Raw genomic sequence first — 72,089 nt, 5'->3', positions numbered from 1 at the left:
CAGGAGAGCAGGTCAGCCTAAGGGAGGCATACTGATATCCAGAGAAGACTATTTGTTCAGTGAAGGGTCAGAAACAGTTTTATTTTTCAACAATTACAATTTGACATGACTTGTTCCTTACTGGTATAGTGTGTCCTGGTTTCAGCTGGGACCTTTTCTTCCTAGTAGAGGGTATAGTACTGTGTTTCGGATTTATTATGAGAATAATGTTGATAACACACTGATGCTTTAGTTGTTGCTGAGCAGTGCTGGGATAAAGTCGAAGACTTTTCAGTGTCTCGTGCTGTGCCACTGAGGAGATGCACAAAATGCTGATAGGGAGCATATCCATGATACCTGATCCAAAATGGACAAAGGGATATTCCATACCATGGAATATCATGTTCTGTCTGTATACTGAGGAGCTTGGCTGTGAAGTGCTGATCACTGCTCAGGGACTGGATGGGCATCAGTCAGCAGGTAGTGAGCAATTGCATTGTGCATCATTTCTCTTTCTTGGGTTTTATTCCTCTCTCTCTTTTTTGTGGCCTCCCTTTTCATTACTGTTGGTATTTTTATTATTGTTTTTGTTGTTATTATTATTATTTGAATTATTGAGCTGTTCTTATCTCAAGCCAGGGGTTTTACCTTTTTCTAATTCTCCTCCCCATCCCACCGAGGTGAGGGAGGGGAAGAGGCAGGGTGAGTGAATGGCTGCATGGTATGTAATTGCTGTCTGGCATTAAACCATGACACAGTAGTATTATGCTTTCTTAGGAGCTGAGGCATAATTGAAAGATGTTATATACATATGGACACTTGGTTAATTCTGCTCTAATGTATATAAAATTCAGAGACAAAGAACTTTATTCTTTTCCCCCCCAAAAAAGACAGAAACGAAGGCATTAACTTCCTTGATCAGATAATGACTTACACACATCTTTATAGCATTCCCCTGGAGACAGCTTTCACATGTGTAGATGTACACTTAACTACAGAGGTTGTTACAGCTGCTTCTGATACAGAGCTTGACCTCTCTGAATAACAACAAATACTATTGCCCAGAATTGCACTGCCCTAGGGCCGTATCTTGACAGCATCCTAAATGCTTTCATGGGCAATATAGCTGAATCCCTGCAGAACAACATGGGCACTGAGCAGCACTAAAAAAAATTTTCAAGGGCTTGAAGAAAGAGATTTTAAAAAGAAAAAGAAAAAGAAAGAGAAAAAGCAATGTTTTTTTCCCAGTTCAGCTATGTCTGCAGCCTGGCTATCAGTCTCACTGAAATCTAGCCAGAGAATACTTTTTGTGTGTTCTCATTATGCCAACACTGCTTCTCTGGGGTTCTGCATGCATTTATAGAAGAGGAAGCAAGCTGGTGAATAAACTACAGCACCACAGGATTTCAGTATTTGGTCTTATTTTTAATATAAATTCACAGGTTTCACCATTTATAACCAACACTGTGTTCTGTTTTAGAAATAAGCCATCTCAAGGCATTTTGTACACCTCAGTGGACTTTGCAGGTCAAGGGAATTAGTGCTGGTGAGTACCTGGAAGACTCTGGCCACTGCTGGGGTCCCCAGTACAAGGAGAGATGAACAAACTGGAGAGCATCCAGAAAAGATCTACAAAGACAATGAAGGGACTAGAGCATCTCCTACAAGAGAGTGTTTCTTCCAGGCTGTTCAACCTGGAATTGACTCTGGAGAGGATTTATTCCAACATATAAGAATAGCTGGAGTGGGGGTGCAGAGGCTAAGCCAGGCTCTTTTCAGGGATGCCTAGTGACAGTGGGCATAAACTGGAACATGAAAGCTTCCCTCAGAAGACCAGAAAGCCCTTTTTTACTGTGAGAGGGACTGAGCACTGGTATAGGATGTCCAGAGTGCTTGTGGAGTCTCCCTCCTTGGACATGATACTCAAAAGCTGTGTGGCTGTGGTCCTGGGCCACCATCTCTCCGTGACTTTGCTTGAGCAGGGAACGTTGGACCAGATGACCTCTGGAGGTATTTTCCTACCTCACTCCTTCTGTGGTTCTGGGACTCAAAACACTCTTGTGTAAGCTCAGAAAGTACCTCCAGGTTGCCTGATATGGGAATCATGAAGAGTCAGGTTTCCCTCATGAAGGCATCCATGAAGCCTCCAAATCTCTTTTTTATTTTTTTTCCATCAGAGGATTTATCATTGACTGCACAGAAAACTAACAAGAAAAACAAAAGCATAAGGACTGCAATAACATCTCTCTAAAAGCATTAGTTTTGTTTTCATAGCATGTATTGTGGGTGACTGGAGCTTTCCCAGTTTGTTGGCAGGCCACAATTTATAATTAAAGCAACCTGCTGCACATCAGTGCTGTGAGTCAGCAAGCTGGCAGGTTGACCTTCATCTGAATTCCTTCACAGCAGTGTCTTAGTGCTTCTGTTCTGTGGTCGTCCTAGTCATGTAGTGATACAAGGAGTGTACAGAGTACAGGACAACTGTAGTTAAACACAAAAATTGAATACAGTTTGTCATGGTCCAAGACCATGTACTGTATCACCTCTGTCTTTTGAGAAAAGCTCCTCTTTGCACCTCTCTTACTTGAAAGTAACAGTGTTCTTCGTACAGCACTGTTTTTTAGTGACTTTGGTAGTCTTTGACAGTGGTCTGAAAAGCCTGTAGCAGGTACTGTCACCAAGGGCATTAAACTTGAGGCTCTGCACAGGGCATGCCACTGGGAAAAATTTCTCTATGAAAGCTTTGGCTTTGGAAAAAGTAGAAGAAAATAAGCTTTTCAGAGGCTTGCTACCAAGCATTAGCTCAGGATTGACATTAAAGGCAGTGCCTTTGAGACAAATTAATTGTAAATCTACATCACTTTTCACTGCTACCTTGTGAGAAGACTGGTAAGTAACAGGAGAAGTTATTCTGGGGGATATTTGGAGTAAAGTGTGAGAAAGGTGATAAGGAAGGACAAGAGAATTTCTTGTAAGCCATTGGGGTCATTGATACCAGGGCAGGAAGGAGAAAAAAGTACAATCATAAAAAATGTTCAGTAATGCATTTTATAGACAAATGTTACATAAAACAGGATGACAAAACCAGCACTCAGGTTTGTTATCCTCTTAACGTAAAAAGGCTTTGCACGGGTCTCTTTAGGATTTTCTGATGCACTTGATGGAGATGGAGATTTGCTGGCGATGGAGAACAGATTCTTAGCCCCAGTCCTGAGCATTAGTTTGACTTTATTTCTGCAACTTTTAGCAGGAGCTGTTTTTGTGTAAAGTAGTATCATTCCTGACACTAATAACAAGGCATAGTTATACCATTCTTGGTAGGGTGTGCCAGCAGGCCCTGTGCCCAGGAAGGCTGCAGTTCACTTCCTTGTCACTTGTGATTCAGTGATATAAACCTGATGGCCCCGCTGGCGGCGCTTGCTCCGCCCTGAGGAGGTTGGGACGTCCCATTCGAGTCTTAGAGCTTGTCCCTCATCACGTTCCATCTTCCTTAGCTTCTCCCGCAGTGTTTGGCACCAAGTGCTGCAGGACCTCGGTGGGGATCTGCTCCTTGTCCCCTGCGGTTCAATGAAAGCCACGTGGCGCCCCCGCTGTCGGCGCTGGCTCCTCACTGAGGAGCCCAGGACATCCTGTTCAGACCTCAGAGCTTGGCCCACATCATGATCCATCCTCCTTAGCTTCTCTTGAAGCGTTTGGCACCAAATGCTGTCAGACCACTCCAGGTTAGGCTCCTTGTCCCCTGAGGTTTGACGAAAGAAGCCCAGCGCCCTCCTGATGGTGTTCACTACTCCCCAAGGAGGCACAGATGTGCCCCAAGCCCTGCCAGGGTCCTTGTCTAGCAAATTCTCTCTGTGCCCTCAGAAGGCACCCAGTGTGATGGGGGTCCTTTATCTCCCCACCTACATACCTCTGTCCCTGACAGAGGAGGCCAGGCATTGCGGCCCTTCAGGGCTGCCCCACGCCTCCAGAAGGCTTGTTGTCACAGGTGTCACAATGACTCCTTGGTGACATCACAGGGCTTTCAGAGACCACACCCAGAAGATACAAGCCCCATCCTCAGAAACAAAAGCTTCCCAGATTGTTTAACTCAGGTGACTACCCTGCTGTCAAGCAGAATTAAGTTGCCATGTTTTTCATATAAATTCACAGGTTTCACTGTTTAAACCCAGCACTATATTTTAGAAATGTGTAGATGTTTTGGAAATAAACCATCTCAAGGCAGTTCTTACTCCTCAGATAACTTTCACAGGAGAATTTTTGGTGTGAAATTTCTGTCACTAGTATTATTTTCACAGGATGTGCTACCAGGTTCTGTGTCTGACAGGGCTACAGGACCTCTACCAGGATCACCTCCTTGTTCCCTGTCCTTTTCTCCTCCTTTATGAATTAGATCACCATCACTGATACTGAAGTGTGTGATGCTTTTGTAGAGCTTTCTGTGTGCTAAGAAAAGTTAAAGTTCTTGCTTTTTGTCTACAAATTAATTATTGTATAATGTATAATAATTTAAAAAAAAATACAGGAAAGAGTGATTATACAGTCCTATCTGGAATACAGTCAGTGTTCTCAGCAAAACAAATTCATGTGTTCTGTACATATATCTTAATGGTCTTTAGACTAACTGAGCAACCTGCCTTTAGAAAGAAAACTTCATTCTCGTCCCTGAGATTTGTCCAGTTCTGAGCACCCTGACGACCTGAATTACCTCTCATTGTAATTTGAAGCTCTCCTGCAGAACAGTTCTAGACCCAAGACAGTGCTATGGAGAAAAAAAGTATCTGTATTTATCCAGACCCACAGATCCATGCATTCAGAGATCCTTTCACTCTCCCTGGAGCTTTGCTTACACGTGTGAAAATTCAAGGTATCTCACACAGAGGAATTTGTAAGTAAAAAGTCACACATGCATGATACTTTTCTGGGCCATCATCCTGAACTCTTTCATCATCTTGCTTTACCAACATCAGTATGTGCTTACAGGCTTAAACCAAAGGCTTTTCTTAACATCTTTTTCTCTATGTCCAATTTCTCAACAGTTTAACTAACAGTTAAACTAACAGTTTAACTCTTTTTTAGGGTGAGACCCTGATAGAAAAACCTCAGCTATTGCAGCTACACATTCAGTCAGCAGAGTCCCCCAGAGAGGACCAAGCACCATTGCCATGCACAGAAGGGAAGCTGGCACACACTCAGGCTGAAAGTTTATGGGTCCTGATGGGAATCACCCCAGAGTAATGAGGGAAATAGTGAAAGAACTTGACAAACAGTCTCAGTCATCTACCAGCAGTCCTGGTTAACTGGAGAAGCTCCAGCTGAGTGGAATTTAGCAAGTGTAATGCAAGAAGGGTTGGAAGGATGGTCGAGGGAACTACAGGCCTGGCAGCCTAATCTCAGTTGCAGGCGAGGTTATTGAGGAAATGGCCCTAATCTGAGACAGGGGAGATTCAGGTTACATGTTAGAAAAAAATTTTCCACTGTTAGGGTTGTCAGGCATTGGAATAGGTTGCCCAGAGAGGTGGTGGGGTCACCATCTCTGGAGGTGTTTAAGAGGTGTTTAGGGTTTACAGTGGTAGTGCTGGATTGACAGTTGGACTTGATGATCATAAAGGTCTCTTCCAACCTTTATGATTCTATGATTCTATGAAAGAAGAGTGAAATAGAATCAGATTGAAATCAAAGCTTTTGTTTTACCCATTTATATAATTTCCCCTTCTGCTATTAACACTTACGTGGTCTGTCCATTGAGAAAATTCAGTACGCAGGAATTACTTGTTCCTCTACTCTCCTGAAGTAAGTTCCAGCACTCTTTCCAAAACACCATGGAAACTTGTGAGAGCACAATTTTTCAAATGCACACAGATGGCTTGCCTGCAACCTTATTTAAATATCACTTTCAGTGTCCCAAACATGAGCATGGCAGTAATGACAAAGGTAATATAAGAAATGCAAACACATTAAGAAGGAGCACAGCATGAAGAGACAGAGAAGCATCAGAACATCTTCTCTGAAAATCCACATTAAAACTAGCCAATTAGTGAAATGCCATCTGTTCCTCCAAAGTTCACTCATAGCAGGAAGTTCTCCTGTTTAATGGACTTATTCGTTCTTCAGGGTTTGGAAAAATGAATGATTAGTTGTACTTTTTTCCCTCTATCTTTTTTTTATTGGATGAATCACTACATAATTATTTATCTTGGAAATGTCACTTGGGCAGCCACCACTGTGGTGCTGTTGTATATTTTGCTTGTAGCAGCATTGTATAAAACTTGGCAGGGTCTATATTTGCAGGACATCAAGGATGCTGCATTTTTTTTAATTTTTATTATTTTTTTTTAATTTATTTCTGCTGCATTCCTTCATTGCAGCTGTAATAATCTCCTGTTACAGTTCATTTTGGTTTTGGATAGTTTTCCAAGAAGGAAATCAGTGTAAAAATAGGGGTGAGTTTCATGCCAGACTGGGTGGAATAGAGCCATTACAAGATTATGTGTAATACAGGTTCCAGTAGAAACATATTATTGCTTGGTTCTTTGTCAAAATTTGGCCCAGACTTGTTGAAAAATCTGTAAGTATGGCCCTAATGTTTGCTTTGGAATGAGCTGAAATACAGAAAAACTTGCTGGGTTTTTCCAAGGCAATTAGGTTTTGCTTCCAGATCCGGTGGAAACTGGAAAGAATTATTAAACCACTTTTCTCTTCCCTCTTCTTCTACTCTTTCTTCTGATGTCAAGACTTCCGAAAACTTCAGCAATTTGGGTTCTATTGAGGTCACATTTTTAATACAGTTTTTCACAGGTTGTGAATCATGCTATCTAAGAGTATAGAATACTTTTAAAAAACTCCTTATGCAGAGTGAAAAAGAAGACATATGCAGGTTCTAAAACTTTGATTGTCCAGTTTCACTGCTTGCAAGTTTCTTGATGAAGAGAAGCCCTTTGACTGGAGCACAAGTCTTATGAGGCTGAGGAAATTGGAGTTGTTCAGCCTGCAGAAAACGAGGCTCAAGGGGTACTTCATTACAAGGTGGGGTTGGTCTTTTCTCCCAAAGAAGAAGTAATAGGACAAGCAGAAATGACCTCAAGTTGTGCCAGGGGAGGTTTAGGTTGAATATTAGGAATAATTTTCTCACTGAAAGGTTTGTCAAGCCCTTTCACAAAAAGGTTTCCCTGACCAGGGAAGTGGTTGAGTCACCATCCCTGGAAGTATTTAAATGACATGTAGATGTGGTACTTAGGGATTTGGAATTAGGGATTTGTCAGTATTAGGTTAACAGTTGGACTTGGTGATCTTAAGGTCTTTTCCAACCTAAATGATCCTTTGATTCTGTGAGTGATAGCAGTATTACCTGTACATTCAATAGCAATACTGTTGATGAATTTGGACCATAATATAAGTCCTTTACACTGTGACAATACAACACACTAGTGCTAAATATTTGTGATAAAAACATTGTGCTGATGATGATCTGATAGATGTAATCCACTAAACTGGAGATTTTATGCTGGTTTTAATACAGAGAGAAACAAGAGGATAGTCTCCGGAGTTTTGCAATGGAAACCATAGAATCATAGAATCAACCAGGTTGGAAAAGACCTCCGAGATCATCAAGTCCGACTCTTGATCCAACAGCGCTGTGGTTACTAGATCATGTGTTACAATCTGGTTAAAATATTGCAGAAAGAACTTCAGATTCGAATATTCCCTTGAGCAAAACTGAAACTCACACAAGTTATCTGTTGATACCAAAACTGATTTTTATTAATTGCTAAGAGAATGCAAAGAGAAAGAGGAAAAAATAAGAAAAAATTGGAAAACGCTAAGAATATTTTTTAGAAGCAGAGAAAAGATACCACCGAAAACTACCTTTCTGCCGTGCTGGTATGAGCGGTGGAGAGAGAAACAATTTTCTGCCTTTTTTTTTTCTCTGTCTCTGCCACTTTTTGATGTTAACCTTTTAGCTGCAGGGTGTCTAACAGCTTTAGTTCTCTGGAATGCAAGATATGTGGTTTTGCTGCTAATGCCGCTGCCTCCCAGGTCATTCCCCACACACTCTAGGAATCTCCTAGACTGCCTCTTCTCTGCTGTGTTTAGTTTCCATCAGCCATCACGCAGGTTAAAGTTGCCCATAAGGACAAGGGCTGGCGATTTTGAGACATCCACCAGCTTCCTGTAGAATAATTCATCACCCTCATCATCCTGATTGGGGGGATCTATAACAGACTCCCATTAAGACGTCAGCCTTGTTGGCCTTCCCCCTGATTCTGATCCACAGGCACTCAACCTTATTGTTACTGACTTCAAGTTCTACAGAGTCAAGAGACTCTAACATACAGAGCCACCCCTCCACCTCTCCTACCTCGCATATCCCTTCTGAAGATCTTGTAGCCATCCATGGCAGCACTCCAGTCATGCAAGTCAACCCACCATGTTTCCATGATGGTGACTACATCACAGCTTTCCTGCCGCACGATTAAGACAATAGTTTAAATTAATGAGTTACTATCCATGTGTTTATGTGGCTGTCACTGTTGGTACAGCTGAGTGAAATCTCCAGGTAAACCTAAAATGTTTCATACAGAGCCTGAGGCAGTCCATGGCTTCAAGTACCTCAAGAACTGAAAAGCACTGAGGATTCCAGTGGCAAACAGAATCTGATCTGCCTCAGGCTTCTCACTCAGCTGCCTTCTCCAGGAACAGCTTTGTGCAGTGCTGCTCCATGATCCAGGTTTCCAGACACAGCAATAAATTGTTATAGATGAAGTAATAACATTCACTGGCATAAGCATTACAGTGTGTGTTATTTGACAGCTAGACTTATGAAGAAAAGTGAAGATTTATTCCTTTCTTTGCATTCATTTTGTCTCTAATACGCCCTAACAAGAAGTTCTTTTTACATGAAGCAGAGGTGCTTGCTCTGCAGCCCTCACTCACTGACCTTGGCCACCCTCCTTGTCTCTGGGAGGCTGCTGAACAACATGTGGGACCAAGAAAATTTCAGGAGCTGGGAGTTCCCACATTGTCTAGAAATAAACATCGTAACTGGATATGTGTATGTATTGGCTGAGGGGATGTAGGAGAACTTTAGAATAAAGGAATGTTACAATTTGCTGTTAACTCAGGCAAAGACAGTCTCCATCCTGCTAAAGGCTTGATCCTTGCAGTGAGGAATGGGTGCCAAGATGTAAGTCAGTTGTTCATATAGGCAACAGTTTTCAAATCGTAGGTGTGGCATTAAGTGCCCAGGTGCAAGCTCTCATCACATCCCTAGTAAAACATTAGGCTAAAAAGATTTACAAATATATCTCCCTCTAACTGATTTCTATAAGTGTACTTCCTTTTCTTAAGGGTTGCTCTTAGTCTGGCAACTTACCTTGATCCCTGGAACTACAGGAAAATAGTTTCCTTGTCATTCCCCTCAGGGTTTGTCTAATCCCTGGTGCAGATGCAAATTTCTTCTGTTCCTTGGAATTTCCTTTCCTATTGTTTTAGGTTGCATTCCCATAAAACTTGTCATTTGTTGTACTAAACTACACATAAAGCTTTGCAGCTTTGAGTCCCAATTCTGGCTGCGAGCTTGAAATCATGAAGCCTCTCTAAGCTCTCCTTCCGCAATCTCACTCTGGGCATCCAGGGCAAATCAACAACCCCAAATAAAATCTTTTCTTCCTAACCACAGCCTCCTTGGGAAAGGTAAAGCCAGCAAACAGCAGACAGGCAAAATTCAGGCTAGATAATACTTTTAGTCCATGCTAGGAGGCATAGCTGAGTATTAGGGATGGAGAGGTCAAAAGTAAAAAAGAACAGAAATGAGAGAGGTGGCATCTTAATGAAGAACAATTTTCCTCATGCTCCAACCAAATAGTGAACTAGAAGAAATTAAAGCCCTACTGATATTTAAAAATTCGTCTTTAGGTAGTCTGTGTGAGGCAGAGCCCCTCGTGGCTCCAAGGCCCCAGTGTCTCTTTAACACTGTGAGAAGACCTGAATTGGCAGAAGACCCTTTACTTCTGCTCTGAATAGTATCCTAATAGCTGCCATAGAATCAAGGTTGTTTTTAAAGAGCAAATTGGCTTCCAGATGCAGATTTGTTAAATTCCAGGTACTGCTGCATATCCACAGATAACAACTTTATGATACTGAGGCAGTATGGAAAGGGCATTGAGCTTATACATCACTTATTGTCCCAAATATGGGTTCTTTCAACCTCTGTGCAAGAAGCTGATCCAGACACAAAGTCAAGGTCAATAAACATGATTTGTTTATTTTATATATGCACAGAGATGGGTGCTAGGTTGTGAATCCACAAAGCTGGCACACCATCAGTATGCCAGATGCTCATTTTTATACACTTGGAATACTAAAAGAAAATGGCATATCCCATATACATAACAACCTAAGGGTATAGTCACAGAAGGTTAATCTGAGAAGGTGGGTAGAGAAACATCACTTTTTAAACCATTCAATTGCTTTGATATGGTTGGATTTGTTTTGCTTGCATACGGGGTTTTGTTTAAGCCAAGATGATCATTTGATCAGGTAAAAATCCAGGAGAGTAGTTTTGAAGTTTTTCCTGGCTGAAGAAACTTAACATTAGAGCCCAGATTTTAGGAAGATCTTGCAAGCAAATCAGGAGTAGCAACAATAGCTGCAATATCTGTATTTTAATTACCAAAATAGGCAAAACAGTCCCCAAGCCTACCAAGATTTGCATAATGCTCGTAGGAGGGGATGTATTGCAGAAAGCTGCTTCTTCAGACAGGAGCATCTATAGAAGCATTAGTAGTGATAGTGGTTTAGGGTGTCTGATCTGCAGTAATGATCCTGATGACCAATACCAGGAACTGTGCCTGGGCTATGGATATGTCAGTGGCGACAAACAACAGAATGTCTTTTCCATCTCTATCTATTAGAAACAGTCTGCTGGGAATGGTGATACATGCCTGATCCCAGGTTAAACAGGGAATGGAAGGCAAGCAGTTCATGAATTAGTCTAGTCTAAACTGAATTGAGGAGAATCTACATTTTCTTCTTTATTTTATTTTGATTTGAAAAATACTAAAATTGTACAGTTTTGGTAGTGGTTGTAGGAAGAGGAATACACTGTTTCACTGCGAGTTATTTCTGTATTACTCTGAATGCATTAACTTTGTGGGATCTACTGGAAAAAATTAATTTCCTGGAAGTGATATTGATACATAGATACAACTTACCTACTTAGTTGAAGTAAGATGGTAAGAAATAATTCTTTAGCTACAGGATCAGAACTCTATTCACATTTTCTTGGACGTTATTATCCAGTATGACCATGAGCTGTGTTAGACAATTTTGTTTGGAAGAGCACTTAATATTTCTGAAGTGATTTGGGATTAACAGTGTAACTCCATTTATTTCAGGTACTGTTGAATCAAGCATTAGTAATATGACAATGTAGTGGTGAGATGGAAAGAACAGAGGAGGGAACTTCCTGGTCTGTGAGACACCAAGGTTTTCCATAGCACTGACTATTACTTGCTTTTACTATAAAAGGGTCTTTGTACCAGGTGAGATCTGAGCATGATGTGATGTCTGCAGTGTGTTCATGTCAGGAAGACCTAAGGAGGGCTAAGTTCAGAGAAGACAATTTATTTCTCTAGAAAGACTTAATATGCAACAGTGGAAAGAATAGATACATCAGTGTATGGTACAGATAGACTATGGCTACCCCAAAGTAGCTAAAATCAGCTTCTCAATATCACATTCATTTTGTCCACGTAGAATCCTAAAATAACCATTTTCTCCCCAAGATTTTCCCCAGGAATTTGCAGCAATCTAAATGTAAACAAAGCAGAAAAAAAATTATCAACTTTAAAGTAGTATTTAAAAATGCAAGGTGCAAAATGTAAAACTAATCTTTTCTGTTAGTTTCCTTTTTAAGAAATCGAGTTTCTCAGATTTGGTGCAAAGAAAATCAGAATGCATCTTTTTCTGATTTCTAATAATTTGTTCCATTTTGCTTTGATCAAAGTTTCCATTCCGAAATCAGGATTAACAAAAATGGAATACAATTTCTACAAGACAGTTTGATAAATTGAAGCAGAAATTATAGGATGAAAATTTGACTGTTGGCTGCTGAAAGTGGACATTGAAACAATAATAGTCAGAATACCAATTACAACTAATCTGCTAAAGATAGACCAAAGATATAAAAAAAAGATGACTTAATAAATCAAATTTTATTCAGGTAGCTATTGATATATTGAGAAATTTAGTAGTTCTCACTGTTTTTTGCCAGTGAAACTACCTACCATAAGCTCTACCATCAGCTATGTAAACTCCAAATGACTTTTTGATGAACACAGGAATAATGAGATGAGCTGTTAATCTAAGTAATTAAATTTGACTTAGTCTAAACGGTTTAAAGGAAATGTTCCTTGTTTGGTTGGGTTTGTTTTTTTTTTTTTTCTGATAGCTGGATAACAGTTACTAACACTGTTTAAATAGACAATTTGTCTTTTTTAAATGTTTAAACAAATATTATTGATTACTTTTATTGAGTCTCATTTGTAGACATCAGAAAGAATAGACTCTTCATAGAAAATTTGAATAACATTGAAACAAAAAAGACAGTGTAGGAAAAAACACAGATATAGGTGGGATGAAACAGGCTTTGAAATTGAGGTAAATGATGCCTCAAGGGTCAGCATGATAGAAGTTGCCATAGAGGAAATAGAATTATGCAGGACACTTTCAGGTAAAGGAAAAGAAAAAAAAACAGAAGCAGAGAGAGTGAATGAAAGTAAAGAATTAGCTTTCAGACGATATGTGTTGTAAAGATCTTTTTCTTCTCCCTCAAAACACAGTCCTAAGGATTCACTTACCCAGAACTTCTGTTTCTGTCCATTTTTGTCAGGTATTGATCCCCACCTGTTAGAAAAGAATGGTATTTTGATGCAACAAGTAATCAGGGGAGAAGAGCTTGTCTTAGTTAGTGGTCCTAATTACCAGTATCAGAACAAAGCATGAATAATAAACTCTGCCCATCGATGATGCAAATGAAGATAAGTACCCTGCTAACCACAAGTTAAATTGCTATTAGGGATTACAAAAACTTAATGCAAGTGTAGTTTTAGTTTGTCCTTCCAAAAACCTGTTTTCATTGATGAAATCTCTCCTTTGGAGGACTTGTCAGCTGAACTGAACTCTGTAGGAGTATTGAAATTAATGTGAACACATTTCTTCAACTTAGCTGAAGATGCCTAGGAACATTTTTTTAAGAGTCTCATCCAACACTTTTACAGAAATAGCTGGTGAGTCGGGACTGAAAATGTTCCCAGCTTTTCTTAGCTCAAATTGAACTGCTGACAGCCTAATCTATTTTATTGAACAGTGCTGGTGGGGTGGGGGTGGGGGGGGTGACCTCTAAACTTACTTGCTGCTTTTGACATTTTGAGGACATGTTAAATTTGGTGGGAATATCCACGAAACCACATGAGAGACTGTCCCCACCCACGAGGTGATAGAACTTTCATGGTTGTGTCATTGTAGCTGAACCGCATAGTACTCTGATTTTTAGGCCTCACTTTCAGTGTATATCCCACCAACACCACATTTGAGCTGTATTTGCAGTGCATTGTTCACTTTGAAAGGAAAGCAACAAAAATACGATGAAAAACCCCACACCAGGAATGGGGAAATTAGGATTTTTCTGTCATATTTGTATTTGAACAGTCACAGCAGCATCAGTTCTCCTTGCTTAACGATGAACTCCTATTTACATGAAATACCTACACTTTCAGCCAAAGAGAAAAAGAAAAGCAAGACAAATTGGTGACTAGAACAGAGATGAAGTGCGAGTTACAGTTGCAAACACAAATTGTAGCTACTGCTCATTAAATGCGAGGAATCATAAAAACAATGTTGGTCATGACCATGGAATGTAATTGTTGCTTTTTCGAGGGCCTTATGATGCTTTTTATTTCAAACTTTCAACAAGTGAAAGTTCAAGTATTATCAGTAATCTTTGATATTTCTTTGACAAATATATTTTAGGTAGTCTGTCATGATCACAAATTTATAAAACAGATATATCATAGTTTATCAGATTTCATGTCAGATTCAGATTTACTTTTTCCCTCATGACCATTTTGTTAAAAAAATTTACATAAGCTGTAGTGTGAAAGTCCAAAATTTATATCAGTCTTAAAGACAAAGTAAAATTGTCTTGAATTTATATTCATGTATTTCTGCATTCTGTAGTATGCTTTATTTCTCCCACTTGTTTGAGAGAAATGATGACCAGTTCTCGCAGATGCATATTTCTGTGATTAAATGCTTTTCTAACATTTGTTATGTTCTAAAAGAGTCAGCTTCTAGTTTCAGACACTGATTGGAATTTATTGATTCTCAGAGATGTTTCTAAATGGAAGAAAACTTAGAAATCAAAATGGAAAAAGGTCTTTTTTTTTTTTTTTTATCTTGACTATAACATATCCATGAATTTAATTTCCTAGGTCTTATTTCATCAGAGTCTGATACCTAATTACTTGGCATATGCATTTTATTTACAGTTTAGAAAGAACAGCTGCTTACTCAGTAATCAATGCCTATGGGCATTCCTCAAATACTCTAAATTAAAATGCATTCAATTAAAATACACAGAAGTGTAGCCAGCAGGTCCAGAGAAGTGACTAATCCCATTTTTACGAGATTTTTACAGGACCTACTATTCTGTGTCCAGTGCCCAGTCTAGGGCTCCCCTATACTGGAAAGACATTAACAGGTTGGAACAAGACCAGAAGGAGTCCACAGAGATGTTTGGGATCTTGAGCACATGATGTAGGAGGAGAGACTGGGGAAGCTGATTTTGTTCCGCCCTCAGGAGAGATGGCTCAGGCCACATCTCTTTGTTGTCTTACACTTTACACAGGATGAGTATAGAGAAGATAGAGCAGACCCTCTGGATATATTGTGGTGGTGCCCCCCTGCCCCCCTTCCACATCCTCCACTTGAATCATAACCACCAGGGGTGGTTGTGATGGTTGCATCCAGCTTACTCTGGACTTTTGGGGACAGATGACAGCAGAGTCTGGAACAGAGACCCAGATGTCTTATTGGCATGCAAATAAGACTTAAAGTCTATTACCTTGTTCTATTAATAGTGGACAGCCCACGGACCACTGAGCTTCCCTGCACGGCGCAGGTCATTGATCGCAGCCAACACGGTCTCACGAGAAGAAGGTCCTGCTTATCAAACCTGATTTCCTTTTATAACAAGGTAACTCACCTACTTGATCAAGGGAAAACAGTTGATGTCATCTTTTTGGATTTCAGTAAAGCTTTTGATAATGTCTCTCAAAGTATCCTTCTGGACAAAATGTCTAGCACACAACTGGATAAACACATCATGTTGTAGCAAAGCAACTGGCTCACGGGTCAAGCACAGAGGGTAACATCAGACTGATGACCTCTCACTAGTAAAGATCTTCAGGGCTGCATCTTAGGTCCTGTGCTCTTCAACATCTTCATAAACAACTTGGATGCAGGACTGGAAAGAATACTAAGGCAAGTTTGCAGATGACACAAAACTGGGAGGAGCTGTTGACTCCCTCAAAGGCAGGGAGGCCCTGCAGAGAGACTACGACAGATTAGAGGCCTGGGCAGTCACCGACCATATGAAGTTCAACAAGGAAAAGTGCTCGATTCCGCATCTGGGATGGGGCAACCTTGGCTGTATGTACAGCCTGGGGAATGAGATGCTGGAAAGCAGTGCCACGGAAAGGGACCTGGGGGTCTTGATCAACGGCAAGTTTGATCTGAGTCAGCAGCGCCCCGGCAGCCAGTGTCAATTCACACATTGAGACAAGATAATTCTGTTTATTCTAGTTTGACAAAGTAGGGATCTAGGGGGTAATCCACAAAAGGGTAGCTCCCCAATCAGGAAAACTTTATATTATTTACACATTTTAACAAATAAAGGCATCAGCATTCATTGATTACACATTATATAGTTTTTTTCACTGATTAGTAGTCAATCCCATATTTATTAGTTATATTTACTGCTTCTCATGTCTTGGGGTGCATCAGGCAAAGCATTGCCAGCCAGTCAGGGGAGGGGATTGTCTCGCTCTGCTCTCCACTGGGGCAGCCTCACCTTGAATATTGTGTGCAGTTTTGGGCACCACAATGTAAGAAAGATATCAAGCTCTTAGAAAGCATTCAAAGGAGGGCAATGAAGATGGTGAAGAGCCTTGAAGGGAAGCTGTATGAGGAGTAGCTGAGGTCACTTGGTCTGTTCAGCCTGGACAAAAAGGAGCCTGAGTGGAGACCCCACTGCAGTTACAACTTCCTTGTGGGGGGGGAAGAAGATGGGCATGCACTGATCTCTTCTCTGGGGTGACCAGTGACAGAAGCCAAGGGAATGGCCTGAAGTTGTGTCAGGGGAGGTTTAGGTTGGATATTAGAAAAAGGTTCTTTACCCAGAGAGTGGTTGGGCACTGGAACAGGCTCCCCAGGGAAGTGGTCACAGCACCAAGTCTGTCAGAGTTCAAGAGGTGTTTGGGCGATACTCTCAGGCATATGGTGTGACTCTTGGGAACAGTCCTGTGCAGGGCTGAGGGTTAGACTCGATGATTATTGTGGGTCCCTTCCAGCTAAGCATATTTTGTGATCTTGTCATTCTGTGAAGCCGCACACCAGTATCTACTCGAGGAGGGATGCCTCCCAAGGTTACTGAATATTGAGAGATTCCTTGACACAACAGATTCTTAGTAGGGGGTTCACAGCATGTTAAATTTTGAAATCTTAGCTAAGTATAAGGGATTGATGGAGTGCATATAATCCTTCAGACCATTTACCAAGTCTAGGACTAAGAGTGGATCCAGCCTCACCAAGGCTCCCCTCCAAGAAGGAGCTGAGAAAGAAAAGGGGTCCTTTTTGAACCTCATGAATCAATGGGAGAGTCTCCCTAAGAGTTTTGTCTGACCCCGTCATCTATGCAGCAAAAATCAAGTGTACCTTGCCATCGAATCTTGCTAAACCACTGTCACATTTACTATTGAACTTTGTTGACTCACTACCTTATATCAATAAAGTATATTGTTGCCTCTCACAGGGGAGCTGCATCACTCCATCTGAGACATACATGCACAGACAGTGGCTAGAAGATGACAGTCACAGTTTTCAGCAAGGAATATTGCAACTAGACATAAGAGCTATTTTACAAGAGTGTTTGGGCACTACTGCCGAAGTGAGAGGCTGTGAAATATCTGTCCTCAGAGGTATCCAAAACTCAAACTGAGAAGTCCTACGAACTTGAACTATGTAAGTAGCTCTGCTTCAAGCTGGAGGGTTGAACAAGATGACCTTCTGAGATCCCTTCTAATCTAAAGTATTCAATGATTTAAGCAACTTTATCTAAGACAGCCCTGACAACTTAGGAAACAGAAGGTTGGAAGAAACAAATTCCAGATTGAGTTAGTCTTCAGATTTATGAATTACTATATTTGGAATTCAATTTCCAGATTTTGTTTAACAATTCATAGACTGTGATGGGGCAACTTATTTTGGCAATTTTTTTAATGGTTGCAGTCTAAAGAGGACATAGTAAGTTTGAGTTACTGTTTATTGATCAAATCAGTCTTGAGGTTAGTGCATGAGTCAGGAACAGGACTTAGCAGAAAACTTGGATCAGACTGTCATCTCCATAGATGCTGAGCTTTACTGACAGCAAAGCCACTGTGGCATAAATTCCTAGATCTTTTTATCAAAGCTTTCCTAAAACTTGGCACTTCACACTTGTTCTAAAGACTGGCTGAAATTCACCAATTCTTATTTCTCCCAGGCTAACATACTTCTCTCAGTGTGAAAAAGCACTCAGTTGTAATGGAAACAGCTGTTCTTTAGTGAACAACACTCTATATATTATTCAATAATGCTGTGTTTGTAGCCACATGTCAGTTTGATCTAACATCTTGCCTCTGGAAATGAATGCCATCTCCATCAAGAACATTTCTTAGGATTGCTTGGTTCATTCATACAAAAATACCTTCTTAAAAAGAAACCATTGTTTCAAAAAACACCTAAGAGGAAAGTGTTTCTGCAGTAGTATCTTTAGGAAAGGAGAATGTATTTTCTAAAACAGATTTCTCAATTTTCTAAAATACATTTCTCTTCATACGTATCTTATATGATCCTTTCAATTTCTCTTTTTCTCTTTCCTGTCTATAAAGAATTAATTTCTTCTGCATTGTATCTCTTAGTTGTATCCCTTAGTATATCAAATATATTATGGCATCCAAGCACAGCTTCCACTTTAGATTCGTCAGAGGAAAAAAATTTCTAAATGTCCTTTCTATTGCTGAGCTGGGCATCTGAGGGTGAATTTTTTGAGTTATAAAGAAATAAATAGTCTAAATGAATAATATTAAATTCATCTTGAATTTTAACTGCCATATTATTTGCTGCTCTAAATACTACTCCCTGAAATATGAATAAAGATGGAGGAAAATGGTCAGATAACCTTTAACAATCTGAAAACAAACACAGATGAAATGTTAACCTGGTTTCCAGTGTTTCAGTGGGAACACTAAGTTGGGGAATACCATTCCTAAACCACGACACTGGTTTATTCTGAGATTCAAGAAGCACGTTGACATTATTATTCTTTATGTAAATGTTAATGTCAGAACTGGAATAAGAATTTGTCTTTTTCTTGATCGTAAAACACTGTGGAATTTAGTTCGAGGTTAAGATATCTAAATGTATGTCTCCCACAGTAGCTAACAGAGTATTTCAGGATACATTCACTTTCCTAAATGCAGGTGCCTGGGACTGTTTGAGATGCCTTAGGGTGCCCAAGACATCCACGTTTCTGGCAGACATGACAGAGAACCTATGAGGCATTCCCATCCTTTTGGAGACACAGTTAGGTGAGAAGCTCTTCCCACTGCCAGTAGCACCAAATACCTATGTAGGGGAAACCAATGGGTCTACAAGCAGTTATAGCTGAGTTGCTCTCCTGTCTCCACTGACTTTGTTGAATATATCACCATCTCTGTGATGAGAGTTTGGATGTCTAGCATGTCACACCTGCCTGAATCTCAAATTGAATCCTGACTAACAATAAATAATTAACTAATAGTTTATAACTAACGATAAATAACACTAAAAATTGAATAGTTATTTACTCACTGAAGTAAGATAAGAAAAGGAGAAGACTGTAAATTATTAGGAAATATACAGTGGTAGAATGCACATCAGAAGACAATAAGAATGTAGGAGCTTCCAGAACTACACAATGGTAGCACTTGACTTCAGAATATACCATAAGGAGAATTAAGACATTCCAGACTAAAGGACTTGGATTCTCTCCATCTTAAACCACCCAGGATAAAATCAAAGAATTAAGAGAAGAGGGTAAAATTAACATCATAAACAACATGGACATTACAGTTCTGATGTGTATCAGTTTTTCATAACATGGCACAAAATTGTAGATGTTATATTTGGTTGAACAAAATTAAAGCAGAAATGTATTGTGCAAAAAAGGTTGTCAAACTGATCTGGGATGCATTTTATGTTCCTTAATGGCTCGGAGCAAGAGTTGGTTCAGCAACCAACGGACTGGAATTAAAAATTATGCTTTAGATGATAACCTTGCATTCTCAATCATAGAACAGAACCCTTTTGTGCTGGGCATTATAAGTGAAAAGGATTAGTAGAAGAACAAGTACTATTGCCATCATCTGCTTTCAGAAACTATTGTTTAAAGAAAATAAGTGGGAATCTACTCATGAATCTGAGGTATCACTATTTTGAATATAGGTCAAAATCAATAAGAAATAATAGATTATTGTCACTGCCTCATAAAAAATTTTTACACTTTCGGAGTTATTAACTGACATAATTCATTTACTACAGTCAATATTATATCTCCTCCTTTTCTTTCTCTGACATTTTTTACACCTGGGATCCTATAGTTTATGCAGTCAATGTAATCATGACCAGTTTTTCCTAAACTGGACCTACGTGTTCCTAAATAATGACATTCCAAACTAGTTGAAGGTAAATAGAGATCTTCAGTGTCTCTAGGGAAGAGAAAGCATTGGAAACTAATCGATCTGAGATGCACAATGGACGTGAAGTCTGCTTTAGAAATGTCAACAATATCAGAAAGAAAACCTAAGAAGCTGGGATTAAAAGTAGGCAAGATCATACATGTTTTGAGTAAAGAATTACACAGCATGTGGTTGGAGCAATACACTAAATGTGATAAGTTACTGCTAGGAGCAAAAAGAGCAACAATAACGGGCATTTGTGTGGCAAATTGAGACAAGAGTAAGCCAAAATATAGACACTAATAGCCTAGATGTGTGTAGGACTTAAACTTCAAGCAGAAAGAAAAAACTTAAAATCATATATAAAAATCCATAGATATAGTAGAGAAAAGAAGTCCAGGAAAGGAAACATCCAGAAAAAGCACCTCAACAATTAAGGAATTTAGGTCCTGGTGCAATTAGTTCCCAAGCAGAATTGACAGAGACTTAAAAGTGAGTTGACATATTCTTGGACAACATCCATTAGAGAACAATATTACATTTTCTGGAAAATGACCAAAATAATCTAACAGCACTCTTTTCTTTGCTTTTGTGATTATTTTGGCTTGATATTTATTCCAAATAAATGACATTTCAAAAGCAAACAGATGCTGGACCTCATTATTCAGAGAGAAAGCGACTTTATTAGGATATTTTGCAAGGTTTTAGATAAATAAGTCCCCACCTTTGGTCTTTTTAGGAAAAGCTTTCACCCTTACCTCATCCAAATTTTCCATTTTATTAAGAAGAAAAAGAAGATGTTTTAAGCAATTATTAAGGGAAGGTCTCTCTATCAGTTACTGAAAATTACTTTTAAAGGGGAGTTTTTCTTCAGTCTCACAAAAACATTCTGAAAGAAATACTTCACTAAGCTTTTCCAAAAGAAACCATCACAATCATCAATCAAAAATAACCTTGAATAAAAAGAAGTAATTTCACCGAACTGCATTCAGTTCCTTCAAGGAGAAAAAGTAAGCAGTGTATTTCCACATGCACAAAGGAAGCCTGCTACAGCTGACTCCGTGGAAACCATTCTGGTGCTCTTTGAGGTGAAAGGCTGAGTACTTGAGATCTCATATAAAATGAATTTTATAATTTTACGTCTGATTTTATGTAGTAGAGGCACCTTAGCTGTCCTTTTCAGTAATAATTTTCTCTTGATGTTAACTCTGTGGGAGCAGCTCCTAAATACACAACTCTGCCTGACAGTTAAAAAACTAGAATATGGACACTCTTTTAGTATTGTTACACAGAATGGAAATTGGGGTTTTTTGAACATTTCCTAGCTTCTTTTCCAATAAACTTTATCACTGCAATGAAGATGGACTTCACATGAGAAGCATAACTAAAATTATCAGAAAAAAATAGTAGACAATAATTAAATATCATTGAAAAACCAATAAAAAAATCTAGAAATACAACCTAATACAACAAAAAGGGTTACCAGCAATGTCTTAAAAAACAAGGCATTTTGCCAGATTTTACCGTGCTTACATTCAACTTTGTAGGTAAAATGTTGTTAAAATCTAGTACAGTAAAGACTTTTGAAGAGTGTGCTATATAATATTACACAGACTGGCTCCTTAGGACTAAAGCTGTCAAATAAGGCCTTAAAAGTAGAGAAGAATGACAGGTTTCAGATCTCAAGGCTAATAATTCCTGCAGATCTCTTGATGTTAGCAGAAGTCAGTGCTTTGCATAAATTGTTTACTGGACAGAAATACTTGTGGTCTAAAACTTCTCATCTCACTTTCTTCCCTGCACTTGATTGTATAAATGTCATAATTCTACCAGAGAAAAAAGGCCTAACTATTGCGGATCATGTCCTATTCTTAGTGCTGCATCACAAAAACCTAGTGCTTGTCAAAAACTAGGAATTTTATCTACTTAATTAGATAAAAGTTTAGTTCTTAATCACTTATTAATAAGAAGAAGGTTAGGGTCACTGACTAATGCTTACCACAAGAAAAAGCTTCTTAGAAAATGGTTGCTGGAATTTGAAACTACAGTTTTGCCTGGACTTTTCAGCCTGGGAGGTGAGTCAAATTACCAGTGAGTCAACAGTTAAATCACTACCACAGATCTACTGTAATGAATTATATGGGAGATACTCTCATGGATTTAACTGCATGAATCATCAGACACTGTGTATGTTTTATCCATGATCTTCTAACTGTAAAATATTCTTTGCTGTAAAATATATTTGAGTGTTGTTGTTTAAGTTTTAACTACAATACCTAATGTTGATTGTCTGACAATAATAAAGTAGATTATTTTTTTCCCATGAAAGAAAAAGGGAAATAAAGGCAAAGTTTCTTTATTCATGAAGAAAATAATTTGGGTTACGACTTTTGGTGCTTTAAGATGTTACTTGTTTGTTGTTATTCTGAGTGTAAGTTTGAGAGAGAACAAAAGGGAAATGTAGAGAAAAAGATTGTCTTCAAAGACAAAATCCCAGATGTCACTACCAGTAGACACTGGTGACTTTTTTAAGACTTTGGACTTTGCACAGTAGAGTCATTTAATTGTGTATTAAATCTTAGATTTCTGTTGCTCTGTCTGGCCGTCCCCTCAACACTAAACCACAAGGTTTTTTGCCTCACATATCAATTTGATCTCCATTAGTATGGGTTTTTGTGTTAAACATTCAACCAATGTTTTTTTCAGTGCATAGATATTTCAGTCTAGGAGTTGGCTAAGCCATTTCATTTGCTGCACAATTGCATTTAAATATTCCAGTGAATCATTGATTAAAATAGAGGGGAAATACGTTCCCAGTTAATGTACATCTCAGTGTCCTTATTGAAATCTTTTGTCACCCTGAGCACCTTCCAAGGATCTGAAAATGTATCTTGTTCATGAAAGAGTACAAAAGCTTTTAATAATACTATTCTTGTCCCCTCCAAGCCTTAAGATGACAGTCCACAGATTTAATTGTAAGTAAAGGCACAGGCTTTTGAGACCTTAGTGGATTTTTCAGTGTCTGCTTCAGCAGATACAGTTTTTTGGTGAAGGTATGAATCATATATTGTAGCTTGGCACTGGTACTGAAGTGATGCAGAGGAAAAAGTCTGAGAGAAGATTTGTCTGCTGAAAAACATTAAAGATGGATACTTTACTTCACTATCTTTGAAAAGAGATTTGTTTTAACTAGAACCTCAACCCCTTCATCCAATGTACGTCCTCTATACTGAATACACTATGGCACCTTTACACCACCAACAAATATGCCTCATGTTTTCTTTTATTGTGGACACTATCTGCTATTGAACAGATATAACAGGTTTGTTTGGATATTCTAGCTTAAATGTACAGATCTGAGAGAAATCTACCACCAAGTTAATCTTTGATGTGATTTTAGTCTAGTTTTATTAAGAGATCTTGAGGAAAAGATGACACTTTCATATGTTATATGGAAGTTTCATTGTACCTTTTCAACTTGTTTTCATACTGGTGTCATTAAGAGCTGTAGTTACCTGTGTATGGATCCATGAATGCATATATGTACATATACACAAACATACATCAAGACATTCCAAAAATATTGACATCCTATGAACACTATGTACCAGTAATTTTGGCTTTAAGCTGCTTTAGGATCCCATTATATGTGGAATTTCTCTAACCTAATCTAGACATTTTCATTTTAGCTATATAAGTCTGATATTACCCCCACAGATTCGTTTATAGTCCACGAAGTGTAATCACATCCAACAAAGCAATTCTGCTCACTGTAAGATAATTACTTAGCTAGTGTAGATGAATAGCTATGGAAGATACAGAGGAACATGTATGCTTAGAAGAGGCATAAGAATTTAACTTTTCTTCATCAAAACGTAGCTGTTATTTATCTCAATCTCCACTACTCACTTTTTCTGCTTACCTCCCTGTCTCTGAAATACTGACACAAAATCTGTTTGAGAGATCCTGCTCTCTCAACGTCAGTGGGATCAGTCTCTCCTGCCTTCAAATTGCTGAAAGCCCCATTTCACTGTCTGTGGAGACCGTGATTGAACCCAAATTGTCTGCTACCTGCAACCACCTCTGCCTGGCTGTTCCACATTTCCCTCTCCTACTTCCATGCTATTCTGTCTTTTCACATTCTCTCCCTGTGCCTGAGGTCACAGATTACCTCAGTGGAGACAGACTTACATTCCTGTCACAGTTGATTGTACAAACAAGCTGATGATAGAAAATAACTAACAATTTCAAGTTGCAGAACAAGGGAAGCCAATCAATACCTTTACAATCCTTATGATCCAAAGGTCAATTAGGCAGTTTATATGTGCATTTCTGGTTTTGTACAAATAGCTCTTGCAAGCTTCACTAAAATGTATTTGCATTTTATCAGTCCATGACCTTATAGGTTGTACAATTCATGAGCAGTTTAAGGCATTGTCAAAAATGTTTCTGAGATATTACAAATAGTATAAATAAAAAAATGAGACTACAATAAGCATCCACCTACATAAAACTGCATTTACCCTATGTATCAGCATGTCCCTAGTTCTTTTTTTCTCGAGGAACCAACTCAGCTAAGCAGAATGCAAAAAAACATCAACATCTTTATTTGAAGTACAACTTCGTGAGATTTCCATGAGTTTGTTATTTAGGTCAAGTAGTCTGAATTATCCCTTGCTCAAATAAAAATCATCAATGCTATATATGAGTGACAAAGAACTTGTACCCAGGACACATATTGTGCATTCAAATTAATTGAAACTAATGAATAATTGGAAAAAGGGATAGCTTAATCCTGAAGACATTAAAATCTATAGAAAGAAGTGATGCCACATCACATTTTATGACTGGATTTATCATTGCTAGAAATATCTACCCTTTGGCTCCAACAGCCTCCAACTTGTAAAACTCTAGTTCAATTTTTACAGTTAAACATCTCTGCAAATATTTTTATGTGGCATAATCTTGGAAGCCAGAGTGTTTATGCACTAGACAGTGAAAGTATGGATAATTCTTTATATTGTTGGATCCACTGGATACTTCAGCAATGTTCAATGAAAGTTAGTAAGCAAGTGCATTCCCCACATATTAAACTTTGAACCAGTCTGAAGTTTCCTTGTCATTGCCTTCTATTTTCATTTTTTTCCTTCACTTCTCATGTCCTTCTTAAGTATATCAGATCACTCAGTTTTCCTCTTACTCCATGTTTTGCAGTGATCATTCCACACAATGCTCTGCAGGGAGCTGCCTGTCTCAGTCAAGGCACTCAGATTTTGGTCACGAGTGGTTCCTTGCCTAAGGGCTGGTATCTTTTTGCACAGACTATCAGTTCCCATTTAAATCAGCATCCACTTCAGCACATTAGTTATCTTCTCCTCTCTCCCTCCTCAGCCATCACTTTGTCCCTACATGCCCTTCTCGCTTAATCACCCACCCAGGCACACATGTGGGGCAGCATGTCTTAGGGAACAGCTGACATCACCCTACGCTAGCACCAAGCATGCTTCATAGCCCTCCCAACACCCAAAACCACAGCCTCACAGCTGCTCATCCCTGGACTGCAGTATTCAAATGGCACTCAGTTTTTATTGTCTAACTTTGTTGACTTCTCATGGCTATTCAGGAATACCTTAAATACACACACATAAACCAGTACGTACCGACTGCCCTCCATAAACATATATTCCTAATTCAGTCCTCCATTTTTCTATGAGAAATTCCAGTTTCTCTTTTTCATTTATTCACAACTTTCTCTTAAATCATAATTCAGGAGTTTTTCCTCTACTAGTCCGAGTCAATACTTTTTGCAGCAGTATAGAAACAAGGATGATCTTGTGTAAGCCTGCTGCTTCTCTCTGCTGCTTCTCTCTGCTGCTCTGCCACTACCAGGCCCGCTTTTGTAATTCATAACCAGAGGTTTCCACAACCATAGGCATTTCCATGTCCTTTACAAAGATATCTTCACCAAGGTCAGAAGCACAAAACGCACCTTATTTTGTGACTTTATTTTCTTGATCTACATGTTGAAGATACTCTTTGTAATCTTCCTAGCTCAGCCCTGAATCATTATTTATTTGATATTCTAGACCACCACTAAAATATTTGATTGAGATTCTACAGTCCTTTTTCTGTGTAATCACTTGGTGACTTAATAAATTCATCTTGCATATTCCCTCCATGTCAAAGAATAAAGCCCCATAGTGTGTTCTGTAATTCTAGTGTATGCATTATTAGATACTTGTCTTAATAAAGTAGCACTGGTTGACAATTGAGGGGAAATCCACTAGGGTACTACACACGTTTCTGCAGCAGTTTACCAAAAAAAATGGGCAGCATCCCAGGAGCTGCTGATTCTGTTCAGGGCATAGAGAACCCAGACTGCTGTTCAGTTAATTGTTAATTGTGAGGCCACTGTCAATTTCATGTTTTTATGCATGTGACCGGCCGCCAGCTGGATGCAGCCCCGTTCACCAGCACTCTCTGGGTCCTGCCCTCCAGCCAGTTCTTAACCCAGCACAGAGTGCCCCTGTCCAAGCCATGGGCTGCCAGCTTTTCCAGGAGTATGCTGTGGGAGACAGTGTCAAAGGCTTTGCTGAAGTCCAGATAGACACATCCACAACCTTCCCCTCATCCACCAGGTGGGTCACCTGATCATAAAAGGAGATCAGGTTGGTCAGACAGGACCTGCCCCTCCTAAACCCATGCTGGCTGGCTCTGATCCCTTGTCCATCCTGTAGGTGCTGTGTGATTGCACTCAGGATGATCTGCTCCATAACCTTGCCAGGCACTGAGGTCAGGCTGACAGTCGTGTAGTTTCCCGGGTCCCCCTTGCAGCCCTTTTTGTAGTAACTGGGGTGGTCCTTTCCAACCCATCTGATTCTATGATTCTGTGAACTGATCATTGGCATTTTACTACATTAACGACTGGCAGAGAAAAAGGGTAAGAGAATGTGCTTTACTTACCCAAGGAGTTTGACTGAATGAGTTTTCCATTTAGATCCTGCTTTCTGGGTGTGTCGATATATTCCCCCTTTGTAAAGGAAAAAGTCCTCGTACACTCTCATTACAGCTGAAAAACAATAGGAAAATTCAGCACAGTCAGCAAATATTATTTCTATTCTTGTTCACTCCTTGCGTTTTACCAGTGAAATTTTTGTTGTGTTGGACTGCATTGTGTAGTTTATAATTACACTAAAAACATTAATTTCTCTGAAGTCCCCCGCTGTGAGTGAGCCAACAGAAATACTTGAATAGAACTCTCTAGAGGGTCTTTTATCAAGCTGGTTGCCTTTTTTTGTCGTGGAAACCCCCTATCATGGACTTCTTCCAATACAGTAAGAAGAAACTTTGCCTCGTGAGGCTTACATAAATTTTGAAATACAATTCAATAAAACAAAGCTCCTCAAGGTTCATATATAAAGTACTCAGTTCTGACTACCCTCTGCATATTCAAGAAGAGTATGTAACATGCAGTGTATATCCTGGGAAATTTGGTGCAGTGACCTGTATGTCTTTTTCTGAAACTCAGAGTTCATTAAGTACACAGCAATCTCCTTAAAGAAAACTAGATTGTCTCTCTCTCTCTATATATATATATATCTACATATATATATATATATATATATCCTGACATTCAACTAAAAGTGTGGAAAAAACATCACTTTTTGTCCATGAAGATATAAGGTGAAAGAGCTGATGAACTGGAAATTTTGTGCAAATGAATGAAGATTACAACTTGTATTTCATGTCTATTCATTATTTCACAGGAGTATCATTTACTATTTTTTATTTAAAAAATAGTTCTGTGTTTCTTTTCCACATTTGTTCTGCCACTTTAGTACCATTCACTTTATGCTGGGCTGCTAGATCCAGAGAAATGAAAATATTTTTCATGTCCATGTTACCTTTAGATTCCAGTGAATCAGAAGCATTAAATATGAGCTTAACTCCAACCTATTTTTAGCTTATAATTTTTAACTTCCTCACAGCTTGGAAGATGAGAATTAGAGAAATCTCGTTTCCTAAAGTCTTGCACCTTGGGAGTACCAGAAAGTACAAGTTTCACTCACCATTTTTTATGTGGTTGGAGCATTTATAACATGTGTGTCCAGTACAGATCTGCAGTATCCAGTAAGGTAAGCTCATGTCACAGTTCTTTCTTTCTGACCTGCTTTCAAATTTCTTTTTCCTACATGAATAATTTCATAAACTTAAAGGAAATTAATTATCTTTGCAATACCTTGGCCTCTATCATACTTGGCTGAAAACAGAAAACAGTCACAAATTTTAGGGGATGAAAGACAACTTCTCAAAACAGTGAAATGAGGCCATTTGCCTGGATAAAAATGTACCTTGCTAATGAGATCATTCATATAAAAAAATGTACTCTGATAGCAGGACACAGGGAATAAATAGCTATGATGCTACAGAGGTGGCAAGTCAGAGGGACAGTTGTATCAGTTAAATCTGAAAAAAAGTTAAATGCTCCAAATGAGTAATATTGCAGCTTCTGCTGAGCTGCCTGCCAAACCAGAGCTCACTCTCTGACAGTCACAGACCAACTGGAAAATAGCACAAACTTTATTCTTAGTTTCTAGATGCAGGCTCAGGACTCCATTATCACTCTTTGCAAAGGTTCCTGTCCTCCCTCTGTCCCTGGGCTCACCAGTGTACAGAGCTAGAAGCTTAATTCCTATGGATGTCCCTGTCCTGCTGTGTATGATGCCGCCTGTACAGGTTTCTGAGCTGCAGAGGAGCCTGTAGAGGGAGGGCTTGAAAGTGATACAAAGGATCAGAAAGGGTGAAGACTCCTGCTGGTCTTATGTGAGGGTGTCACAGGGGTAGTGAAGGAAATGTCATTCAAAAAATTACTGTAGGGGGTTTCCTGGATCTTGGTTTTGGCCTTGGCCAAAGGGAGGAGCTGAATGCAAATACTACAAAATTCACTTTCCCATAAAGTGATTGAGGTTCAAAGATCTCATCTTCCATCAGGATGAGACAGAAGATGGTTTCATTTCTAAATTGTTCTTTCTACATTGTTCTTGAAATCAAGGTCCATATATTCAGTTTCAGAAAACAATCTATGCTTTATTAGCAACTCTAAATCGTTGAAGATCACCTAGTTCCAACCTCCTGCCGTGAGCAGGGACATCTCCTCCCATTAGACCTGGTTGCTCAGAGTCCCATTCAGTCTGGCTTTGAACACTTCCAGGAATGGGATGGTGTTTCCCTGTTGGCTTCTGTTCCCTCAGGAGTCACTGGTTCATCTCTGCATGACTGCAAATGTGCTCCAGTGAGGCCAGCACATTTCAGGGTCACCAGCAGAGGACCCTCACTAGCATCCTGTCCCTTCGTATCTCATCCCATACCTTGCCAGGGACAAGCCTAATATTGTCTCACCTCCCCAGTCACATCTAGTTTAAGGCTTTGCCAATGAGCCCTGCTAGTTCCCAAACAAAAACTCTCCTCCCTCTCTGAGAAAGGTGAGTGCTGTCTGATACCAGCATGCCTAGTGCTTAGGCCCATTCCATTGACAAAAAAAACCAGCATTTTGACAGTGACACCAGCCATGTAGCTCTGCATTAATAGATTCAGCCCATCTGATTCTTCCTATGTTGCTGCCTTCCACTGGAAGTATAGAGGAGAATGTAACCTGTGCCCCAAATCAAAAGACATGTTCTTGTCTGTGAAGAAATATCATGCATAAATTATTTCCACTGAAGTAGAAAATTTTGAAGCCTGTTTCCACAATAACTAGTGTATGTGAGAGAATTTAATCCATGTTTATATATATATACATTGCATGTGTATGTATACAGATGTTTGTTTATGTGTAAATGTATATACTCATGTATATGTATAGGTATATGTATATACTTTGCAATAAGGAGCTAAATAGTAGTACAGTTCCTGGAGTTAGAGAAGTCTGGGTGCAGGAAGTGTTGGGTAGACAGACAGGTGATAAGTCTAGATGTAGCACTGAGCTATTTTTTATTTATTCAGTGACTCTGTCCTAATACAGACTGTGACTTGGACAGGATGAGATGATCACAGTTCACCAGCTAACTTTTTTCCTCTCATACAGAAGAGGCTTTGCATTTTCAAGAATGAATGGATTGGTTATTAATGAATCAGAATAGGTAGCAATTTTTATAAGGTTGACTGTAGTTCATGCATGACCTACCTCAGTCATGTTGAGCTTATCATATCTATGCATATAGATGCAGCAGATTATAATATTGATTCCACTATGGATTCCTCTGCATAAAATTGTTCAATAAGGACCTATGTCTCTAAGACATGCAAAGATACAAGATACTAAAACTAGTCACTACAAATAGAAGCAAAGTTTAGCATTATACATTAATGTAGCTGAGTGTTTTCTCCTGGTCTTTTTCTTATGCGAGCAAATTAAAAACTCCTCTTTTTTTCCCAAGATCATGATAGCTGAAATAACAAGTTCTGTGGGATCAAAAGTCTGATGTGTTGCAATAATGTGCAAGCTTTCCTTTTTGACTGCGACTGACTGTGTCTCAATTCTACTGTGTCAGAGAGGATAATTTTCCTACATCAACACTATAACTACTCTAATGAGTATTTCGTAAAGTCCACTAAAAAAAAAAATGAATGGGCAATATTAGATTTAAATGTTTTCAAAGTATTCATAAAATTTCACTTTGCTTGTTGCAAAATAGATTTCCTAAAATAAATAGCATTTCATCATTTGCATCTGAAAACGCTAATTGCATAGTTCCTGTGCCATATAAGACAATGACATCTGTCAGAGAGAAACTGTCGTTCTAACCTGAAAGCTGTATAATATAAAATTTTCAATTCCATTTCTACATCTCCTGCTTCAAAGTTGTTAAAAAATATTTTTTCTTAACTTTGAATATGCCCCAAAATCAAAGTCCATTAATCATTAAACAGTATGACTTTTGACATCATGATCTTGAAAGAATTTTGAGTGTTTTCCAGCTATTAAACATTACCTAGCACATTAGATAAGATTGGCCCTAAGCAATTTGTAAGTTCTTGAAGAATGACAAGAGAATGAATAATGGAAAACCTCCTTCAGTATTTGAAGATCATTTGCAGGATGTTTTGAAAAAAAAAAGTATGATATGGTTTTAATATTAGATTTATGCCTTGGTTGCATTTGTAATATGGGAATATAGAAGAGAGAATTCAGTGACAAATTATTGGTTAGCAACTGTGACTCATCTAAAAATCACATTATAGCAAAAAAAAAAAAAAAAAAAAAAAAAAAAAAAAAAAAAAAAAAAAAAAAAAAAAAAAAAAAGGGAAAGTGATTCCACTCGGTGCATACTCTCAGTGCATATCTCTTATTTAGATCTTGACCCAATACATGAAAAGTATTGACGTTTCAAAAACTATCAATTGTTGAGTGGTTAAGTCCTAACAAATGGATGAATATTGATTATTTTATGTAGAACACTCAGTATTAAGAGATTAATCCAGCAAACTGTATACACAGACTACGAATGTGATATTCAGGAGAGGTCTGAAATTCTATCTTGAGGATTCTAATTTTTTCATTTACTTAAAAATAGCAGAAATTACTGTCCTTGCATCTAGATCAAATGCAGGGTGGGAAAGAATATATTCCTTGAGCAAACAAACTTGGACAGAACAAAAAGATTACTGATGATGTTGATCTTGGTAAGTGTGAGCCTCAGATTAATTGCAGCTACACACATAAAGAACTTTAGGAAGCCTTTCCACTCCATGCACAAAAATTACCTATATCTAATAACCAAAACCATTTCAATTATAAATTGGAGATTATAATAAATCCCTATATAATTAAAGGCAGTAGAAATGCAGAAGTCCCCTGAATAAAATCCTTTGGCCCATTCCGTGTAGCTGGACATCCTGCACTATGACCTATCTCCATCACCCCAAGCCCCACATCCCTCAACCTCTCTAGTTACACTGGCCTGAGGGTGTGAGCAGGAACCTGCATTTTCACCTGCTGCCAGCACCATCCACTGCCACAAATGGACAGTACCCAGGGTAAACAGTTTTTTTGCAGCTCCTCACTCACTGTTGAAATCTCTTTATTTCTGACCTCTAAGAGGTCAGGGATCTTCATTGCAGAGTTCAGCAGAAAAAAATCAAAACTCATAAGCCTCTACAAACAACAAGAGCCTTCAGGTTCTGAAATAGAAAATCCTGGGGGTATTTCAGTACTGAATGACTTGCTGGAGGGTCCGTACACTGCAACATTACCATCAGAGGAGAGCATGCCTGGTGGGTTGGCCTTAGCTTGTGGGGGAATCAACCTCAGACCTAGAGAGCAGAGCTTGACTAACATTTAATTCCTCCTACACAGCCACAAAATTTCACTGATGACCGAAGAACTGTCACTGAAAAAAAAGCACATTTCCTGCACACGGATTTTGCACAAAGTTTCAGCAAATCCAGCTGAAGGTCATTTCACTCTTTACAGACTCTCATGCAGCAGTGGTGACTTTAGGGCTACTACTTGCACACCAAATGCCCCTGAATGAACTACAGTGCATACGACTGGTTTCTTCACTGTGGCATGTAATTTCTGGTTTTGAATATTTTGATAAAAGGTCATTCCATGGTCTAATTATTTCAATAACATTATCATCTTCCAAACTTACCATACCTTGCACTGGTCCTTTGTCCATGATTTCTTTCATTATATCAGTTTCCTGAGAGGAGGTGAGAGCAGCAGAAGAAAGGGCAAGGGAAGATAATACACTTACTAAATAAAATTAAAACTCATACTAATTTATCATCGTGTACATACACATAGTATAAATACACCGTTTTACTTGTATTTCTGCTAGAGAATATTTGGTTTTCCAAATGAACAAAACCTTCAGAAACATGTTTAAGAAGCAATAGTGCACCATGATGACTGCATACTTTCTTATGGGACCACAAAAGGTCAGCTTTAAAGAGAAATCGTAAAGAATTTAAACTCTTATGAGAATACAAAGACAACATAAAGAAAAAATCACAGCTCTAGTCTTGAAGTAAAGTTAACATATTTTAATATACCAGATAATATTGAATCTTCAAAGGAGTAAAATGACTGAGACAGCAGGTGAACACCATGCCATGAACTTACTTTTGAGGAAACCCTGTAGTGAGAGGCACACCGGTATAACCGATTGGATTTTTCTAAAGCATTGGGACATGGCCCATTTGTATAGTTTTTTCCATATTCACTTGACACATAACACTGATTTTCAGCTGATGGTCCCAGATGACTGTTCCAAAATGATGGATAACAAGCATAGGACACAACCCTGTCCAGATATTAAAAAAAAAAAAAAAAAAAAAAAAAGTTGATAAGAAGCTTGCTTAAACATTTTTGCCATTTTATTTCAAGCTTTTAACTATTTTGCAACTGTCATATTTCAAGTAATGCTCTTCAAAAGTATGAATGACCCATGTCTTCAATTGGCTGGCATTTACTTCAGCTCACATACATGATACTTACATTTCAATTAGAGTAGTCCTCTCCCAACCCTTCTTCAAAGAGATATAAAGCAGAAAAAGTGGCTTAGCATTTGTCACCTGGTACACTCATCTCATTAATGATGCATGAAAGTTCACATGGAATAAGATCAAGAACTTACCAGTGTTGTCAGTGGGATTCATTTGGCAAAAATGGCTTGTGAAACGGGCATGGAATACTGCTAGGTATTTCCAAAACAATGTACACATTTCTGTGTTAATGCCATGGAAGCTTATGTTTTTTTAAAGAGCATAATTAAAGAATTCAATGAAGTAGAATATTTTAAAATAGGTAGTCCTATAAAAACCGTATGTATTTAAGTATCATATGTACAATCATCAATTGTACTGAACTTTCTGAATCTGAGGAAAACTATTTCTACACAATATGGAGTATAATTATGTTTGCCTGCATATACTTAGTTGTCAGGAGTTTTACAAGACAAGCCCATATATGTTTCAGCTGTTTTGAATAAGACATAACATTTCCCCATTAGCATTTTGTGTTAGAAAAAAATGATCCTGAGGAGAATGTCTTTTTCTTATCGAATTCTTTCTGCCCCAACTAGATCACACACAACCAGAAGCTTCAGAAGTAATTCATCTTAGATGAAAAGGGATTGTCCACCTAAGGTTGTAAGTTGCTAGGCTCTTATTGCTTAGGTCTACAATCTGCTCAGTGACAAACCCTTTTAATCCCTTCTGAATATCTGAAAGTGTTCTAGATTCACAGATTTTCAATGGAGAAGGGAAGTATTTAGGCCAAAACAACAGAGGTTTTTATTAGTCATTTTTACATTTTATTATGCTGTGTTTCTACTGCTGGGTAGAACTAAATCTTTGGTTTATATATGTATGCATCTATAAATGTTTATAAAATGTCTCTATCCCTATATACATAATTATTCACTTCAGCACAGATGATAGATTTCCAAAACAAATACAGGATTGCTACTGAGTGCAATCAGGCTTGTAAGGCAAGTAAGATGAGCAAATAGAGTCCTTAGAGCATGATCTAGCATAGGTAGGGCAGCAGTAGGTAATGGCAACCCAATAAAAAGAATGGTATGACACCTATCACTCAGGTGTACTTAGAAACACCTCAGAGGGAGACAACAGAGGAGAAATTCCTTCCTGAGGTAGGGATTTTTTACCCCCTCCTTTCAGTTGGATTGTCCCAGTGGACTTTCCACAGGTTCTGCATGGATGGGTCTTATTTCTATGTCAATAGAAGTGAAACACCAAAAGATGCAGTAGCACACTGAAGTTGTGTGGTAATCCTGACATGATTACTCATTCTGAACTAACAGTCACCTTTTCACCAACCATACATTCTGCAGTTGTAACATAATTTCACAGCTTTTTTTCACAGATGAAATGTGAGTTTATATGAGCTGATGCACCAGCACAACAGTAAACATTAAAAATACTTCAAAGCGAAGACCTTGCTGGAAGAGTCATAGAATCAAAACAGAAATAGATGTAAATGTGTTTATGTGCAAAAATATATATATACATATATGAAAATAACATCAGAAACAAGCAGGATCCAAAGAGAAGCAGGAAAATTCTGTATTACGTTCATACATTCTTAGCAGAATTCACCTGAAGTCATGTTTATGTGTTCAATCTAATGAAAGGTTTTGTGGTTTTATTGCATTTTTATATTTGAATTGTGAGATGAAAAATAATCCAAAACATTAGACTATATTACTAGCAAGTTGGCCAAAAAAAAATAACAATAATATCTTTCTAATTCCCTGCAATGGCTAAGAGCACAAGGTACAAATCAGATTAGAGTCTGATTAAGAGCAATGTTTGCATCCATGTATAACCTTCATACCACCCAAAAATGAAACATTTCTTTCTCATTCTTGAAAAACATAACCTCCTAATTTCCCTTAGTAGTTAAAATAGCTGCTTTCAAAGAACATTGATTTCTCCAAAATTATGACTTGTAACTAAAATACCTAAAATTAATAATAATTAGAAACAGAATACATATTTATTCTTTAATTAAGGAAGTAGGAGAGAGAAAGAGTGAGAGTTAAACAGTGTTTCAGCTCCTCTTATAGCAGATTTCACTGTTAATCAGGTACTCAGTGATTCTGAAAAGTCAGGTCTAAGCACTAGCTTAAGCACACTGAGCTTTATGGAAGTCTGCTGCTGACTTCACTGGGGACAGTTTATGCCAGCACTCAATTTTTCTGAACATCTGCCAAAAACCTGAGATAAGCACACTTCAGAAATCAGAAAACTAGAAACTTTAAAACAGCATTGAAAGCCTGCTGTGGAAATTTACAAGCCCTCACAGAAAATCAATGTGTTTTCTCCCTGTTGCACAGTATGAAGATAATGAAAAAATGATTGCAATATAATAGCTCATGAAAATAAAAGTTGCCTGAAATCGTGAGGAAGCAAGCACTATTTAACAGGGGTTGTTCAAAAGACACTTCAGACTTTTATGCCATAAATTTCCATTTTTTTCATTGTCAGAGGTAAAGGGTTATGCATTTTGTGGGTTTAGCTACAAAAATTATTCAATTATCAGTCCAGTGAACCAAAAAGTTTTGTTGTTTTTGTTGATATTACTTGCTCTTGGCCATTGTCAAAGACAAAATACTGGGCTAGATGGACCCTTGCTCAGACCCAGCATAGCTGTTCTTTATGTTCTTCTAGTATCTGTTTTCAAAGATATTTGGATGTTTCACTTGAGATGTTGATTTGTGTCTGGAGCGGCTGGACGAGAATCTGAAATATCATTTGGACTTGAGGAAAGAAAATCAGGATATACAAACGTTTATAAAAACACCTAAGTAGAAATACTTTCTCGTGTGGTACTTTGATGGCACGTCAATGGCTTGGGATAAGAATGGCTACCAGGCAAAGGTCTGTCATAGCACAGTGATGTTGTACATGTTAGAGCTAGCTCCATGGGGAAAAAAAGCTTAATAAATTAAAAGAAAATAATCTTGTTTTGTTGAGATTTAGCAGAGATTTAGATAGTTTCCAAAAAAATTCATAATGGTTCTCAAAACTCCCCTTCAGATTCTTTACTCAGACAGCCACCTGCAAGAGCCTGGTGAATACCATGAGGCTGAGCCACAAGCAAGTACTTGGGGCTGTGGAGGTGAAAAGACCGTTCACAGGTGTGCTATGGTGAGCTGAGCTGCTGTGGCTGTGTGATTCCAGGCTTCTGCCTCTATAGAACAGTCTGTGTCATTAACTACAGTGCTGACGATAAAAATAATACTACTTGCTGGTACAGGAAGAATCTTATTATGGCCTTGTGATGGTTATGCCCATAGAGGGGTAACAGTTAGAGGGAATAGAAGATTAGGAGATTGTCCTATTGCTGCATTCTTTACAACTTTTCCTCTAAAAATAACTTGCTCCAACTGCTGTAGAGATAATGCTCATGAAAATTAACCTCACCTCTTCTTTTATCTACACCACCAATTCTTGAGCTCCTATCCTTAACAGGCAAGCAAACAGTCCAGTGAGAGAGAGTTGAAATTACTTTCCTAAGAGCATGAGCTACTGATTAAAAGGAGATTGTTCTTCTAGTTACAGAAAATTATTGCTGTTAAAAAGTGTTTACAGTTAAATGTCAAGTTAGAACTTTCATTTCTCATAAATGAAGCCTTTGCCTTTACTCCCATGAGGTGCTGAATGGCCTTTCCTGGATAGAATCACTCACCTAAAGGGTCTCCCGCTCAAAACCTAGATCAAAACTAGTTTGGGGTTTAAACCCTGAGAGAGAAAGACCAAGGAGTGCTTGATGTAAACTCTCCCCATAACTATACAAAATCTTTGTCAGATCAGAAATAGTTTGATACAGATGCAGAAAGCAGAATGATCGCTTGTACACTGTGTCTATATGAATGACAGGTCTTCATCTGGATCCTTAGGTTGCCTTGTCAACTAAGATGCATCACATCTGATGTCCTTTTGCTCTTGCCATGGTTGGTTTGTTTGTTTGTTTTTTACCTAAATTAAAAGTTGACAGAGACCACACCTGAGATCTCTCTGTCTGCCAGTTTCAGATATATTAAAGACAGAGTAAGGGATGATATTGCATGAAAACGAGAGAGGAAATTGATTTTGGTATAGAACAGAAAGGACAAAAAAAATTCTTTTAATGTGAAAACCATCAGGATTTAATTATATCATGTATAAAATGGGGTTATTGAAATTCTCCTAGAAGCCACTTCCAGGCATACAAATTTTAAGGAGCTGAATGAGAACAGGCAGCGCAGATTTACCGTGACAGGTAACGATGACACGATGAGATGATCTGACCATGATGAAATGACTGGTTCCGTGGAGAATAAGAAGAGCAGTAGATGTAATTTACCATGCCTTTAGCAACATTTTCAGCATGGTTTCCTGTGGTATTCCTCTAGTTTATTGGATCAGGTGAGTTGCTTACAAGGTCAGTTGTGGACTGGCATGCTGAAAGGTTGACAGATCAGAATGACTAATGCCTGTTTCCTAGTGGCATTCCTCAGGAGTCAACACAAAAGCAACACTTTTGCATCTCTGTTAACAATCTGGATAGTGGGATGTAAGGCACCCTTAGCAAGTTTGTGCAGAATGCAAAACTGGAGGGGAGTGATTAGTATGCACAACTGCCATTCATAGCTGTGTTCATAGTCTGGAGGAATGAGCTGATGGAAATATCAAGAAGTTCAGCAAAGACAGATGGCAAATCCTGCCTCTGAGCCAGAACTGCCCAGGTACTGGCAGGGCACTGCCTGTGTAGAAAGCTGTTTTACAGCAAAGGATACGAGGTCCTGAGAAAGAGAAAGTTGAATGTAGGTCAGCAGCAAGTCCTCTCACAAACATGGACAACCAATACTGGGCTGTATTATCAGGAACATAGCCAAGACATTGGGAAAAATTATTACTCCCCTCAAATTACTACTACGAAGATAGAAGAATATGTTCAGTTATGTAATCTCCAGGAAACACATTGATAAACTGAGCAAGTCCAGTGGAAGGCACTTAGGGGACTGGAACTCAGATGGCTGAGACAGCTGGACTTGTCCAGTTCAGAGAAAAGAAAGCCAAAAGAGGATCTAATTCCTGTCTTCAGCTACATAAAGAGAGCTATTGAGGAGACAGAGCAAAACTCTTGGAGATGCACAGTGAAAAGCTGAAAGGTACCAGTCACAAGTTGTATCAAGGAAAATGCTGATATAAGAAAAAAGTGTTTGACTATGAGAGGTCAAACAAAGTGACCTCCTGCAGAAAAGGCTGTGGATACATAATCCACACTCAAAATGTGTTCAGGGGCATGACCTGAACAGTCTGTTCTAATTTCCTAATCGTGCTTTGAGAAAAACATTGGACTAGGTGGCTTTCAAAAGTTCCAACCTACATCATTCTGTGAGTCTATAAATGATTATATGACATTTTTAAAAAGACTCTAGTTCTCTGTGTGGAATTTGACAGCTGTTAACAGTGCTTAGTCTGCCCTGAAGGAAGAAGGATCTAGGTACAGTCCTTGATAGTGTGTTGCATTCTGAAGTAAACCTTGGGATAAGATGATTAGAGTTTGCTTTTTAGAGAAAAAAAGTTTGATTCTTTTGAATACTCACAATGTGGTCTCATGCAACTGGATGCTAACTCAAGGTTGTTTAGCATTAAGAATCTGTATCCCAAGAACCACAGAAGTTTTGAGTCCACTTACAGTATTATCTTATTGTAACTTAACAACTGTTTCAAGTTAAAATAATCTAAACAGCTAGATAAAATATTTACCCGTGTGTTTTCAGATATCTCCAAGCACCATCAATACTTCCACCATTACATCCATGTTGATTCCTGGTATCACAAGAGATCAAATTCTGAGCAGAAAGGTTGTCTGTGATCTCACCCTTGGAATGAATTGCTATTCTATCTGCTGCAACACCTGTTTTGAAATAAATTTTCTTTTATAAAAAACCCAAATAATTGCTCACAACTTCACATTTGTCATTGTGAAAAAGGACTGAAATATGATCCCAGTATTTTTTGCCTGTGTATATCTTCACTAAACAATACCAAGATAATCTGCACATACTTTCAAGAGAGAAGATCATTAAACTGCAAAGCATCATGAGCAACTTTGCTGTAATATTACAAATCCCTAGTTTTTTTACTGGTTATTTTAAAGTCCTACATATCTAAAATCAGACAAGATATTGACATAATCTAGTCTGATAGTCTCTATGATGTTTGTAAATGCACACGCTCATATCTGGTTTTCTTCAGCAGAAGATGCAAATACTTCCCCATCTCTCTGCAGCTGAGTCTCTACACTTCTTCACTTTCTTTTATGTCTTTCTTTTCTTTATTTGGGGAGGGAGGGGGGGAAGCAAAAATTAACAGTCCTTTGAAGAAGAAAATTCAAGACTGGAAATATGTATTGTTTTTATTATAAAGAATGTTCATATTAAAGTGTAAATGTAGTATTCTTTGTACTTCCCTTATCACAAAAATTTTTTCTTCTGAGATAGAACTTAGATGTCTGAATTCAGATAGTAATAATTCTTAGTACTTATATATTTATGCACTGATTTAAAGGCAGACTAGGTTAACTAAGCTGTGGTTGAAACATAAGCTACTTTTACTATATTATTGAAAGATGATGAAACAACCATGAAGCCCCAATCCCAGTCATTACCTGTGATTAAATTATATTTTTGTTACTTTTAGCCCCTTATTTTTTAGCCTGAAAATAAATTTTTAAAAAATATCTTGAAATCTAAGGCTCCATCAAAATCAAGAGTAACGTTGGTGAATTTGGGGCAAGACTTCAGAAAAGCAAATTTGCTCATGGCAGGTGACAACTGTGTTTTGTGCTTTTGTGAGGTGTCACATGATAATTTATTTTCATAGGTATAAAAGTCTTCTATTGAATAGTTTTGGAATAGTTATAGAAATTAGTCATGATAAGAAAAATTATACAGCAATGGTTTTCTATTCATTGAACAACAATTAATCTTGCAAAGAAAAATTAAAAATTTTTAGACGCACCTAAACAACATGGAAAGGCATCTTATAATATTTAGCTTTGAAAATAATAATGTGAACTAAAATTAAAAGATTTGTTTATGAAAGGGAAAATTTAGACGTAATATCTGGGAAGTCTTTCCCTCCGTGATCTCTGTACATCTCTGCAGTAATCTGTCAGTAGAGCTGTTAAAAGCTCTCTCGGTTTTCTCTTTTTTGAAACTGCAGTGGGCAGTACAGGGAAAAAAGTGTGTTCAGTCTGGCTTTTTTAGAGAACTGGGGTTAGCTGGCCTAAATGCTCCTTTCCTTCTGTTACTTTTGTGATTTAAAGAAGCAGTTGCAGAAATCTGCACTCATGAGGACCCAGTGGCCAAATGAAGTCATAAAGATTGATAGCACAATTTTTTTTCTCTAACTTTATGTAACCCAATACACACTGAGATTTATTGCAAGAAAAATATACATAGGCGATTTTTTTAGCTTCTTTGGAGAAAGTGACCATTGTGTCCACTTTTCATAAAACCAGAGATTGTAGCACATGAGGGTGAATTGCATTACTGATATTGCTTACAGAATTTGAAAGATTGCTTTTTCCACTAATATCCGAGCAGTTTCAGGGTTTTCTTCTAATAAAATTTGAAAATATTATACCCAATTTATTTAAGTAGCAAGGGTTGGACACTGTTAAGTGCAGAAATATATAAATACATATAAAGAAATTGAAGCCTACCTGTTTTAAGATTTCAAGTCGAGCATGTAGTTGCACAGACAAGGGATGCAGATTTTTTATGTTAAAAAAGTTACTCTACTAGTTACAATAAAGTGCATCAGTCAATTCATTTTCTACCTTCTGTCACAAAAAAATTCTCCCTATGTTACACAATCTTATGAAAATCAAGCAAAGAGCTGCAGCTTAGATTGACTGTTTAAGAATTTGGGACAAGATAGAGGGAAAGTTGTAGCAATTTCAAATATTTTTACTTGCTAATAAAAAATTAAAAGCAAGATGACATTGTTTAATCACTATTCACCATAACATTTTCTTTACATATCTAACATCAGTGATACTTTTAAAGGGAGAAAAAAATTCATATTACTTGCGGTTGAAAAAGCCCAGGATGCTCCACAGTTTCGTTGATCCAAAGGATCATGAATCCACTCAGGCCACTCATAAGTGGCTGAAAAAATTGCAGGAAACTTTTCTTCTGGAAGTGACTTTCCCTAAAGCAAAATGTAGAAGATCTGTATATGCCTCAATTCATATTTTTATATTAAATTTTATAGTAATTTTGTTTATAAAATTCTTAATTTTTAAATTGAGGAAACCTAAAGCTTTGACACCTGTGGCTTCCCAAGCAACTCTGAGGTGGTTACCCCGTGGCTGGATGCTGTGGACCCCCTGAGGGCAGGGGCAGTCTGGTGCTCCACTAGCTGAGCTGGAAAGCTGAGCTGGAAAGCTGAGCTCCATGACTGCCAACCTGAATAACCTGTCCAATTTCTCTTGGAGTTTTGTCTCAAACAACAATTCCCTATGGAATATGCTAAGTGTGACCCAGCTGGAATTTCTGGAAAGAAAAGCCTTCTGCTATGAATAGCTGTGAAGTTCAATACCTGTTACCCCGTTCTCCTTGGCACGTGGCTGTAGGTAGGGAATTTTAGTCCCTGTGAGAGAGGTATTGGTACAGAGTATCATTGGTTTGTCTTTTACGCACAGGCTTTTCAATCTTCAGCACTTATTCTTGTTCCAGAACAAAAATCAGTGATTTTCCTTCTGTTTTGCAATCTGATGGTGAATTAATGAAAATTTGCAGTCTGCTCACTAAAGTCATTTGGCCAGCCATTTTTGGCACCTTCATCTCTCAGCCTTAATTTATGTCTACCTCCAAAGTCCTCCAAGCTTTGAATAAATATTTGCATATACAAGAACCATCTGGTACAACTGTTAATAGTCTGTTCTGTGTTCAGTGTATCAGAGCCATTGACCTATATTTTTATCTGTTGAAATTTATGGAATGGTTGGTTTTGCTGAGAAGGGAAATAGGAATGGCTACAGAAAATTGCATTATTAGTCCATTCAAACAGTTTGTCTCAAAAAATTGTGGATAGCATCAATTCCAGAGAGAAATAAAATGCACAAAACATAATAATCTGTTCATGAGCAAAATGCTCACTGATGATTCTTTCTCATAAGCAGGCTGAAATCTTGAATCACAATGGCTTCTATCCTGTTCAAATTCCTTTGTTATTTTACTTCAATTTAGTTATCTTCTAATTCTGTGTGTCCTTGCTGCACCATTTTTGTAAAGTGCTTATGTGATTTATAAAACTACATACCTTTTGCTAAGATGATTGAAACATTTGAGGCCCTCTCTTTCAAACTATTTTAGAACTCTTTGAGGAAACCAATTTTACCACTTTGCTTGTATCAAGATCACTTTTTTCTGCCCACTGTGTAATGGCAGTGCCTCCATCCAGCTTGTACACCTGGATTCACCACAGAAAATCCCCAGCTGAGAAGTGGGTAAGGAACAAGAAGCTTGTACCTCAGGTACAATCAATCCGATATTAGGTTGGGATACAGCCCCAACAGGCAGATCAATAAGTCTGTGTGTATGCCCAGACCTACTGCTTCCAGGTTCAATAAGTTAGATGCAGGCTGTGAGTCCTGAATCCATTAAAGTATACCACAATCTGTCTAGTCATTTCAATGATTTTGAAAGTTTCACCTCCACCCATAACAAGCCAGCAATTTTTTAACCCTTGCTAAAATATTAATCTCGATATTTTGGTTAATACTTTTAAAAGTCTGCTTTTTAAAATGGTTTTATATACATGGGACTTGCAACATCCAATGGCACTCAGGAAACAGAAGCTAACTTACAGAATAACTTTGTAAATTATCATCATGTTCATTTTTAGCAAACAGACACAAGCTCAAGATTTACTTTGAAGACAAAACAGGCAGGAGAAATCCCAGACAAATAGAATTTCATTTACATGATGAGACTGCTCACTACTAGCAAACAAGCAAAATTTGGGAAATGTTGTTTAGCACACTTATGTGGGCAATGGCTGCTTAAAATGCTACAAATGAGAAAGCTGAGAAAAGCAAAATTCTAAACAGATCTTCAGCCTATGATAATGTGTTACTTTATATATTCCTGAACTCCTGCCAGTGTATTTATTAGCCTCGTGTTGTAAATCCCAGAACAAATCCCACATTAACCCTCAGCCTTGTCATTTAGAAATCCAGGACTGACCTGTAGCCAGAAACATTGGCTTTTTGTCTGAGAAATTGTTACCCTGATATTGAGAAGCGCTGCTGCTCTGTGACAAATATTATGTCTAGACCATTGTTTCTCAAGGTATGCTCCATGGACCAGCATCAGACAGCACAAAGCAATCAGCAAAATGACTGGTGAACTATTTTTAAACATTCATGTGTACTCTCTGCAGTGAAGCCTAGCAGCCTGGCCAAAGCAGGAAGGTAAGTGGATATAAAAGAGCACTCAAATTTCAACTATGACTTCTTCAGAAAAGTTAGATGACCTATGAGAGAAAAAAGGCCAAAGGTAACTGAATTTGCAAATGTGGAAACAGTTTTCTGAGGGAAAGAAATTTTTTTTTTTCTTAATGTAGGAAATGTTGTTCTTGCTCTATATCATTGTCTTTTAGGTATTCTAAAGCGCCACCATATTAAACTTCCCTCCCAGACATAAGCATCACCTTATTGAGCAGGTATAGTCTTTTGTTAATAGCAGACCTTTTAAAAGCTCTATGAGTGATTTCAAGAAGTTTGTGTTTTCCCTAAGATGAAATGCAGCTCTGTCACACTGTTCAGTTTGAATTAAGGATATGAAGTTGTATTTGCAGTTTGATATGACAGTCAAAAAACAACTAAAACATCCCTATTACACATCCAAACTCTTCAACACTGCTGAGAATTAAGACTGGGCTGTAGATGTGAAGTTGTTAAGACAGAAAAGCTGATCATTCTTGCATTTTTTTTTTCCATGCAATTGAGTAAGGAACCCCTTCGAAATAAAAATGCTTTTTTCAATGCTACCCCAAAAGACAGTAGAAAAAAATCAGAACAATAGGCCCATATGTACCAGAAGCCATCTTTTTTTCCTTAAATAGTAGATCAGCAGCATGCTGAAGAAATGGTTTTTAATTAAAGGGGAAAAAAGTTGTATTTAATGAATGATACCTATGGTTTTCTTTTTACATTAGCTGATGATGATCAACTAAATATGTGATTTTGGGCAAATGACTTGCAGTTTTCTCACTTGTAAAATGGAAAAGACAGTAATAATCCCAGAGAATGCATGAATGTTTAATTAGTACCAGTTTATCCACAGTAAGTAACTAGTACATTGGCCTGCAGATGAATTAGTACTCAGCAAAGTCTCTTAAAGGTCAAACAATTAAGTGTCTCTGAAAAATATTAAAAAGTTATTATTTCTAAACATCATCATTTATATCTCTTATACTCCATTTTGAGTTGTCATCTAGTGACAGGTGAAGCTTAACAGAAACATTTTCACCCAAACTCACTAGCTTTTCATCACTTAGGACTTTGTAAATGTGTTAGTATGCTTCACAAAATATCAGTGACAGAAAATTATTCATGGAAGGAGAAGAAGGGTCAAGAGTCTCTGAAAATCTGATAAAATACTTGCCTTAAAAAATGCCTGGAAGTTAACTCTGTGGCTGCTGCTGTTTTGCCAGCTGCAAGAGTCTACTAATGTACACCTGGTAAGCCCAATCCGTGGTTTGAAACTGTTGGACTGTGCAATGGTAGTAGATATGGAGCTGCCTCTAAGTAAAGAAAACTGTAATTTTTATATTTTGTTGTGCAATATTAATATATGGGAAATTATAAGAAATTTCTGGAGGCAGCACAAGGACACTAAAAATATTATGTTCTTCTAGATATTCTAGAAAACCGCCTCCTAGAAGGGGACAAAATCAGGGAAATTTGGAACTTCACAGTGTAATTTTGATCAAGGTGGCCAATCTGGGTCCCAGCCCCAATGCCTTGCCATGCTGGTGCAGGGAGCTGATATTGTGTGTGACAAAGAACGAGTCTGCATCAAAAAAAAATGGTTAGGATTGCTAAAACTGTTGCAGAATCCATACTCTTCTTTCCCAAATTCCCTGCCAGTTAGTAGCTCTGCACTGCTCTCCCCCCATGGCCTTCCGTGATGTGGAACCCTTCTGCCACAACACATATACAAGGATCAACGATTGACTTTTAATAGATAATCAAATGGCATCACTTGTCTGAACTATATCGAAGCCAAAGATAAAAACCTGTTATATTTAATGTCTTTGTAAACCTTGTATCTATCTGTTTATACTTGCAATTTTTCTAATTTCACTATGGTGAGCTAGTTCGTTTTTCTTTTTTTAACCTGTGATTTCCATAAATTGTGTCTTCCGAAAGAGAAACTAACTGGTCCAAAGCATTGAAAAATCCACTCTGGATATAATAACTTGCATTTTTTCTTAAAATGCTTAACCTACCTACATAATTTAAAGTATATTTGCTTTGCTGCAGAACTAATTTGAGCATAAATAAATTATAGGAAATTTAATTTAGCTGTCATGAAAATGGTCACAGCCAAAAGCTTTAAAAAGCTGGTTAGCAGAGAATCACTTCATTTTGCCATGATTCCCATAATTTTTTCTTTACATTTATTTAAAACCCCAAAAAGTTTTCACAGCTTATTTCAAAGATTGCCGTTTAGTCCCAGCTGTTAGTCTTAATGAACTATGCCCAGATACACTTTTTTATGGTTACAGTTAAGTGTTCAATTATTAGCAAATGGAGAGGATAGTTTGGAACCATCTTAAAGTGAACTACGATGATAAACTAATGTTGGTGCAGAGCTTCACAGTGGTTAGCATTTGCTTTTGCTCCTCCTTGTTCAGTTTTCATCATTAGGTCCAGATACTCTATGACTTGTACAACTATTCTGCGAACTACAACATGGGAGCATTTTGTGTCAAGCCTCTGAATCTCACTCTTATAATCATACAAATTTATTTTCCCTTGTGATAAAGTTATTAAAAAAGTACACATGACACTTACTGGAGCTTCTCTCATATTCAGCAAAGAATGAGATGGAGGAAAGGTGCCCAGGCGCTTTCTGAAACCTTCTTCCACTGTCATTCCCCAGAACTGACTGTAGTTCTCAGCTTTCCATCTTCCTCATAGACAAAAACCAGACAAATAAAACCCACATTAGAGATATCCTTCAAATTAATACATTGCTCCTTTATAATAGTACAACTAGCAAAAACATCCATTTGGAACACACTGAAATTTATTATTGGATAAGAGCTGAGTCACAGGGGAGAGCATTCGCTTTACTTGTCTCTATCATGCTTGTGTATGAAGAACAAGGAGATGGTATTCATCTTGACCAAAGGAGAAGCCTCATTGCTCTTGATCTCCCTGTAGTCAGTGAAAATGCAAGCACCTGGAGAGGTCAAGTCATATCTCAGGTAGGCTTAACCACCCTGTGGCAAACCTCACTGCTCACCACTAACACAAAAGTGGGCAAGGGCACCAGGTGCCTTACTTAGGTGTTTATCCTAATCCAGTTGGTTTGAATGTCTCCCATAACGTACAAACTGTTTTGACACTCATCACAGCTTGAAATCTGGGCAGGCTTTATTGTTGAATTTAGCATCTCAGATCATAGGGAGGCAATCCTTGTATCTCTGTCTGTAAACAGTCAGACTCCCAAGGCACAGATCCAATACTGGAGTGTCCCTAATCCCTGTGCACTATCTAAGGGAAATGAGACTTTTAGCAAGAAAAGCAAGCCCCACAAAGTTCTGATATCTTGGTCCTCACTGGGCCCATTTTCTCCTCTTCCAACACTACCTAGAGTCCTGTTATGTAGAATAATGCTCTTAAGGGAGAAGAAAAAATTACTTTATATATCTATCCCAAGTAATAAATAATGTGAAGAATAAGGGAAGACGATGTAAATTGTGTTTTGAGAGAAAAAAAAATGTTCTAAGTCTGAAGAATGTTTTAGATAGATGTTTACAATAATTCTTACCAGCATGAGACTTTCAGTACCTTTCCATTTAAAACTCTATAATCTGCCAGCTATTTAGGAGAGTTTCACAAGTGTGCCTTTACTGTCAAATTGCTGTAACGTTACTGGAGAAGGAAGGGGCAGGGAGGACTGCATAACTTGTAATTTTCACATACATACAATGAGTAATACAGTGATTTATAATAAAACCTTAACATTAAAGGGTTCTCACCCATAATCTCCAGAATTGATGCGCTGAATTAAGTCTTGGCGAACAATGCATACATCTGCTGAACATTTCCAGAGGCTGTTGAAACATTTGCTGAAAGGACAAGAATATGTTTGAGCAAAAAATGAATTGTCAAAGGAGAAATGTGCACTTCAGCAGCAGAAGGGACATCAATAAAAAAACTGCAAGCAATATAATTGTCACATAGTATTTATGAAAACATAATGCCACTTCTTCCTGCTTCATTACCTAATGAATCCTAATTGGAACAAGGTGGGAAAGTTTACAGCTTGTGGAAAAGGTCATATTTGAAAAATATTGCTTCCTTCTTTGTGAGACAAAACCAGGGGAAAAAAAGGCAACATCCTTTATCGTTGATATTGAATTCCTCAAAATTGAGGTATTATGAGGAAATTTCACTCTGGAAACCCAGAAAGGAGCCATGTGGCCACAGACAACTTGCTCCAAGGACCCTGGGCTAAAGTCAGGGTAGTGGGAGCCCCAGCTCTGTTTGGGTGCTGCTGGAGCCCCCTGGGATGTCCTGGGGGTAGAGGTGCAGGGCTGGTTTTTGAAGAGGCAAAGCAGGGAGGCGGCTCAGACAGCTGAGCTCCTCTGCATGGGCTATCTGCTCCTGTCCCTAGGCAAGAAAGGGATGCTAAAACAGTTCACCCTTTTGCTACATAAATATACATATATATATCCTTCCTTTATGAAATAATATAAGGTCACATTACTCAGGGGGAAAAAAAAAAAAAAAAAAGAAAGAACCAGAGGAAGAATCCCACAAACTGTAAGGATTCTTTTCTTGTTTGCATTCAGGTCAACGCCAGGTGTAGCCTGAAATAATTTTGACTCAGATTTGACTGAGCAGGAACAGAATTAAGCTAGTGAGGAGGAGATTTTAATAGTCTAATATTCATATCTTGATTAGAAAGCCTGGTTTCCCTCTTGCCATTCTTCTAAGTTTGCTGTAATTTCCTTTCACAAAACCTTAATGTTTGGCACTGCTCTTCCAGCCATTTTGATTTGATTACATATTTAATGTGAATTTAAGGATGCTCTCTACCATAATTCCTGTTTCATAACACATGCTAGATAAAATTCAATTTGCTGCTCTGTGAAACATTACCAGGAATTGCAGTTGTCTTTAATTATTGTTCCTTCTCCGTAATATCGGCCATCTTTATAACAACCTGTCAATATAACATATAGATGAGTAAAAATGACATAAAAATAATATTTGAAGTGAATTACTCAAAACTCTTGCTACTATTGAATTAATTTGTTGCATGTAGTAGGCTTGAATTATTTAGTTGAAAGTCAGCAATATCTATTTCCAGTTTCTTCCAAGTAATGAAGGCAGGTTAATGTATTTTAATTTTTTACCAAATACATTACCATTCATAGCAATTAAAATCAGCATCAGATTTGAAACACCCACTGAAAAATTTACCATCTTACATGTAAATAAAAAAATAAATCTTCAGATAAAGTTTTTTTCCAGTAATAAAAAGAAAATATTTCTAATAAAAATTATTTTGTATGAGGCAACTGAAGTAGAAATAAGGTTTTCCAGTATAGAATATAAAAATGTAGGGAATATTCCAAACCTATTGCAATATATTTTTTCCTTGCCATAATAACTCCTCTTTGAAAAACAGACGGATTAATTATATTTCAAGGCAAATGTATGTTTCACACACTCTCCAAAACCCAGTATAAAACCTAAACTGAGTGATGATTTTTCCAAATACGTCCTTTCTATTTCTTTTGTTTGATAACACTTCACTGAGAAAAGTTTCTGTGTGCGTTTTAAGGTCTTCCACATAACCTGTTTCATCAGTGCATTTGATTGTCAAGTTTCAGTAAAAGGAAGATTCAGAATGCCTGCAGAGGGTTTTAGGTTGAGTCAGTAACAAACATTATACATGTATCACATGGGTCTTTGTTTTCCAGCCTGTTCTGAAAGGTAAGCATGCAGAGATCACGTTCCCTCTGCCACTGGGAGGGATTGGAGTCACAACCCCCAAGTTCTCCTTTCTTCTCCATTTTCAAGAAACTTAAACTGTAAGGTAGTGTTGACTTGCAAATTTGCGTAGTATCATGCTTTTTTTCCCACCTTGTGTAAGGAAGGCCATCCCCTCTCATGGCAAGGGCTGGAATTTGTCTGCCCAGACATACATACATACGTTTGCTTCACTGGTAGGAGATAAATGTGCACTCTAAGCCCCACTTAATTTTACAACAATGTGCAGAAGTAGACTAGATTTGATAAATTAACTCTAAGTGTCTTTCTTTCCCTATTCAGCAGGCTACGATAGCTAGCACAGGCAGAGGTGAAATAAATCCCACCTAAGCAGTCTGAGGCCCAAAGTATCTGCTCTAATTCAATTTCAGTAAGATCGGAGATATTTTTCAGAGAATACTCAAAGCAAGTTACAGAAGTGTCAGTTTGTCATAGTCTGCCACGAAGTCAGCATCAGACAGTAGCTGGAAGGAGGCCTCAAGCAAGGTATTTCAAAAATACAGAGAGAAGGAAGTATTGATGCAGCATCTGAGTGACTGGACAGAGCCTCACTAAAGCTGTGCTGGCAGGGCTCACCACCCATGCCCAAGATAAGATGCAAACCTGGACTAGTACAGAAGCAGCTTTCTAATGATGATGTATGCTTTGGGAATTGAAGATTAACACCATGCAATTTCTTTAGCCTAGTCAAATTAATATTTAGAAGGCCAGGAGCGCTGCCTGCAGCATCAGTGGCAGAGCGCAGAGATATCTAAGCTAAAACACACATGAGAACACAGTGAGATTGTCTGGCCCTGAACATTTTATTTTGGAATATTAATATATTAAGTGGGAAATTAATTAATTTGAATATAGCTTAATGACTTTGTGGATAGGATTTTATGATGTGAAAATTGTGGCTGAAGAGCATTTGATTAACAGTGACTTCCTTCCCAGTCCAGCATTCTGATAATGTTACAGCTCTTACTACATTTGCCTCCAACATTGATGTGAGCAATTCTGTCAGGGAAATGTCTTCAGGTTTACTCCCTCGAAGGTCAGATCCTGACTTTCACGTTACAGTGATTAGCAAACTCTCTGGATGCCACTTTTACACCGTTGACAGGGTGAGTTCCAGTGTGTGGGTTCTGACAGGGGTTTTTTGTACCATCAGAATAATTGAAAGACAAAATAACTAATAAGTACAGTCCAGAGATAAAACTCAAACAGTTCTTCTAAGAGCAAACAATGAAATACTACTAATAAAAAAATCCTGAACTTCTATTTGGTATCTAAGGCAGGAATGTGCACTTTCTTCTGAAACTACACATGAAAACCATTGAAACATACTGAACTCTGGTTCATAAAGGCAAAGTCAAAGCAGTTCTAGACAGTTAAATCAAGACTAGCCCTCAGCATGGTGCATGCCCATGGAAGAAGTCACATTGTAGCTTGTTTCTACTGTACACCACGTTAGTGAATATGTGGGTATCCAGAAATACAGCACTGAACAATTTTATTGCTGTACATTCCAGCCCATGTAAAACACTTAGGTTTATTGTTTTATTTAAAGAAATATGACTCAGGAAGCACTGAAAGCAAAACCACAGGCAACCAAAAGATCAAAATCTTCCAGGTAAGAAGTACTTTGGCATATATGGTCTTCAAGTGCTTAAATAATTCTTAGCCTAAGGCAGATGTGTAGTCTCAGTTGCTAAAAGCCAGATAATATACTTAAGTAATTTCTAAATATGTTTCCTAATTTGCTTAATCTTCAGGCATTCAGGCCTTTTTGTTTCTCCTTCTTTTTGTTCCAATTTTTCAGATATTCTTGTTCTAGAAAATTCCTTTAGCATTGGTTTTGTTTGTTGGTTTTTTTCTTGCTGTATTTTGGCTTTATTATTCTCATTTTACCCTCTAAATTATGTACATAATGAATATCCAATAAACAGATTTTAGAAGAACACAGACTTTCTATCAGAAAAACTGCATTTTTTATTTTCTGAGATGACATATAATACAATGCTATAACATCATCTATAGGACAAATGAAGGAGATTGAATAAATATAATTTTTACCTCTGGCAGGTATGTACAGCCCAGGAGTTACAAAACAGTGAGCATAAATGCAAAAAACTGGATTAAGAAAGCAGTAAAAGTATTAACCCTCACCTATTGCCTTATCTAAACCTTCTGTTACACTTCTACCTTTGAAAGGTAGACATATGGCAGTGCCCACATGGCAACCTGCTGCAGGTTGTCTAGTGATTCGATTCCATGAGACAGTTTGCCAAAGGAGACTTGCAAGTTGTCTACTCTGGAGCAGAAATGCAGCTACATATTTATGTAGAATTTATTTACAACCCCATGATCTGTTCAAAATAATATACACAACTGCATCAAACAAATATGAAACAAATGTCTTAATTTACAGAGAATCACAGAACATTCTTTGAGATAGATAGAAACTCTCTGGAAAATAAAATTTTTTTTTACAGCATTCCTGTCACTCCACTTATCACATTTTGGTTGCAGATTTATGCCTGTCTAAGAGCATAGCCTCTTGTAGAATGCTGGAATGCAAGCAGTAAAATTATTGCACAGAAATATTTAATATTAAAATGTCATGGTAGTATTTTCTTTTTTTTTATTTTAGACTTCTGAAGTTTTGGTACATTTTTTAGCCAGATTTGGTTTACTGACAGTAAGAAGCTACATAGTCTTAAAATCCACAATACTAGATTTTGCTCACCAGCAGAGATTTGGCCTGTGCAGGAGCCGAGGAAGGACTAGCTGTTTGCAGATCATTTTTTTGCAATCTCTAGTTTTAAAAACAATTAGACTCAGTTTAGACTAGTCCTGGAGGAACTTACAGTGCAAACTAATTAGTAAGGAACTGACTAGCATGTCAGAAATCCTTGTTCTAACCATATTCCTTAAATTATTCCTTCGTCTGAGCTGTTGCAGGGAAAATAATGTCCTACAGGAAAGCTATGCTGGATCAAAACCATTGCAGAATACCTCAGAGTAGCATCATTCAGGATAATCCTCAGTTTTCTTGACAATTTATTTGTACTGATGGAAGCAAATATTTAGAGCTTGCTGTTTATTTCATCTGTGAAGCTCTATTGAAGTTGTTCAGATTACACTGATTTTGACCCAATGAGGTTATTCTCAGAGGTTTCAAGTAAACCAGAGGTTCTGCCCAAGAGAAATATAATGAAACCAATGCTAAAAATATGTCTCTAGAGACAAAGACGTAACAGCAAGTACAATTCTTAGTCCAGTCTCATACTTTCTCCGCTATGTCTTTAGCAATAATTTGAGGATGTATACTATCTAAAGGTTAATCAGTAATTCTACTTCCATGTATATTTTCATTGTGATGCACTAAAGCCAACTGAGTATTTTCTTTCTACCCACCTGATGCTGGGGGTGGCCAAGGCTCATCTGACCTGGTGGGCACAACAGGGTGGTCGCAAACATCCCAATAGTCAGCACAACAGTCCACAGGGCCAGGAGAACCTGAGGTGCAGTACTGGTCACAGTAACATACAGCTGCTTTGGAGACGATATTAAAGCTGCAGTCATCATCTCTTCCTGTGCAACAGCCTCGTACCCTGCAGGACCTTCCCTGATACAGATTCCTTTTAATCCTGTTCCACTTTGCAAAACCGCCGTCTTCTACAGAGTAAAGTCCTCTCCAAAAATTTCTTTTAGAGTCCAGCAGCTTTGCCATAGAAACTTCACTTGCAATGAAATATAAGAGCAAGATCTGAATTTTGAACCACATTCTTGTGTTTCTAGCAGTCTTTTTTGAGGCTCGTTGTCCTTCACTTTATAATCAAATGTTCATTCACTGTAGTGTAGTACCTTCAGTTACCGATCAGAAAAAATCTGAACAGGAAGCTGCAGACTATGGTTTTCTAGGAACATTCCATATGTGTTAATTATTAGTCAGATATGTTGCAAACGGATTTATTTGCCCAAGATAGAGAGATACTTTAAACAGAGCCATAACTATGTATTTGTCATTATGAAATGTTGCATGCATTCTCTTGCAAGTGAGTAAGTTTATAGTAAAGTTTCAGAATATACAAAATATACGTGGTCCAATATTTTCATTCTATACTTTAAACTCCTAAAATCAAAACAGGGTGAGCAATGAGTACATGGTGTCAAAGGAAGGTCTCTTTCTTTTCATGTACCTATAACTAACCTATTCTCCATATGACTATAAACTCTTTAACACTTAGATTGCATTTTATCTACATTTTCCTTTCTGATAAGCAGGATTACGTCACTGTAGTAAACTTACCCTGCATCCCCTGCATCTAGCTTAGCCTTATATGCTTCACTTTCCATTGTTTTGCTATGGGCAAATTAAGAAAAAAATCAGGTGATATTCAGTATAAACCATTACCCAAAGGTATTCTTCTAAGGTTTGCATTTTTTTAGTCAAAATGAACTGGCAATCATTTGAAATAATGTAATAAATACTCACCAAGGGGTGCTCATTCTTATTTAAAAAGGAAATGGTTGTATTAACAAAACTGCAAAGAAAACCAGAGCAGATATCAAGGATAAGTCTAATGGCCTTTACTACTTGATCTATGATCTCCAGGTTTTTGAACAGTGGCCTAAAGAAATATACATGGTACTGTTGCCAAAACTTAAAAGAGTCAGAAAGAAGTAGCAAAGAACTTTGAAGTTTCAAGCAGAGGTATCACATAAGGCTAAATTGGAAAAAAAAAAAAAGGGGGGGGGGGAGAAAAAAAACCCACATTGTTTCAAATCTGAACTGTTATGAGACAATTTATTTAAGTCTCCAAAGCTGAACAAGCATAGGTAAAAATTATTCATCCTTCTGTCTCCATTTTTTAGTAAGTGAGAGGAACCCAGAGATGTTGATGGCAGGCTCTTTTCTAGGAAACAAGTGGGATTTCTCCCTTTGTGACTTCAACTGGACTGCTCAGGAAGACATCAAAGAGGAGCTGCTTTTGAAAGCACAGTGGTGTGGATGCCTTGCCATGAATGGAAGAGACATTAAGAGGAAATTATGTATGTGTGTTTATATATGTGGGCTTGCAATCCAAATGTTCAAGACTTTGATATAATTTCTTGCCAGCATTGCTTTTATTGGACCTGCCTCCCACACCGTCCCCATCACAACCAAGGAACTGCAGATGAGGGAAAATTACATCCAATCACAAAATTTTTATTTTGCTCTGTTGCAAGCAATCTTCGCTGGGAAAGTTAATAGAAAGGCCAAGGTCAGCAGAAGGCAATCACTGTACACCACATTAATAGTACCTAAGTCTTAGCCTTCAAATTTGCTCTGCATTTTTTTTTATTAAGTTTTGTTTATGACAGGAATCTGGAAAATGTTAATTCTGTCACTGACTGCTACAATGTGACAAATATGATGTGAGAAAAATGAGAAAGGACACGTTCATGGAAACAGTGAAATGTTCACTTAAATTTATAAACCATTTCTTTTCCTTATGTTTATGCAGCTCCATCAGCTCCAACAGAATGACTTCTGATTTGCACTGACATTAGCAAAAGGTAAATCTCCTTTATACTACAGATCTTCAGAAATATTTTTACAGAGTTATCTCATTGCTCTGGAAGCATAAGAAAGAAAAAAAGCTAACATGTGGTTAAAGTTGTCCACCAGTCAGAATAAGTGAACAGGAATATATGTGTTTTCAACTTTGAAGACTTGCTGATGATAAAAGAGAGGCAAGGAATTCACTGGAAATTTCATGAGCTCATTTACACAGGAGTAAGATTTCTTTTAAAGGGATGCAAAAATGTAACTTGTGCTTCTAAGCAGCTTTGTTTAGGGACATGAGATTGTGCAGCAACTTGATAAAATCACAGTTGCTGGCATGTGTTATAACCTTTAAAAAAACTCACAAAACTATTCTATTGTGGTTCCTCTGTAAGCAAAAGTGGTTCTGTCTCCACTGTCTGAAAGCATGCCCTGACTTCACTGTAACAATTTAGTAAAAGCTAAACGTGATCCTTTTCCTCTATTGAAGATTAACATATTCCACACATAACAGTTCTCCTAGTTGAGGTCCTAGTCCTACTTCTAGTCAGCAGAGATAAGTGCAAAAATTGCCTCGTACCTGTTTCAGCACTCCTTGATGTTTGACCTTGAGTTTCAAAAAACACGAAACATTTGGCAGGAATTCAAAGGTAACACCACTAAACTATGTCCTCAAGTACCACATCCACACACCTACTGCACACTTCCAGGGATGGTGATTCCATCACCTTCCTCAGCAGCCTATTTTAATGCCTACCCACCCTTTCAGTGAAGAATTTTTTCCTAACATCCAATCTAAACTTTCCGTGGTGCAACTTGAGATCATTTCCTCTCCTGTCTCTTATTACCTCTGAGAAGAGACCAATCCCCACCTCACTCCTTTCAAGTACTTGTAGAGAGCAATAGGGTCCTCCCTGAACCTCCTTTTCTCCAGGCTAACCAACCCCAGCTCCCTCAGCCACTCCTCTTAAGTCTATATCTTAATCCTCATAACAGGCTGATCCTCAGTGTTGCTGAGTTGCCATTTTCTTATTCCGTGCTTTTAACAATTGTTTTTATACCTTAAGGTACAGATTTATTTTTTTTCCTCTTGCAGCCCAGAGTTGCTATTGCTACCCTTTTAACAAAATTCTTCTCTCTGTGCTTTCACTTTTCTTATTTTGCATAACAGTAGCTTGTGAACTTCCTGATATTTGAGCAATTTTCTCATTAAAACTGAGTCAAGGTCACAGAGCTGTGCCACACCAAACTAGACTTTGGATGGCAGCCAGCTGAACCCTGGGGCCAGTGGCTGTCCTTATTCTGATGCAACAACCAAATTTTCTCAAGTAATAAATTCTGCTTCTGCTTCTCCATCCCATGTCATGTTCTATATCATTGTCCAAATATATCCCTTGTGCTAAACACATCTCCCTTCTGACCACTTGGGACAACTTTAATAAATAATTTTTTCACTAGCTTAAGTTGCAGCATGTAGCAACAACAGAATCACCACAAGCGTGCACAGGATGGGGTGAACACGGTGTATCAGACTGTGAGAGCGTATGAGGCAAAAAGGTAACTATAAGCCCTCACTAAACATAAGTAGTCATTGTTATCCTGACAGAAATGTGTATTTTACCATAAAATAATGAATAAAAGCAGGGTAAAGGCAGAGAAACGTGGATTAAATATATTACACTATTGAATAAGCAGTAACCATTAATTTTCTAGTACTCCTGAAAAAGCGATCACTTCCATGTTTTGCTCTTTATAATCTCTCCTTAAAGAATTTTTCCCTCTTAATACATTTTCCTTTATTTTTAAAAGATAGACTTCCTAGACTGTAATTGCCAATATAATCTCATTTTTCATTCATAGATGAAAGCTGTTTGAACAGAGAGCAAAACTGATTCTTAAAGTATGCAGAGCTGAACAAACTCAAAAATCCAGAGGTCAAAAAAAGGATTTCTCCTTTGTGCTTTCTCTAATTCCAGCAGTTCTTTCTCTTGCTTGTGTTCCTTTCACCTTAAATTTACCTAGGCGATCGGCTTCAGTCGATCACCTAGGTAAATTTAAACCTAAACCTAAACCTAAACTATACCAGGTGAATAATTCTCTTAGTTAGACACACTAGAATGGATCTGGGCTCTACAAAAATGAAATTCAAAAGGAAAATGAATTTGTGTTTGGAACAAATTCAGAACAAAGCCAATGCCTCGAAAAAAAATGGGCAGAAAAGCACACTAAGACTTTTCAGACTCACACACAAATTGGCTCTAAATATGAATTTTGCCCACTTCAGTGATTTACTGAACCCAAGAAATACTATTAGGTCCTTAGTGGGTAGGCCTATTACAGTATTTTTAACACATTTATAGTTATAGATGCATTTATATGTATGAATTTATATCTATTTTTTAAAGTTTTTATGTGTTGATTTCTGCCCCCACGAACTTCCTCCTGAACTCACTGATATGCTTTTCTCAATTTTTTTCCCACTATCTGGTCAATAGGTATGTTATTCACAAGGTGTAGACACTTAACTTCTATTATTTTTCCATTGAGAAAAGAAACTAAACAAAAACTCTACCCTTACATGTGTATCAATCTGTTCAAAATATTACGAACAATGCACATGCTCCTGTATCAAGGGAAAAAATGAGTATATTGCCCATAGAGAGAGACTTACTGGTTGCTGACCTTTTCTTCCATTTTCACAGTTCCAGAATCCAACAGCTAAAAAAGCAGGATTGAAGATACACCAGAGCCAATAGTGCAAAAGGCTGAGTATCCTAAGCTGGGTTTAATGTTTTAACTGATAGTAGTATTTCATAAATAATCACATTAATTTTAATAAAAGCAGCAGCAGTTCTCATTAAAATATTAGTCTTAGCCAGAATGTATCAGAAGGTAAAATGCTCCTGCACACCAGGAGAGGGCTGAGCATATACATACCTGAGGATGATTTGTGGTTCAAAGGATTAAGAGACTGGGGAGAAGGCAATTAACTCATGTAAGCATAGACAATCAGTTCCTTAGATTTTTACAGTGCATTTGGAAAGCAAACTGTTTAAGATACAGGCTTGGACAACATCGTGTGGAAGCAGCACAGAATCGAAAGCATAGGAGTGTGAAGTGGAGAAGAAAGTAGTGTTTCTTCCTTGTGCTGCAGTAATTTTGCCTGCACTCAGCAACTGGCACAGACTCTGCTGGCCAAAAGGGCTATAAATATGCATGGCAGGGAAAAAATCGCTGTTCATGCTGACTGCTGTGAGTGCTGGCACAAATGTGAATAGTCTTTGGTCTACTTCACAAAATCCAAGTGCCTGTGTGGAGTCAAAATGTAACCAAGGTTAAGCAAGCAGGAGCATTCCTTTCCCAGCAGTGCTGGCATTCATTCTCAGCTGTTCAAAACACATGGAGTTAGATTTACAAGAGTAAAAACAAAAACCACAAAAAACACTTTGCAACAAAAATACAGCTTTATTTAATTTCAACATTTATATTATTTCTAAATAAAATACGCTGTGTTATATTGGGCATCTCTTAAAACGGTAAGCATTTCAAGAAACGGCATATTCAAGTGTGTAGCTCTGGAGTTAATTATGCTAGCGTTTAAGATTATCTCTTGAAAGAATATTTGATTGTTATTAGTGCTTTACAATTATCATATTGGAGACAATTTTTTTTATGGTACTTTAAATAAGATTTGTGGTGTGGATTCCTTCTCAGTATAGAATCAGGTCTCAAAATGCATTTTCAGCTCTTGATCATAATTTGGGGCTGCAAAAGAAGAGTTTTTTCATGAATGTAAATGGTCAAAAAGAAAGAGTAGCAAGATGTGTAACACGCATTGAGGTCACTTAGTTTTTCTCATTTATACAGCCTGATGATATAGCTAACAAGAGGAACTCACAGTTTCACGGAAAAAAAAACCAACCCAAAAGATATATTCAGCCACCTCATCTCTACTATAGCTGTGGGAGCAGATGAGAGTTGCAGACCAGATCTACCTTGTGAGATGCTTACCTGTCTTTGCAGCAGCCAGAGGCAAATTGCTTTTAAGACTTAAATTTTCACAGAGCTGCAACTGTTCAAATTCAAACTAATTCTCTCTGAAATTTAGGCATATTTCTCTTTCTCCTACTCTCAGGAAAGAAAAAGAAGTGACTAATATCCCTTTATAATAGTCCATTATGAAGAGACACAAACTGCTGTGCCTCTACTCTGTCCTTATTTCTTTTCATCTGTGTGAGGACACAGATACCTTTACACTTTTTCAAAATCTCCTATTTGTTTCCTACGTCCCATGTAACTGATTTTTCACTAATACTGAACAGACATGAGTAACTGCCTCTATCATATTATAAGCACTCTCTTCAACATCTCCCTGGAATGGCATTTTTTGTTAGGACATCATCTCTTCCACTCATATTCAGTTTGTCCTCCCCTACAATCCTCAGGTTCTCACCTGCAGTAACACTGTCATGCCTTTGTTATCTGTACTCTTCATATTTTTTTGCACTTGTCTTCAATGAATTTTATTGTATTTATTTCAAGCCCTTCTTGTAAGTGACATTTTTTTAATTAAAATCCTGCCTTCCAAGCTTCTTGCAAGTCCTCCCAAATGGGCATTAGATGCAAATTGGGTAATCCTACTGTCCACGTGATGGAGCAAGTAACTAATGGCAAAGTTTTATAGTGAACACATACAGTTTTAAATAGAACACAGCATTCTGGAAAGCTGTGAGATGTTGTCCCTCTTTGGCAGCAGATAACTCTTCTCAGAGTCCAGCTTTCCAATCAGTTATGTATCTACCTTATGTGAATTTAATTTAGTCCATATCTGCTTTGCCTGCTTATGAATGCCGTGTGGGACTGTGTATAAAACACATCCCTGTATCTGCTTTGCTGTCACAGAAGGAAATGAGATCAACTTGATAGGATTTGTTTCTGACGTGTCCGGGTACAAGTAATCTTATCTCCCTACCATTCTCTAGATGCCTACAAATGTGTTATTAACACTTTGTTCCAGTGTCTTGGAAATGCTGTTAGAACTGACTTTTTAGTAATTCTTTAGATTTTTCTTTCCTCTTTTGTTTAGATAGGACATGGTGTTTGCCTTTCTCCAGTTTTCTGGGAACTTACTCATCCTGCCTATCACTAGTGTTTGAGAAATTGCTTTAATTAAGTATTTTAAGGGTAAGTTTCATTAGGCTGTTACTCTTTTTTTTGTTGTTGTTGAAGACTGAGAAAAGTAAACAAACAAACAAAAAGCATTGAGCCTTTCAGCCTTTTCAGTATCATCTGTTTGGTGACCTCCCTTGTTAAGTACTAAATTATATCTGCTCTCAAGCATAGCACATTATTTGTAGTATGGTATTGTTTAACTATAGCAAACTATTCATGTTAATGGCACTATGTGATTATGTGCTCAAATATAAAAAGAAAAATCATCTTATTTCCCTGACATCACTTTATCATCCACTTCCAGCCCATACCTCCATCTCTTCCAACTTTTTGTTTGTATCCCACTTAAAATCAATCCAATTACGATTTTATTCTGTAATGTTAATAATTGGAATTATTCTGTCTTGGTAATTATTCATAGAAAAGCCTTCATCAAACATAGCCATCTTATTATCCAAACACTAAATTGTGTAGCTAAAGCACCCTACCATCTTTTTAATCAAAGCCATAAAAATTTGTTAAAGTGACACCAAAGTAGTTACATATTCAAATTGTGACTGTAATCTAGTTAGAAAAAAAGTAATACTCACCATCAGAGCTAAACAGAACCTCTTTCTTTGGATACCTATAGAAAAATGAAAAAAAAAAAAAAAAAAAGATGAAAACAAAGTGGAGAGGAGAATAAAAACTGCAGTATGTTAGGCCAGTACAGGTGTAAAAACCAGCTGACAACTTCATACAGTACTTTCTCTTTTTTTAAAGCACTGGTTTGCTGCACTGTTAGTTTACAACTCTGTTTACTGAACCAGGGAATGATGTTTCATAGAATCATAGAATCAGATGGGTTGGAAGGGACCTCTGAGATCATTAAGTCCCACCCTTGATCTAGTAACCACACAATTACTAGACTATAGCACTAAGTGCCACATCCAGTCTCTTCTTAAACACCTCCAGGGACAGCGAATCCACCACTTCCCTGGGCAGTCCATTCCAATGCCTGATTACCCTCTCTGCAAGGAATTTCTTCTTGACATCTAACCTAAACCTCCCCTGGCAGAGCTTAAGACCATGTCCTCTTGTCTTACTGACAGTTGCCTTGGAGAAGAAACCAACTCCCACCTGGCTACAACCTCCTTTCAGGGAGTTGCAGAGAGTGATGAGGTCTCCCCTGAGCCTTCTCTTCTCCAGGTTAAACAACCCCAGCTCCCTCAGCCTCTCCTCATAAGATTTGTGTTCAAGGCCCTTTACCAGTCTGGCTGCTTTTCTCTGGACCTGCTCCAGCGCCTTGGTATACTTCCTGAACTGAGGGGCCCAGAACTGGACACAGCACTCCAGGTGTGGCCTCACCAGTGCTGAGTACAGGGGAAGAATCCCTTCCCTGCTCCTGCTGACCACACTGTTCCTGATCCAGGCCAGGATGCCATTGGCCTTCTTGGCCACCTGGGCACACTGCTGGCTCCAAACTCCCAGGTCCCTTTCCACCTGGCTGCTCTCCAGCCACTCTGTGCCCAGCCTGTAGCGCTGCAGGGGGTTGTTGTGGCCAAAGTGCAGGACCCGGCACTTGGCCTTGTTGAACCTCATCCCATTGGAATCAGCCCATCTCTCCAGTCTATCCAGGTCCCTCTGCAGAGCCCTCCTGCCTTCCAGCTGATTGACACTCCCCCCCCAGCTTGTTGTCATCTGCAACTTTGCTAATGGTGGACTCAATCCCCTCATCCAGATCATCGATAAAGATGTTAAACAGGACTGGGCCCAGCACTGATCCCTGGGGAACACCACTGGTGACTGGCCACTCGCTGGATGCAGCCCCGTTCACCAGCACTCTCTGGGCCCGGCCCTCCAGCCAGTTCCTGACCCAGCACAGAGTGCCCCTGTCCAAGCCATGAGCTGCCAGCTCTTTCAGGAGTATGCTGTAGGCGACGGTGTCAAAGGCTTTGCTGAAGTCCAGATAGACACATCCACAACCTTCCCCTCATCCACCAGGTGGGTCACCAGATCATAAAAGGAGATCAGGTTGGTCAGGCAGAACCTGCCCCTCCTAAAACCATGCTGGCTGGCTCTGATCCCTTGTCCATCCTGTAGGTGCTGTGTGATTGCACTCAGGATGATCTGCTCCATAACCTTGACAGGCACTGAGGTCAGGCTAACAGGCCTGTAGTTTCCCAGGTCCTCCTTCTTGCCCTTTTCGTGGATTGGTGTGACATTCGCCAACTTCCAATCATCTGGGACCTCCCCAGTGAGCCAGGACTGTCAGTAATTGATGGAGATGCATTGACACGTTTGAGGAAGTCTACTGCATGCAGCAGATTTCAACAGACAAGCATCACCTTGACTAAATGCACATCAGAGGACATTTCAGACTCATGCTTTTTTTGAACCTCATTCTGGGAGGACAGAGTACGTGACCACCCTTGCATTCACACTACATGAGAGTTATTTTCCCCTAGTTTAGTAAGGATTTTTCCACAGTCACCTAGAGTCTCAAAGTGAGGAGCAGGGTACACTACAGAGTGGACGAGTAACTGGTTGGGATACTGGTCTAAAAAGATAGCAGTTCAAAATGTCTGCGTCAGGGGGTGTTTCAGAGGATGCTAGGGTGACATCTCCATCAAGGTCCTGAAGGTCCTACATGTCCAGGACATCTGTGAATGTTCCTAACTTGGATAGGCAAGGGAGACTAATATGCCAAGGGTATGACTCGCATCCTGAAGGACTTTTCCAAACTGGAAGACTTTTCCAGACTGGATGAACGGGCTAGCAGGAGATTTGTGAACAAAGGCAAATACAAAATCCTGCACCTGGGAGGGGACAAGGAGGAGATGGGGACAAGGAGGGACGGAGGAAGTGAATAACCTATGCAATGGTACAGGCCAGTGACTGGCTGGGTAGCAGCTCTGCCAAGAAGCACATGAGGTTTAGTCAACACCAAACTGAAAGTGTTTCAGTCCATCCTTGTGATGAAGGATAACTTCATACCCAGTTGCATTAATTAGAGCACAGCCAGCAGGTTGAGGGAAGTTATTCCCCTCTGCTGGGCAGTAGTGAGGCTGCATCTGAAACACAGTTTCCATTTTTAAGCATTCCCAATAAAAAAGAATTGTCAAGCAAGCAGAGGAAACTAAAAGGAGGACTATCAGGATGGTTGCAAGTGTTTCTTGATTTCTGGGAAACACATGTGACAGATGAGGGGTGGCAACAGCACTTGTTTAAGCCAACTAACTGGCTAAGGGGTATCTATTTTCCCTCTCCAGCTATATAAGGAGAGTTTATAGATGGCTCAGATTTGCACAGTGAAAGAAAATGAGACAACAAGTGGGGAAATTTTAACTAGTCATAAGGAAAAATAATTTTCAGAGTAAGAGTAGTCAAACACTATAACTAATTTTTGTCTGTGATTCTCATTACCTATGCATTACCTAGGTATTTAACATTAAAAAAGCAATATTTACAGTAATTCTTTTTATAGTCATCACATCGGAAATAAAATCCCATAAATGGATAAAATGCTTTTTCATTGCTAATGCATGGTAATCTAATGCCCTTTCATGTTAGTAGCCTATAACCGCAAGTTTTTATTTAAAGCAAGAAGATATCATTGAAGGAGGCCAAAAGTATTGCCCAAATACCTGTTGCAAGTATAAAGTTCCTGTTGTACATAAAAACGTATTAAAAAAAAGGTTAAAGTACTGTTAAATTATAAAGTAAATACAAAGTATGTCTACTGATATTTAAAGGTTTTATTTGAGAATTTAGAAATGTGCATGGTTTGGACCTACCTTTCTATTTATAAATATCAGAAGGCTACAGTTCACTGTTCCCTTTAAGCGGCCCATCCATTCTGGAGGTTAAAGAATTTGTTACAGCTAACACCCAAATATCTTATTCCTTTAGCAAAAGAAGGAGTTATTCCTACTTTTAATGCTCATCTGCAGGGTCATTAAATTTTCAGCCAAATGAACTGTTATAACGGAGAGAGCCTAGGTTTGCAGTCCTCGGCTTGGTCAGAGTAGACTAAGGATAGTGAAACCATCACTCCAAAGAGGAGCTGGCAGTAATGCTCTGCCACTTTCTGGGGAAGAAGGCTGCAAACTTAGGCAAGACTGAAAGCAAAAACTGAACAGTACACCCACAATGTGACGGGTGGACATGCTACAAGGAAAGCCCATGGAGCAAGGCAGCCTTTTGTCCCAGTGAGTCTGCACGATGGGAAGGGCCTGTCTCAGCACCAAATGAAGGAAGAAGGGACTTGAACAAAGTTGACATTTGAGTGGGAGTGCTTCCAGTACAGTTCCCTCTACTTTCATTAGGTATTTGCCATATCCCTGTTCTTTCTTTCACAGAGAATCTTCTTTACAGGTTGAGAAGGTATTGAATGGTACGAAAGAGCTGGATCATTACAGAATAATCCAGGATACAATGGGATTTTTTCAACTGGAAGAACATCAGTCTGCTGTGATAATGTCATTTGGGTTGGAACTTGAGTTTAATGTAAAACAAAACCCCTTAAATAAATTCTTTAGTACAAGAACACTTTCAAAAAATGGGTGCATTTTCCTCTTATATGTAGAATCTATCAATGATTAATACTATTGTTGACTTCAGAGCAGGAACACTCCTTAAGTAAATAAAGATTAAGAGCAGCAAATAACAGAACTTTGGACCTTATTGATATTTTTGCAGAATTTCCAATTTCAAGAACTTTTGCTACTTTGCACAAAAGACAGTCAGTGAAATCTTGTCACCACAGAAGTCAATGAAACCATCTTTCTCTCAGGTGGTTGTTTTATGAATGTTGGCCTTACAAATGTTATTGGTATCTCAAAGAAATATTGCAGAACTCTCATGCATAACAGATAAAATAGAGTAACAACTTCAGCAAAAGATTACATGGACCTAAAGTAATTGTATAATAGACTTAGGATTTTGCAAGTCATAGATGAATAAGGGTAATAAGGACATACTTTTAATGCCCACATGCAAGGCCTTTTTGAGACTATACACGTACCTATGTCCCATGTTCTCTCTAGAGATTCTGACTCAGTACAATTCTGAGAACAATTACAACCTCATTCACACATTCTAACCTGTGTGAACACTAGTTTTACTTGAAAGGAAGGCAGTGGGTATCAAAAATTACCAGCATATCTCCTGATTAGGTTTCCAAGGAGTATCCTTCAGATTTCCTCCATTTAAAATGCGCTGCCTGTGGAGGAGGATTTCCCAAGGAGAACATCCCTTATTTATTTTCCTGCTTTTACAGAGAAGTGATAGATCTTACTTGGTACATGCTGTTACAGAACTAGGTTTAAATTACAAGAAGAATAGAATTCTATTCTTCTGAATAGAAACGTAACTTTTTTTTGTTTTTTAATTTCCAGTGAATACTTTGTTTTGAGGAAAACAATACAAATTACTAAGTAGAAACTAGCAGCATCTTCTCTTCTTTACCTTCCTCACTCCTTCCTAAAGGTCAAGGAGGTGATTATGTTTCACAGAACATCTGCCCATCCATTTGGTTTTTGGAATTGCCAAAACCACACTGACTTTTACACTATAAGTGGGAAACATTATAGGAGAAGTATATGCCTTTATGTAATTATAGATGAAGAGGGTAGACACTATAGAACAGTGACCTAAGGTTCTTATTACAGCAGTAAGAGTAATATTGGGCTTATAACTTGACAGAATTTTTCCTAATCAGTTCATCATTCAAATGGGATTCACTGATAAAAAAGACATTTTAAATTAGGTGGAGACTTGTGGGTTATGTAAACTCCTAAAGTGTAAATTCATATAAACTGTTCCTAAAGTCAAGATAGGTTCCTAAATAAAAAATTAACAATGCAGATGCCTGAAAGATGTTGTGATTTTAAAAGCCAGCAACCAAGACCTACCTTACCTTTTTAAAATTCACTGGAAAGCGTCATAACATCCAGTTCTGAAGACACAATCAGATAAAACAGAAAAGGATGAAAATTGTTTGTTCTACAGAGATAGCTCAACAACAACATATCTCCAAGAAGCCACCACCTTCAGGACAGCTAAGAAGACTGTCCCAAATATCTTGAGCTGATCCTGGTTCAAGAGAAACAGATGCCTTTGCTCAGTCCTTCTTAAATGAGAATGAGAAAAGGGGGTCATCTCTAGATGCATTTGTGTCTTCTCTGCCACCCACGAAACATACACTAAACATTGCTCAGCCCCCACATGGCCAGCATGGTGTGCCTTGGTCACTTCCTCTGATAAAAATGAGATTAAAAATTGAGGGGGGGGGGGAGGGAATTAGATCTCACACTCTGTACAAGTACTTTGAATAGTTCACTGGAGAATATTTTCTTTGGCTTGTAACAGAGAAAAAAATAAATGTGTCATCTCTTGATGTTACTTCCTGACCAGCTTGTGATGAGTCTGCCACAATTCTTCCTGAGGTATCTACATGGAGTCCATCTGCATAGTCACAGTTACAAAATACTCATTACTGACAGGCCCCAGGGAACCAGCACAAATCCTCACTCTGCTCAGCTGTACAAAATGGTGTCTGACACTTTTTTTTCAACTTTAAAGCTAACTATTTGCCTCTAGCTCACATTAAGTAGTGAATGACTGTCATCCAGTAAGACGTTAATCAAAGAAAATACAAAACATACTGAAAGCAGCACTTATAAATCTTCTTCTTTCCTGTTGATTTTCTTCAGCCCTTATAAATGCAACCACAATTTCATCAGATATCTTTATTCTAGAGGTCATGGTACAAATGATGAAAGGATTGTAATAAATTTAGGCTTTTTAATAAATTAAAATTCTGTTCCAACTGTTCATTTAAATACAAGGAAACTTTTAGAAGACAGTACTATGTATTTTACCTGTCTTGGAACAGACAAGGTGGCCTCTAACCAAAGGAATTTAGCACTTTTGTTGTCACTGCTAATTCAGAACATGCTACAAATTCTTTTCAAGAATATCTCGCTCATGGTAGTCTGACTTTATAATGTAAGTATGAGATGCTTCGTTTACTGAACTGATCTTAATAATGCATCAGCTACATTGTGTATCTTGTCTCTTAAAGAATTCTCTTTGAAAGAATCCATCTTTCCATTAGATCTGCAAAATTCTCCCTCAATGTGTAAACTGTAAAGAAGAAGGATGAGAGACAAGAATTCAGCTGTTTGCTTCCCTCAGTCTTATTTTCAAATACAAGAAAATCATCTGCATTGTCAGAGGCTGCAAATATACATATACATACATGCATACATACACACACACATTTATATAAATACACATAAATACATGTGTATATGTACACACGCATTTTAGTGTTCCTGATGCAGTGCAAATCTACTTAATCACAACAACAAATTTATCCTCAGATCTATACAGTCTGTCTCACCACCCTGTAAAGGAACACTTTAACTTCAATAATATTTCAGAAACTTTGCAGATGGGATGGAAAAAAACCACCTGTCTGAGAAGATCTGCAAGGTATTTGTGCTCTAACTTCACTTTGTGAGGGCATTTTGGGTCTTTCTTTGAATAGTTCCACAACAGACACTGCTTTTGAGAGAATCAAGAAGTGGCTCCTGGGAGGCAGAGAAAAGGGGATTGATGGTGTAGAAACAAGCAGAAATGTCAAAGGCAAGGAAAAAAGGACGAGGCTGGAAGGCTGTGATGAAGATTCAAACAAAAAGAGATATGAAATAGCTCTAAGCCTCTGACAACCTGCACAGAGAGGCCAGGGATACACATAAGAGGCTACATTCATGCTTATATATTACTGGTGCAATCCACCCAACAAGTGAGATATCAACTTTTTCTTTTACTCTTTTTTTACCACTTTTTTTCCAGTGGAACTGAGATAAACTGTGAGGATATATTGATATGTTGTCCACAAACCTGGAATTCAGGAAAATCCTCTGCTTCCAAAATGTGAAGGTCTTGACCCCAAAATTCTCCCAATATTTTTCAAAACAACAAGAAAGTTACTCATTTGGCAGAAATTACTGGCAAACATCCATTTCATTTACTTAAATTATTATGTTTCTGCTTTTAGCAAAACTAGAATCAAATTCTAAAATAATTAATTAAATATAAACTGTTTTACAAAGATTTAATTATCATTCTGATTTGTATTGTTAAACTCAACAAAAAAATAGTGGAAGAATTGTGAACATGCACCTGGTAAAACAGGTCTCAGCAGTAAAACATTCATTCTTGTGTCATAAACGTGCTCTATCATTTATAGTAAGCTATGCCTTCAAATGTGAATTTCAAAAATAATATTGTAACTGTCCTTTAATTAAAGATGTTCTATTACGTTCCAAAGCCAGAGTAAAGAGTATGATAATTAATTACATTATGTACATTTATTTCAACATTGAGGCTATAAATCCTCATTGGTAAAAAGGATTTGCCTGTGCTGGCAGAACCTTTTTAATCTTTATATGCTCTGTTTCAAGAGAAAACTAATAATTACTAGTAGATTGCTTCTGCTCTCACTGAATGGATTATCTAGGGTGGTAACCACTATGGTCCTAGAGATTAGATATGTAAAACTAGTAGGGAATTGGCCCCTGAACTTAGACATCAAGAAAATTTGTATCCTTTTTCAAAGTCAAATAAAACTTACACTGAATTTTGATACTGGGCAAACTTGAACTACTTTTGTTTTCTTGACTGTCTTTTATGTAATTCTCAATAGCTAATTATCCTAAGTGATTCTGGTAGCTGTTGTAGTATCTGGTATTTAAAACAGAAGCTATATCAGTGACTGAAAATTGTGGAAAGTGTTATTTAAATAGGACTAACTGCATAATTTAACAATTTCCGCTTGCTTACTTCCCAACTGCGCTTATCAGGAACCTGAAGTGTAAATGTTAGTGTTATTCCAAATTCCCATATGCAACACAGGCTGCAAAACAACTCTGTTTCTTTTCTTCATTAATCATTAAGAACAGATAATGTTTATCTAGTCCCCGCACTGGAAAAAAACAGGTTTGAAAGCTCAGCACATTTCTGCTGATCAACTGTATACAAGTTGCATACATAAATGATAAGCAGCATGCAAATGCTTAAACCCATCACATGTCAACTGATTACCTCCTTAGAGCTGAGTGTCTCATTTTCTGGAATAGGCATCATGGGATGACTGGGCTGCTGAGCCAAGATGTCACAAGTTGGAGAGAGCATGAGGTTAAAAACAGGAAAAAGAAATCCACAATCAGTTTAATTTCTATATAAAATATCACTAAAATTTAATAATTAAAGCCAAACCCTCAGACATACAGAGGATAGCATAGCAAGGCAAAGAGATCTCATTTGTGTTCAGTAGACTCTGTTGCTACCCCTTATCTGTATGAAAATCTATTTAAAAGTATGGCCTGTTTTCTTTTATACTATATTCCCATAATTAAAAGAGTGGGGAAGGGATGAAACCCTTTTGAATTTCAAGAAGGCATCTCAAGTAAAAAAACACAGCAAGGGCACCTGCTTTATGATACATTTAGTATGAGATAATGCACATAAAGTTATTGAAAACTGCAACCATATTTCTGTCACTTTGAATATCTTCTTAAATCTTCTCCAAAAGACCTTTCCTTAATTCAAAATTTCATAGACATAAATCATAAAAACATTTAACTAAAAAATGCTGTGTAACAGTAATTAGTATGTGCAGAAAGGAGTCTTAGATCTCAGTAACTTTCCAGTGTTTTGAACATTACATGTCTTGCATCCGACTAATGAAGTTCGATGGATGTGACTCAAGTGAAGAACCATATCGGTTTCAAGGAGATTTTAATTAGAATGCAGGTAAATAGATTATCTGGAGCTTATAAAGGCAATGTCAAGATCACAAGCTTGTGACATTTTCCTATACAATGACACAGAGACATTCTCTTTAAAGCAAAGATTGTTGAAAGCATTGGGATTTGAGTATTTTAGAATTCTATAAAAACAAGACAGGAAAAAGCCTGCTATTTTCGAATTACCAAAGGCATTAATTTGTTTTGGCATTTAGATCAAATAGTAAATCAACAAATGTGTTGCTTAAAAATATTGCTCTTCTTCTAAGAAAATTGATTTTGACACTGTGCTTTTTGAGAAGCAAAATGGATCTGCTACACCGGCCCAGCACACAAAGAAAGATACTGAAGTGGAATGTGCTCTAATTTTCTGAAATTACATTATGGATCTGCTATGTATTGCTCTCTCCCTTTGTGAATTTGCCCTGATTCCTTTTCAGGGAAGAAAGAATCATCTCTAGCAACAACAGCAGCTTTGAACCACTTAACTTTTATTATTGTTGTTGTTGTTATTATTATTGTTATTATTCTTTCTCAAAACGAAAATCAAGTGAATAACTTTAGGTAACAATTTTATTTATTTATTCAATAAGTTTCTACAAAGAAATCATTTTAGGCAAAAGAAGGGTAAGGAAGGGGTAAGGAGCATAGACTGTCTTAGTGGCAGCATCCCTCCCTCTGCTGCTCACCTGGCTTCCAGCATCAGCCAGGCAGCCGGCAAGGTATCCTCCAGACCTCACACCACCCCAGTGCTGCAGCACACACAGGCAGCGTTCGATGGTCTTCATGGGAGACAGAAGTCCCATTTCCAAATCCAGCACCCTGTGACTACCAAGGGTGAGCAGTCCTTGATGATACACATGTACAAAGTTCCAGCAACACCTGAGGTATCTTGGCAAGGGTATTTCATTGGAATAAACTCAAGAGTTGAGTTACCCTTTCCTTCATCAGAATATGGCATCTCTGTATTCCATGCAAAGCAAGAAGGGTCAACCAAAAAGACATGCAGCATTGATCATATCCTGTTCTGATGTGCGGCTAAGTCTTCTGAAAAGAATGGTCCACTGCTTTTAAGAAAGAAAGGTTCCCCAGTCAGATAGTGATTCGAGACTGCAGCAGCTCTTTTCCTCAAATTGCAGACAGACAAACAATGAAAAATGTGCTTCTATTGTGTTATCTCATCCTGGCCTTTCTTGCTGGCATTCATTGCCTACCCTGTTAACCTGAAATGCCCCTCTCAGTCATGATTCTGCCTTACCATGCTCCTTGAGTATAAGGTCTCAAGTCTCTCCTTAGACCTGACAAAGAAATGCATTTGCTTCCTATATTTTGATAGCACTCGCTTTTCAAACTAGAGGGTCAATATGAAGGACAGTCTCCATAGACAGGAAAAATAACCTGTATTTTCTGGACAGATCCCCTTAATATTGATTATTTTGCAGAGCATTAATTGAAACAAGACAAGGAATTCACTGATTAATAATGAAGAAAAAAAGTTGGTGCACTCTTAAGACTTGGAGAAAAAACAAACAATATACAGTTCTCTCTTCTCAAAAGGCTTCTCTGACACAAAACCCTTGAAGTTATCATAGAAGAGTCTATACATTTTACAGTCAGGTGTGTCTAGTCTTAAGGAAGTCACATATGGCTCATTTATAAAGACCTTTATGTAGTACTTAAATGAATATGGATGACATAAACCAAGTGCTGCACTGCTGAAATAGCACTTAGTCTTGCAAGTC

The 72,089-nt window shown here is 38.0% G+C and overlaps 2 protein-coding genes across 4 annotated transcripts in view; both read right to left on the bottom strand.

Moving 5' to 3' along the window:
- Positions 1-11,589: 11,589 nt before the first annotated feature.
- TINAG (tubulointerstitial nephritis antigen) lies at positions 11,590-53,740 on the bottom strand. Its single transcript, XM_027898311.1, has 11 exons — positions 53,245-53,740; positions 48,946-49,009; positions 47,820-47,909; positions 46,627-46,741; positions 41,627-41,750; positions 39,297-39,447; positions 33,139-33,319; positions 32,671-32,716; positions 26,976-27,081; positions 12,837-12,882; positions 11,590-11,787 (listed from the first exon to the last, which is right to left on the bottom strand). Exons 1-11 carry the CDS (start codon positions 53,612-53,614, stop codon positions 11,677-11,679), a joined length of 1,404 nt encoding a protein of 467 aa, XP_027754112.1. The 5' UTR covers positions 53,615-53,740; the 3' UTR covers positions 11,590-11,676.
- A 5,093-nt stretch (positions 53,741-58,833) lies between these two features.
- Positions 58,834-72,089, bottom strand: part of MLIP (muscular LMNA interacting protein) — a 104,878-nt gene continuing 91,622 nt past the window's right edge. For all 3 annotated transcript variants that reach the window (XM_027898322.1, XM_027898324.1, XM_027898323.1), the window contains 3 exons: positions 69,644-69,700; positions 61,141-61,175; positions 58,834-59,143 (listed from right to left, as the gene is read on the bottom strand). In XM_027898322.1, the coding sequence (XP_027754123.1) occupies positions 61,149-61,175; positions 69,644-69,700 (84 nt within the window). In that variant the 3' untranslated portion in view covers positions 58,834-59,143; positions 61,141-61,148. The remainder of the gene's footprint in view (positions 59,144-61,140; positions 61,176-69,643; positions 69,701-72,089) is intronic.

This window comes from Empidonax traillii, unplaced genomic scaffold (genome assembly GCF_003031625.1).
Source record: "Empidonax traillii isolate 1590-97213 ecotype Southwest subspecies unplaced genomic scaffold, ASM303162v1 scaffold591:size1139884, whole genome shotgun sequence".
NCBI lineage: Eukaryota > Metazoa > Chordata > Aves > Passeriformes > Tyrannidae > Empidonax > Empidonax traillii.
Note: the sequence above shows the minus strand (reverse complement) of the source record. Positions and strands in the feature narration are given on the sequence as shown.

Excerpts from the sequence above, each read along its gene's own strand:
- TINAG (XM_027898311.1), bottom strand. The coding sequence starts at position 53,614 with ATGTGGTTCAAAATTCAGATCTTGCTCTTATATTTCATTGCAAGTGAA. Across the intron at positions 39,448-41,626 it reads CTGGGCTTTTTCAACCGCAA|GTGTTGCAGCAGATAGAATA; the intron begins GTAATATGAATT and ends ATTTCAAAACAG. Across the intron at positions 32,717-33,138 it reads ACTACAGGGTTTCCTCAAAA|GAAACTGATATAATGAAAGA; the intron begins GTAAGTTCATGG and ends ACCTCCTCTCAG.